This window comes from Amia ocellicauda, chromosome 12 (genome assembly GCF_036373705.1).
Source record: "Amia ocellicauda isolate fAmiCal2 chromosome 12, fAmiCal2.hap1, whole genome shotgun sequence".
Taxonomy (NCBI): domain Eukaryota; kingdom Metazoa; phylum Chordata; class Actinopteri; order Amiiformes; family Amiidae; genus Amia; species Amia ocellicauda.
Genome location: NC_089861.1, coordinates 11,228,381 through 11,300,469, shown reverse-complemented (window position 1 = coordinate 11,300,469; position 72,089 = coordinate 11,228,381). Strand labels below are relative to the sequence as shown.

Below are 72,089 nucleotides of genomic sequence, written 5' to 3'. Positions count from 1 at the left end.
GGTAATAAAGTAAATTGATGTGTTAAAAGAAATGCAGAAACTTAAAAATTGAGTCAAAAACATTGCAATCAATGTTTTGAAATGAGCTAACGCCTGCAAAAGTATATTCTATACACTGATCAGTATTTATTTTTTTGCACAACTTGTCATTTATATTTAGACCACACTTGAAAGTCAACAATAGACCGTAAAAAAAAAGAAAAACAGATTGACAGCTACTAAATGACCATCTCCAGTAAAAACATATGAGGAGAAAGTTACGAACCCCAACCAGATGTTTTCTTGTGGGTTTTTTTCTTTGTGTTTGTTTGTTTGTTTGTTTTTAATTTTGGCAGAGGCTATTATTTATGCTAATATTCCCCTGGGAAGAAAATATATATATTCACAAACTATGTGCCTTTCTGGCAGAACATGAAATAAATACAGGAGCAATGTCAATGCAATGTACTGCAGGTCAATATGAATGATTGAGTTGAGACAGCAACACATTTTACCTGTCTCTATGTATTCACTCAGTTCCAATTTAGATTCAGATGGAATCAATAAGTAGGAACTTCATACTATTGCATTGTGTCCTTTTATATGATAACCCATTGTAAATACTGGCTATTAGAATTCATGTTGTTGTGTTTCAACTTCTCCATACTAAAGTCGTAATATTTGTAATACTATTTGTATTACAGATAAATAATAATAAGAAACAAATCATTCTGTCATTTAATATCTTTGAAAAATGTCTAAGAGCTTTTGAGCTTTTTTAATTGGTCAATTTTGCATAACAGATGATAAATAAAAGTGAAAGTGAAGATAATTAGTTGTGTGGTATATGAGTAGATTAAATGGAGCCCTTAGTACTACTATCAAGGTACTGATAACAATTTGCAAAATTTTTTTTATTTTAATGTCATTATTACATACCGGAAAGTGGAATAGTTTAATACATTTTCAATTTACTTAGAGACACATATACCCAAACATAGCATTCTACTTTCTCCTTTACAATTATCATGGTGATTTGTCTGCCTATTCCAGGAAAAAAAAAACTATACATTGCACCATCATTGCCTTAAGCTGGCCATTTACCGTAAAGCAAACTGCAACATTCCTTTTTATAAGGTGTCTTTAAAAAGAAAAAAAAATCACAATTCAGACACACAATGTCAAAAATGAAAAGCATTAATAAGACCTTGGCAAAAAGGAAGTAATTTCAGGTAACACATTCTTTAGACCTTTTTCAGTCTGTCAAAGTACTTTTATTCTATTCAGAGCTAGAGTGTTTAATGTTAATTTGAGATCACTTAAGCAGCTGCAGGCCTCAATAGCCCATTTTTATAAAGAGTAAGGAGGTCTTGATCAAACCCATTAGTGCTTTCTCGGCCTGCAACAAAAGATTGACTTATTTATGCATTTATGATTTTTTTTTAAACACTTCTAGATTTACCCTTCCACTTGAGAGACATTTTCAAATATCAAGCAAATGCCTCTGAATTTATAATGCAAAAAACAGTCACATTTTTAATGCATACCTTCTTCACAGAGAGGCTTGTGATATAGTTCAATAAAATGTCACACTAAGAAATCCAATCACTTTCACTTACATAATATTCATAATATTGTAGAATGCATAAAACCTGCAAAGAAAATATGTACATTTAAATGTAATGATTGCATAAGTATTCATCCCCCTAAGTCAGTACTTTTGGCAGTATCTTTGGCAGCAATTACTGCTGTGGGTCTTTTTGGATAGGTCTCTATCAGCTATGCACAGTGGGATGGTATAATTGTTGAGCATTCATCCTCTTAAAATTGCTCCAGTCCTGCCAAGTCTGTTTGGGATCGCTGATGGACAGCAATCTTCAAGTCTCACCATTCATTTTCTATTGGGTTCAAGTTTGGACTTTGACTGGGCCACTCAAGCACATTCACATTTTTCATTTTAAACCATTCCAGTGTGGCTTTGGCCTTCCTACTTTGGGTTATTGTTCTGCTGAAATTTGATTTTTTCAGTCCAGTATTGATTGTTGGCCCAGTATTGACAAGCAGGTTTTCCTCTAGGATTTACCTGTACTTTGCACCATCCATTTTCCCCTCAATCTTGACAAGCTTCCTATTCCCTGGTGATGAGAAGCATTCCCATAACATAATGCTGACACCACCGTGCTGGACATTTTGGATGGTGTAGACTGCATGGTGTACTGTAATGTATACTATAATGTGTTCCGCAGAACTACTGTGGCATACAGTGTATTCCTACACCAATACGCAAGGGGTATTAGTCCCCAGCAAAACTACTCTCATAGTATATGTATCTATTCCTGTCTTCAAAGCATTCTCTAGTTTAACGTTGATTAAAACCTATTTTGGGATTTTTATGCAGCCAAAAATGTCACTTGTATTGGTATCTATTCCTGCATTATTTAAAAGCTTGAAGCTCTCACAACATGTATTTTCAACTCTGTAAGAATTATTAATAAAAAAAGGGGGAGGGGAAACATCTACAAGAAACACTTTGTGTCCCCCAGGGGTGTATTGTGTTCCGACTTATGAAGTTTACATTTAATAAATGTGCTTCTCAGGGAAAGAGAGAGATTGCTGACTTAAGAAAGAAAAACACTTTTATCTTTGCTTCACCACAGGCACTGCCAATCTTTATACCCATGTAACAAAGCAAGTTCAAGACATGAAAAGAACACACACACACACACACAAATAAAATAGGTAAGGCTTTTAGAAAAAAAATAAGCTAATGAAAATAGAATACACACTTTTGACACCAATAGTTAATTATACCCATTTTTCATTTCTCAACACACACAGCACTTGCTGCTACTTCCATCCCGTTAACAACAAGAAGAGCATGTAAGTACAAGAGCTGGAAAGACATGTATCGGCTAAGATGGAAGAGTTTACGAGTGGCATCTGGGGAGATTTGATCCCATATTCAATAAAATACAATAGAATACAAAATGAGAAACAATACAGCTTAGAAAGACAAGGATATTTAGTTGTTATTTTTAAATGATGACTATTATTATTATATTATTATTATTATTATAATCATTATAGATTAATTTGATAACCTTATCCAATGAGACTTGATAATGATAATACTATGTTTTACAAGATTATACTATATAATGTGTTAATGTAAGGGTAAGAGCAATAATGGATTACAATGGATAAAGTGAAAAGCAAAATAACCAGAAGTCTTCTCCAGTCCAGATGCAGCTCACCCAGCAGAGTCTACCATGTGGTAACCAAGAGATAAGAGATATAGATTTCTTTACAATGTGCATCTGTGCTTATGGAAGCAGAATCTTTTTTAATATACTGTAAGTCTGGATGCAAACTCAAACAAAAAAGCACTTTGCCTTATAATAGTTGTACACATTCATTGTTTTTAACTATGTATGTATTTATTTTTTTATGTATTTTACAGACCAGAACTAGACAACAGATATGAATCAGTAAGCAGAGTCCAGAGTCTTTTATAAGCAGAACTGTGCAGATCTAGCACTGTGATAATTGTTTTATGCATTCAGCCCATCGCCATGATTAAATTTATGGGAAAATATGTAAAATTACACAACATGCTGAAGTGCAGTTACCATAGTAACTTTATGAGGTTGTTTTGTATTGTGCCGCTCTTGTGGGTTACAGAACTTCATCATTGGTTTGCCATCAAAACACTGCACCAGCTGCTGATCGTACACTGTTTATCAAACCCACAGGGTCTTATTGGAGTGGACTGAGTGTCACTGTAAATGTGTGGTGTGATTGTTTCTTACTGTTGCAGTTTTGTCATGTTTTGCCAATAGAGTGCTACTTGTCTTGGTATTGCTATTTCCATGACTGTGATCATTCAGTGCCTGAGACAATAAATATGGCAGGCAGAGGGCTGCTCTGTCCCTGTTGCTACTCTGAAGCTGTTCCTTCGTGCCCACATGGTGTTTATATTTTGTTTTATTTAAGTTTGCCTTTCTTTGTTTAAGAACCTGACTGTTATGTGTTGTTTTGTAACAAACTTTTAGATATAATTTATCTTTTTAGTGCGCTTTGAACATGGTATTAATCTTATATGGTGGTTCATTACAGCCTATTGAATTTCAGCCCTCAGCATGGACTGATATAAGCATTGATTTACACATAAGCACACACTACATGATGTATTTCAAAACACATTTTCAAGAACCTATTCAGACATAATTTTTGAAGACAGGCTGCTGTCCAGGAACCAAAGCATCCTGAAAAATTTGGAATTCCATCCCAAGAAACAAAGTACAAATAGTGGAAGGCCAAGTCTGTGCTTATTATTTGATAGAGCGAGCAGACATGGACTTGGATACTCATTTAAACTCTCTGGAAAGGAAACCTGTCCTGTATCTTGTTATCTGTATTAAATTCATGGACTATATTTTCTCTTAGAATATATTTCAGTTTTTGAACTGTAAAGCTTTAGATTGTATGATTATTGTGGTTTACACTAATTCCAACCACAGCTGCTTGTGGAGAGTCTATGACGTACAAACATAACACATTTGGATTCTTTTAATAAAAATGGGGGCCTTATAAACACACAAGATCCAAAATCCACAAGTAACTGGAAGGACTCTGAAAGGCTTTTTGGTCAAACGTTGGTGGGCTTCTTGCAGTTTTTGGCTTAATACATTATTTGATTTTACTTTGGAGTGCTTGAAGAGTGTGTGGCTTTTCTTTTCTTTATCTTTATTGTTAGGGACATTAAGTTAGTCATAGTAATTCTGCATTAAAAACAAACTATATAGTTGCTTTTAATGGAAAATACAACAATTGCTTTCCACTACTAACATACGCAGTGAGCAATATAGACATACACAGTTTAAATTATAAAGTGAACATTATGCACAAATCTACTTATATTCTGTAATATCTGTGCTAATGGAGGGTCACCATTCCCTCGAAACTGAGAAATACCAATTCTTTTTCATGATGTATTAGAATGTCAGACTCCCCTCCGTCACTCCGAAACCTATTAATGCAATTCAAATGAACTAACAAGCTACTGAGTCCCTCACTGTCTATGAGAGTGCACTGACTCCAATGGCCATCTTTCCTCCTGTCATAAGAAATAAAACTCCCACATCATACATACCCCCTGCGTAGCCATCCTCATTTACAAAAATGATCTCTAATTTATGATCCATTACCGAACATTGTCCTCCTTCCCTCCACAGTCTGTCAGCTGTGCATGTGCCTGGCAAATTGATAATAGCTCAATGTACATCTCATCTGGGAAAGCTTTAATATGATCCATGCTTATTTTCACTTCTCAAGGAACACTGATTCCTCCTAATATAAATACAAATGCTCTGTAAAATGAAACATTTTATTTTGACCTTTCTATTTATCTACGTAGATCACAGACTTGTAAATTACTGGAATCTGTGTATAAGAAGCTAATTAAGCCCTTTGTTTTTTCTGGGTTTCTGAATAGACCTACTAATGATGCCCCTCTTTGTTGAAATAGCTGGTATTTGTGCATTTTCGAAGCCCATCTTCAATTATACTGAGACTATTTATAAGAGTGATTTCTATATTTTTCTTTTCCTTTTTTATTGCAGAACAGTCTGTTCTGTGTGTTTCATATTGTTTTCTTGAATTTTGTTTCTGATTCAGTTGGTAATATCTACACATTGCAACACAAACTAGTGCCCATCCAAAAAGTACATTGAGGACTTAGACCAAAACCTTGACCTGCAAGTTAAAAACATGCACCGTAAAGTTATCTGTAAGTGTGTTTTTTTATTTAAGTTATACAGAAAAAAGTTGAGATAAAAATAAATAAAAACGTCTGTTTGTTTCCCAACTATTTCTTAAATTGCTTAAGGATTAATTTAGTTAAGGTAGGGTTAATATATTCTTCTGCCTTGGCAACCTTGGATACTTCTCATTTGTTTCTTTACATCTCTAAATTATGGGTGACTCAGAACCACTTGTTGACAGTAAAGTCCTGTTTATACTGATGCTCAACCTTCGACACTTGTCAAGAAGCCACTCAGTTTAATAACCTCGTACCCCTGCATTTATGCTATTGAGAGGAGATCACAAAGACCAAATAAAAAAGAGAATGTATAAGAACATAAGAAAGTTTACAAACGAGAGGAGGCCATTTGACCCATTGTGCTCGTTTGGTGTCCATTAATAACTAAGTGATCCAAGGATCCTATCCAGTCTATTTTTAAATGTTCCCAAATTTCCAGCTTCTACCACATTGCTGGGGAGTTTGTTCAGATTGTGACGACTCTCTGTTTGAAGAGGCGTCTGTCTATTTGTAATTGAAAGGTCAATTAATATTGAAATCTTGGGAGAGGACACAGCCTCGCACCCAATTCCAACCTCAAGAGTGTCCAAAAAAATGAAAACGTTATCATATTTCTTGTTGTCTGATGCTGTAATGCATTTTATACATTTACAAACAGTGTAAGGTTATTTTGGTTGAGAGGAGATTGTTGAAATGAACAGCATTACCAGGTGATTAAATGAATATACACTTTGATTATTGCACATTCATTTTAGCAGTATAATCAAGGAACAGCAGCCACAATTATGAGCTCTCATACCTATACTATAGTAGCACATTTTCCAGATAATTTATCATAGCAGTAAACTCTTATTTAACATTACTCTCCATTTCCATAAGATGTGTTTAGAAAATCACCTTAAAAAGAGCTTGGTGCAAAGACAATATTAAAAATAGCAGAGAAATAATCCCATGAGAGAAAAACAAAATAAAATAAAAACACAAACCACAGTCCACAATGTCTGTGCAGGAGAGGGAACTTCAAGTTATGTTTTTGTAATTATTGTATTATAAAAGCTACCTTAATATACAGTATTAGTTAGGTTCATTGGCATATTTAAGTATCTATTTAACTGAGATCATGTTGAACAACATACAAGAAATTTCTAATCATGATTGAAACATAATTGCATTAACATTGCCATGCAGTCAAAACACAATCATTCGTACCACGATTTTGTTTCATGCATTGACGGAAGTTAATGGTCTTGCTGAAGTGTAAATGAGAGTGGGTGGACTGATGAAATATTCAGAGAGCCATTTCCACTTCACAGGGTATGAGAGAGGTGGAGAGAGGGGGATCCCCTATTTAATTACTCTTATACTCTAAAACGTCACATGCAATGAAGCTGAATATACATATTGATCAATCAAGAATCATAGTATAATATTTCCAAATTTACATTGGCTGATGTAGATCTCATTTGGAATGGGGAAAGAAGATTAGTTAAAGAATGCTTATAATTTGTGTTCATTCACTGTGAACGAGTTCAGAAGACTGTGACTACAATAACAAGCTCCATTTACAGAGGCGGAAGTCATTTTGTAAGTTCTTTACAAACAATGAGCAAGAGGTGAGGTGAATACTATTTAGTCTCCTAAAATATAAATCAAAAGCAGAGATTAAAATGCAATCAACACAAAAGTTATGCTGATTAGAAGTACACTTCCTAATGTGATGCATAGCCTTTGAAGACAATGAGATAATTTTGCATCTATGGAAAATAATATTACAATTTACAAAAAGAGAAATCATATAAACTATGAATCAACCACAATTATAAGCACATCAAACTTACTTAGGATAGAATTCTGTATTTTGCTTAATAGTTCATTTGCAAATGTTATCTCAAGTATCTGAATATTTCACTTCAAAATGTTTACAATAGTATGCAAAGCCCTTAATTTTCTGCCATATCCATATGGGATGTTGATCTCTCACAGGCCAATTTCTGTTAACAATTTGTATGGCAGTTGTGCTTATGAAAAAAGACTGGCCTATTGCACCCTCATACACTCATGACTCTTGTAGAATTATTAACAATTTTGTCTCGACATCCCCATCTACAGGCACTGGGCAACGCACCACTTATGTATTCTGTGTTAGAGTTACTCCAATATGCAGGCAGTTCTGCAGTACACTCTACGGCTCCTGAAACACAGGATATTAAGAATTAGGTAACTCAATAAGCAGAAGAAACCTGAGAATGTGCTGTGTGTCAGCTTTTTACAGGCTGTCCCTGCAGAGCTCCCCTGGGCAAGAGCCAGACGTGTTGGGGTCAGTGTACAGGGTCTCAGTGACACTGGCCCCTCACTGAGGCTAAGCAACCCAGGTCTGGCCTGTCTCATAGGAGCACGTTTTTGGAGCCACTACACACAGCTGCAAGTGCTAGAGGTTTTGAATGATCTGAGAGTTTTTTTTTTGTTTGTTTGTTTTTTATGTGAGTTACAGTGTTACCCATGATCCCATGCAAACCCACAAGACCTATTATAGAAACTGCCATCTGCAAATATATGAAATCATGTTTAAATTCATTATTCAATATAGTAGCATTTTCTTAAGTAATGTATTTACTTCATTGGGTAAAAGGAAAAGTAACATGAGATTGTTATTATAAACCAAAGAACACTACCAAAATAGGTGTCATCCATTTTTCCCTATGATTTGAGCTATAGACAGGAAACAAACATCTGTAAAACACAGTCAATCTTACAATAACTATTTCCTGACTACCACAGTAGATGCCAGCACTAACATCAAATTATCCAATTATGGCACCTGCAATATATATGTAATTATATGAGCAATAATAATAGGATAATAATATTTATAATAATATGATCATACATAGCTATGGGTTTATTTTCTGTTTATGGCTATTTACTCTTCATTATACAAATCTCATTCTGTACAGCTTGTACCTTTGCATAGGGAATTTAAATTGTGGTGTATATTCTGTATCATGTTTAGTTTCAGTATCTCAGTTTGATTACGTGTCATAATGTTCTTGATCAACACAATCATCAACACAGCTGTAACAATAACATCTTTATTTTAGCCAAGGGACATTATTATTATTATTATTATTATTATTATTATTATTATTATTATTAATAATTTTATTATTATTATTATTATTATTATTATTATTAAATAAATGCTTGAATACTAGTACTATTTACCATTTCTTTCACATTATACTTCTAATAAATTACATTCAGTTTATGTGGATAAGTATGATTTTTGTGTGTGGTTGTACATTTTTGGGGGCAGTATAAATGTAATCACATAATTAAATGTATTCACCACATTAAACACTGTATTTATAGTGTACCTATACCAATTGTTTTTCAAATAAATCATAACATAATTAAGTGTAATGTCATGCTGTTATATGTAGTAATAGTACAGTGTAATTACTGGCCCAGTTATATGTTTTAAACATTACTTACATACAAACACCATGTATTTATTAATGTAATTACAGTGTAAGTACAGTGTAGTTAATGTACCTGTAATCTGAAGTGTATCCAATTCTTCTCAAAGGCATCACAACTTGGGAGACAGTTCAGAGTACTACATTAAAAACATAAATGTAATTGTAGAGAGGATTTTACATGATTTTGACTCAATTATGATCATGCAAAGCATTTTTTAAATATTTGCTATTAATCCATGTTATCCTTTAAGGTACCTTTTGCTGTAGTCTTAAACTCAAGGAACTAAAGGCAAACATAAGGTGCTATATGGCCACCAAAGATGACTTAATATGAAAGAAAACAGCTCTGGTATTGTATACATCTTCTGGGTATACAAATAATATCTACGTCTTATTTACCATTTCTTTTTCACAAGATGTAAAAAAGGAAGGAAAGGAAGTCATCTCTGGAATGAAGCCAGCATGGTGTAGCATCACTGTCACCCTCCCCTAATTAAGATAAAAACCTCAAGTCTACATGGACCTTATCTTTGAGCCACCTTGAGGCTCTTGCTGACATGTTCAGAAGATTCAGGAAAGTGTTCTACATCAGAGTTCCAAAGCGGCAATGCATGCCATTAAAGAGCGAGCCGGAGGCTACCAATCAGCACTGTGAGTCTGAGTCTTTTTGTACGACTTGTTGAGTTGCAATTCTTTTTCTTTTTCCAGTGAGGACTTCATATTTTTGAAGGGAACAAAGTGTCTTTTCATGGACTGTCAGCTAACCCCCTTCTCGTGAAGAGTTCAATATGTGGACAGATGTATGTAAAAAATCAATAATGATCTAGATCTACATACACAGCCAGGTTAAGTGTATAGGGGGAAACATTTGACCTCTTGTGGGAATACTTCTTTAACTTGTGAAGGCTACGTCACCCAGTTTCTAGTCTGTTTCTGCAGAAGACAGGTTAAGACGTAGTTGTTTTTATAAACTGATTTGTTTGCTGGCACCAAGGAGCTCAGTACAATACATTAAAATATTTTTTGCACAAAAAAATGATAATAAATTTAAGCTATATATTTTTTTATCTTTATTAGTGGTAACAAATTAAGGAAATGGTTTGTTAGGAATACCTAACAATTTACTTACACTTGCAAGCCACCACAGCCCCTTGTTGTGAATCCTGACTCTATTTTTGTGCGGGGACAGTCTGTCAAATAAACCACAGAAACAGCGCCTATGCTCGAATGTAGCCTGTCAGGATGCATCAGCCTCATGCCCAGGGAAGACAGTCTGGCCTTGGCTGTGCAAAGACTTCCATCTACTTCTTCAATCCAGTGTCACTGAATGAAGCCCCGACCACCTTTGTCTCAAGATAAGTTGACATCCCATTCGATATGATGTGGGGAGGAAAGGAGGCACAGGAAGGCTCGAATTTGTCTTCATCAGTGCCAGAGCTATTGTCCTGCACTGGAGGGGTGTGAGTGTTGGGGGTGTGGGAAGGGTTGACTACGATGTTAAACCCCCGAGAAATGTGTTATTATATTCTGAGGAAAAAATAGATTACATTCTGTAGGGTGAAAACCTTGTCTTTTTTGAGCCGCTGTCAGGAAAATAAAAATGGGAAATGTATGTGTTTCATAGAGATTGCTCAGATATATGAAAAAATGATTGATCTAAGTGTTTTCTGTGATTACTGTTGAATGTTTTTTTTTTTGTCTTTTTAAGGAGAAGGACAATAAAACTAATTTCCAAGTAGTTTGTCTAATACATTTATCATGCTATTAGTTAATTGTAATTGTTTTCCTCTTTCTTGCTGCTGCCCCGCTTGTAATAATAACCTGTTTTACACTATAAGGATATTTGTCAATTATCTTTTGCCATTCTTCAAATTCTTCCAGTTCAATCAATTTCCAAGAACTGCTTTTTATACAGTGTTTTTGATTAATTGTTTCTTTGTTTGTTTTCGTAAGCTATAAAATCTATTTTTACAGTGTTTAGGAACTGATGTCCCCCCGGTCATTAAAGGAAAAACAGCCCCACAGAAGGCTATAACCACCTTCATGCTTGACATTAAGTGTGGTTTTCTTTTCCTTGTATGCTTCACAAGACTTTCTCCTAATGCAATGATTATCAGCATGATCAAATTGTACTCATCTCTATAACTGTGATACTCCTCCTAGATCCTTCACTCCAGCTTAGTGACAATGACTTCAGACAGCCCTTTCCTTTTTCCAATACTGATGTATTATTTATATAAACTATAATACAATTATAATAAAAAGGCAGCATATTGTTTTTTCACACATCTCTTGTACTTCCTTTGCATGCTTCTCTGTCAGAGACTCAATGTTTTTGTTTCCAACAGACAGCTGCTGTATTTTCAGCAGTTATCACTTAAACCTGGCAAGTGGCAATTCTTTTTGAAATTATATATTCTGTATATATATATATATATATATATATATATATATATATATATATATATATATATATACATACATATACTCAGCAAAAAAATAAATGTCCCTTTTTCAGGACACTGTAATTTAGAGATTATTTTGTAAAAATCCAAATAACTTTACAGATCTTTATTGTAAAGGGTTTAAACAATGTTTTTCATGCTTGTTCAATTAACATTAAACAATTAATTAACATGCACCTGTGGAACGGTCGTTAAAACATTAACAGCTTACAGACAGTAGGCAATTAAGGTCACAGTTATAAAATCTTAGGACACTAAAGAGACCTTTCTACTGACTCTGAAATGCACCAAAAGAAAGATGCCCAGGGTTGCTACTCATCTGCGTGAACGTGCCTTAGGCATGCTGCAAGGAGGTATGGGGACTGTAGATGTAGCCAGGGCAATAAATTGCGGGACGCAAACAGGCTTGCACGACACAGGAAAACAAAGCTATATTCTAATGTCACACAAAGATCTGCGCCATGTTTGAATATCTCTCCTTTTTTGGCCAAGTCGCATTTTCCATTTGCGTGGAAATTGCGCGAAGTTTGAATATCTAGCCCTAAAGGTGCTCCACCTCAGGTGAGGTGATTTCTAGATTAATAATTAATATTCATGTTGTGTTGATTAATATGCAAGTCTACTGTTACCATTTGGTAAAATTGTACTCACCAACTGCTGTAACCTTCAAGGCTCCTACTAGAGATTGTAATAATTTGGTTAAGTTCTGATTAATTCTCACATTGCTCACAATCGATTTATTTATATGTCCAAAACATATGGTGAGATTAATTTCCACCATATGTTTTCAACATATAAAATTGATGGCTTACTGTGTTTTCAATTTAGGTTTCAGATGACTTAATTACCTTGAAATCTACACCACAGGTGCCCAAGTAGAGTCATCCACAAAACCTCTAAAATGTCAGTTTTTTCTATGCAAAATGCTTCTTTGTGTTACTTCCATTGCCACTTCAGAAATGTGTATGGTTAATTTATCACATTTATTTTCACCCACTGTAGTTTCAGAAAGCTAGTGCATACAATATCTTCATTCTGTTATAAATAATGTTTCTTTCTCATAAATACACTTTTTTCTATCTTACTTTGGTTTGGAATAGATTAAAAACATGCTATTAATGATCGCTCTCACATTCTTTCATAAGATATCTGTTTTCCTACATAATCAAATAATTAATTGCCAGATGATTATACAGTTCTTCCTCTCTTTAGATCTTAACTTTTTTTTTAATAATTAAAGGCTGTAAATTTGCTGTGTAAAAAAGCCATCTGCTCAACAATAAATAAATACTTCATTTGCTGATATCATCAATCTTTTTTATATCAAAACCAGGTACTTCAATAAAGAAAGTAAGCAAGGCAATAGAGAATGTTAGCAGAGTCTCACATTGCAAACCAAACATCAGCACATTAAAATGTATTACATTTAACTGCCTGATCCTTAATGAAACAGATGTGAAATGCTGAATTTCACACAAATTAAATACTCTGATTTTGCAAGATCCGTTAAAATTATACTACTTTACTTAAATAATAAAACAAAAAAGAACTCATGAACAGTGTCTGGTTCTGTTCTGCATTCTGAAGTTGGAAAGACTGATGCTACAAAGATAATTTTACACCTCTAATATTGATGCTATTGGTAATCAATCATAGGGATGCCTCTTACTCTATTTTTAATTGCTTATGCTTGCTTTATGATAAATAGGCTTTTCGTGGTTATGGCTTTTTCAAACAATAAGTTGCAAGTTGTGTATATCCGGATATATATCCTGGATGTGGATATAGAGAAGAGTACCAGTCTATGTAAACACTTCAACACAGCAATTACAACTTTTTGGACCAACCCGGAGAGCTTCAAATCATCGGATTTCATAGGTCACCCTATAATCATCAATATCTAGGGACTTGAAACACTTCAAACTTAAACAGCTAAAGGTAATTTGTAAGAGCAGCTAATTTATTCAGTTATGTCATTTTGAGACCATCTGGAAACAGAAAAACATTAATTACCCTTTAGTTGTAACCGACTTGAACTTACTAACCACTTCTGATAAAACTGAAAAAAGACCAATTAGTTACTTATGTCCCATAATTTAGTACATTTTGGATTAAAAAAAACTGCTGCATTGTGTCTCTACAGGTCCAGGGTTGGCCATAGTGGTGTAGTTGAGGGCATATGTAGCATTTGCCGTATGCCTACTTAATTTGAAGGGAACTTTGCGTATGCCCACGTAACTTTATGTATACCCACGAAAATGTTGCATATATGCTTCTATAATTGCTATTACAAATTCTGATGTTTGTCCGCCATTCCCGTCCACCTACCCCGTCTCAACAAATCCCCACAACCCTTCCCCCCATGTCTAAAAATGTGAAAGCTGAAAGGAGGGCCAAAATCTTTCTACTGAAGTGTTTTATCTGGCTGGTTGAATCAGTATAGAGAGCTAGCTAATACATATCTTAGGGGAGGACAGAACATATTGGGAGTGTGCAAGTGTAAAGTCTCCTAACCTTGTGCAGTAGGCCAAGAAAAGTCTCCGCTGTGATTTGTAGCTGAGCAGCTTCTGCTGACTAGCAAAGCGCTGCTGTTCTCCTTTTTTATTTGCCCTCAGAACATGCAGCCCCATGACAAAAGCACTATCAAAGGACAGGGCATCATATTGTCAGAGAGTCTTCTATATCACACGTAGATATATAGAGGAGCATCACAGAGATCCTGAAGCAGACACTTTCAGATGCAGCATTCCAAGGTTTGCAGGGAGGCCATGCATGTCAGCAGTCTCACTGACCCACACACCAGCTGCAGTTTTTGATGTTAATCCACATAGGAAACGGTTTCCCTAGTACAACAAAAGGGAATATTGCTTTTCACAGATAATAAATCTGTTGCATCTGCTTTTTCCGCAGCGAAAGCTAGATGGACCTGAAACATTATGTGGCCCACATAACGGTAGGTTCCTTTCCTAAATGCACAGCTGACGGCTTCCCATAGCAAAGCACTTTTCTTGTCATGACTGAAGATCCAAAAGTGCTTCAGAAAATATCACCACCAGCTGCATTCAAAATATTTAATTTACCTCAAGGAAAGTAGGCTTGCAGAGATATTGCTGGACATTTCAGTTACCACTTAGTCACACGTTATTCTATCTTTGTTACTAAGTCGTGGATTGGGCACAAAGCCACACGTTCAACTCTGTGTTGTTTTAGTGTGTGTCTCAATTAGTACTAAGCTTCCCATTAAGCTTGGCATATTAGGGTTCAGCTGTCACCATGAAAGCAGTAGAAAGTATGACACATTACTGTGCTCATCAATTTTTAGTGCCATAGATTAGCAACAACGTTTATTGCTGGAGAAAATGTGTTCTCTCAGTGTGGGGCTGCACTTTAGCAGGGAATGAGCAGTTTCATGGGGTGAAAAGAGGAACAGCATTGACTGAGTAATTGGAGGACACCCATCAACCATTACTCTTACTTTGCATACCAGGTGTACATGTTCTTTTTAGAAGAAGACCTATAGATGTGGATGTGTAACACCCCAAAGCTATTAGCATGTTATAAATAAATGACAAAAAACATATTTAAAAAATAAAGTAAAGAATGCCACAAAGTGCGGATTTTGACAATGTCATGGTTAAGTTGACTATGTCATTTTCTCGTATTAATCTCTGCCTTGCTTAAGAGGTCACAGTCCTTATTTATTTATTTGGTTAATTAATTTCTCCTCCCCCCAGAAAGAATACAAAACACAAGTTCTTTGTATGCTAGTGGAGCAGGGAGACAATGGAACAATATATGATTTACAAGAGTCCATGCCCATCTTGAAAGAAACATCACAACCCACGTTTGGCAAGGATGGCACCTCTCTGTGCAACACTCTACTAATAAAGCAGCTTTAAAGTGGATCTGTTCATTACCCTGCCAAATGTATAAAGCGCTGATGCAAATGCCATTCGTATTCACTTTCCAACTCAATGCAAAAACACTGTTGAATGAAATACATTGGGAGACTTTCGAAGAGGATGCACACACAGACAGACAAACATACTTAGCAGCAGCTGCCAGGGAACTGAAGATGTTGCCTCTCAAGGACGCTGATTAAATGACTTCTCTATTAACACATTAAAGATGCCACATTGTAATGATTGCTTTCACCCACTGAACTGCAGTTTAGCAGCGCAACACACCGCACTGCCTACACAGTCCTCAATTATAAATTCTCCCCACAGCCAGTGATTTTCTTTTTTCCTTCTTCCCACCCAAAATGATCAAAAGTCCTTAAGACAGGTTCTCAATTAGAAAGCTAATGATGTAATTATCAGTCATTTACAATAAAAAAATTAACTAACATAACCAACATAATATACAGATTAAATCACAAAATAAATAGCAAAATTATATATCTGGAGAGAGAGAGAGAGAGAGAGAGAGGAGGGGGGGGGGGAGAGAGAAATAATTAAATGTACTAAAACCCATTAGCAGATGGAACACCCACAGTGAAAAATGTCCAGCTTCTCTATGGATAATTGTCACAAAAATAAATTCATTCATAACAAATAATGATACATTAGTGCTAATATCAAATATATCATGTTTAATACACATACATGTCTTAATATTAAGGATTATGAACCTTTATAGTGCATTTTTGACTATGCATACTGAAAATTACATCATAATACCAAACATATAATATCAAAACAAGGACTATTTAGTGCAGGAGTTGGATGAGATACATAAAAAGTACTCCCATCCTTCTTAGTATTTTTTCTTGAAGGTGTCTCCTACTGCAGGGGAGATATAAAAATGCTATCACCCAGCTTTCGGCAATAAATCAAACAGGAAAACTCCCATCGCTTCTACCGCTGAGGGTGGGAAGCTACACTAGTCAATTTTAAGCTCTATTATCACAAGCAAAGCATTGCTTAGTGTGATTGCCTTTGACAAGAAGTACCTGCAGGTGTGATGTTTTTCATTAAGGTGGAAGAATTGGCTGGTGTGATTGATTGGTGGATCTCCTGAAGGATTATGGCAGAGCGATTGGAAACACAGCTAGGAGGAGCGCTGTCATTCTAACTCTCCCAATTGAAAGTACACTCTGCTACAGTAAATATTGTACCCTCTCGCTGATAATCACACAGTTTCCTTTTATGATGACTATACGCCATTGGACCTGACACTGGCTTTCCTAGCTGCTTCTCAATTCCAAAAAGAAGACAGGAGGCGTTATCGTTTAGTATAAAAATGACTGCAGTCTTACATGCATAGAACTTGCCATCGTCTTCCAGGATCTCGGCCCATTTGTGAATGAATGTCTATGAACCACAGACAAACAGCAATTGACATTAAAGACAAGTCCAAACAGATTGCTAGAAGTGTCAAGTGATGAGTCTTTACTCGGAGTACTACAGATTGATGTAAAATAATTATAATAATAAACATGAAAATAATTTGAAAAGACTGCTTCACAATTTCCCTTACATTTGCCCAATAAATGTTTACATTTACGATCATCTTCACTACAGGCATTGAGTCCTTGTCTTCTGCATGTGTGGTCTATAGTCGCATGTTCTTTAGGTAAGGTGAGTATGGAAGGCATTTATGGAAATGTTTCTGTTCCATACAGTAGACAAATCTGGAGGGTCACCCACTTAAGTTAAAATGGACTGCATGATGGAATCCAGAGGAACCTGGACAGTAAGTCCCTGGGTGTGTTTAGAGTGGAAGCTGGAGGTGTTTGATGTAGAATTGATATAGAATGGAGAAGTACTATATTCTACAAATGAGCTGCTTCAATTCCATTAGATCTTAAAGCAGTTGAAATCTGAGGAACCCAAATTTAAGCTTGTTCTGCCTGATCAAAAATATTGTCAGGGACTTCTTCAAAGGGAAACTTAGGAAAAGACTGACTCTAGTAGTATCTCATTATTAGCAGCCACCCAGCTCATTTAAATCTTTAAATAACCATTCTTTGGAGCCTGGGGCTGCCAGGGAGTGTGAAGATCAACATAAGAATCCCAGAGTGGCATAACTTACTATTTATCCATGTGCCTGAGAGAAAACCAGGCTGATCCAGACCAGATTCAGTGGACTATAAAACAGCACTATTTGGGACTGATTAATAGACCTTCCAAATATGGCCAAAGTTTATTAGTGATGTAATCCCGGAGGTTTTGGAGGTCTATAGCATGTTACAGGTAAAAATATCAGTTAGGTCCTGGGCATTGTTTTGTGGGGAACCTGACATGAAACTGGTTAATCTTCACAAGACATATAGTAATTACAAGGGGTTTTAAATACTGACACTCTGGATTAGATACAACTTGGGCTCAAGGCTATTCTCTATGGATAATTGTCACAAAATAAATTCATTCATAACAAATAATGATACATTAGTGCTAATATCAAATATATCATGTTTAATACACATACATGTCTGGATTAGATGTAACTTGGACTCAAGGCTGCCTCACTGTGGGAAACTGCACAGTTTTTTGTGTTGTTTTTATAAGCCTTAGTGTAGAATCTAGAATGGGCTTCAGATATATTATTTATATATTAAAAAAATTGCATTCCTTAAAATGTTTTGCATTGTCTAATACACAGTCGTGGCACAATATATATTTAAAAAATAAAACAAAATTAAATATATTCCATGTAAAGTTACACTGTGTGCGCATAATGTACAAACCTCTCCGGCAGATTCATTTTTCAAGCCAGGATTCTTGTCAAATTATTCCTGTTAAAATGAATGAATACATAAATTATTTAGTTTTCCACTGCTACCTCAACTTTTCAGTTTTCACTTTTTTCTCCTTTCTTGAAGCTTAAAGAAATATTCTCAGCAGCTCAATGTGCATATAGAAAATGCTCCTTTTATTAATACAATCAGAGATACATGTTTAATACATATTCATGTTGAATTTCTTCCTCTTCCTAATATTTTTTTTATTTTTTTATTTTTTCAGCTTGATAAGTAGCAGTCACTCACTCCTTACTTCTATACAGTGGAGAGAGAGAGAGAGAGAGAGAGAGAGAGAGAGAGAGAGAGAGAGAGCTGCATAAAACAAGTAATAAATGTACAAAATACACACGCTGTGTATTTCAGAGGACCCAACAAATTGGCTTCATGGGCGCTTTAAGGATCACTGGTCTATGAGATTAAGAAAAGAGTTTTGTTCTTGTGAATTGTAAAATATTTCTTTGTCCACCATACCTCTACCTGCTGATTGTAAATTATAAAAACCATTCAATTGATGCTTTCTATGATGATAAATGAGGACTTACTTTAGAGGCTAAGAATATGAATATATATACCTACTTCACATGATCCATTGTTAATTTGAAATAAATAATAAAAAAAGTTTGTTTTCCTTGGATTATTGCTGTTTTTATTGCACTGTACGAGTCTCGCAACACATTTTATTACTGAAGCATGAGTTGATTTCTTTAAATGTTTTAATCAGTTTTAAATACTCTCATCAACATCTTTCATTATTTTTCACAGCTTGCACTATGCACTGCTATTCAATAACCTTCACCAATTGTATTGCTATATATATATTGTTATAATATATAATATATATATATATATATATATATATATATATATATATATATATATATAATATGTAATTGAATGTTTTTTTAATGTTTTATCTTTTCATATTTTCAATTTACTAGTGCCTAGTTTAGACTATTACTAAAAGTTGAAGTCACTTTTTTTTAGATTTCATAAAACTAAGAAATGATGAATAATCTTGATTTAAGTATTGCGCATTACATTTTTCCTGCATTATGAGAATAATGATGATGATGACGATGATTATAAACTAGTTGTATTATAATAAAGGTCAGAATAACCGTTTTGATTTTTTTAGCTTCAAAGTGAGAATCAATTATTCTTTAGAAGCAATTTCAGAGATTACAACCACAGGCATATAATGTACAATTGGCTGAGCAATGCTGGGTCTTTTACATTTTCAGCACGTTTCACCTTAATGTGAAAAATACTTAATTTCAAGACTAGGAATACATGAAAACCAGACATTTTGAATAATTACATTAAGTGGGATTTGAGAGCTGTCTATCGTCAAAGAACCTCTCCATACTTTCAGAGTACTAAATTGTCTTGCATAACGTGTTATTGAAGTATTCTCGAGTGATTCTTCTTTCTCTTAAGTATATCGTTCTGTAAACCTCACGATTACAACTGTATTCAGAAGATCTTTAACCGGAAACTAACAACTGAATAAGCTATCCTGCAGTAGCTAGTACACACTTCACTGTGCACAGTTTTTGGCCATCAATATATTTTTTTGCCATTATAGACTATTCTCACATCGTGATATATGCTGTTTTATATGTAAGCTTGATTACTTTAAACTTTTATTTAAAATGCTGCCATTAAAGCTGTATTTACCGTTGTTATTCCATGTCCACTTCTCAATTAAATCAGGGAGATGTGACACAAACTCATGGAGTTATTGTTTACTTTCCATTCAAATTACACTCTTTGAACTGAAACACAGTGCAGGCCAATGGACCTGTCAAAGTAATTAACTAGTTGAAGTAATAAATGTCTGTGCGCCTTCGCTAAATTCTGTGATTGAAACTAATAATTTGTTTAGAGCAAAACCTCGTAAGTCGTAAGCAGTCTTTCTTTTTACTCAAAGAGCTGCATGACAGCACAATGCTTGACTGCTTAATTGCTCTAACAGTTACATAGCTCTTTCTGTATCTCTTGATTATAGTTCAAACAGTTCCCTTGTTAACTATTATTATATAAAATAATAATAATTCAGCAGTTAATTTAACAACTACAGTTTACAATGAACATATGAATCTGTGCTACCAATAGAGGTATCCACCCACTATGCCAACTCAGTGCAGTGTTTAGCATTTCACACTGTAGTTGAAAGCAGTGTTATGCCAAGAGAACGCTGACACAGCTGGCACAACTACACTGAGTCTATAATTCCATCTGCCCTGTAGAAATGTGGCCTGGGTTTGACTGTGTATTGCGACATCAGTCTTTGTAAACTGATGTTTGAAGGGTGACCTATAAAACATGCCAGCCTTGGCCTCGTAAGGGTCAGGGATGGAAACTCCAATTTTAAAATCGAGTAAATGTAAAATCTAGTCACACTTCTCAAAAAGAGCCAGAAATATAGTGAATGAATGTGTGAGTGCCACAGAAATAACACCTCTATATGGACTTCCTCTAAGTCTGTATGGTGATCATATGTACACTCAACCACAGTCTTTAACCCTATCCCTAACCATGACACTATATTAACCCTTCATTCTTTTGGATTTGGCAGACATCATTGTAAATTGTTACCAATAACTGCCCCATTCATAGCTGGGCAGTTAGAACATTAAGCATAATGAACCAGAAAACTTTTTTTAAAAACATCCCTCCTGTTTCCCTGTTTGAGTGTTGCTGAATATTTGTTGTTGTTGTTATATAAATCAGTTGCTGGAAAACACACAAAAAAAGGGTAAAAAAATAGTAATCAAAAATATCGAATTAATTCTCCAGGCAATGTCCTCCTGCATTTAATTTGTCTACAAATGTGATTAGAGGCCTACTGGGCACTGAATCACAATCAGCGTGGTTCCTCGTGATAGCAGTGTGCCCAACACCTCTGTAAATGTCTAATTTGCTTCCTGCTCTCTTGCTCCACCACACAAGAAAATCTAATCCTTACAGATTCTTCCCTGAAACAATTCCAATAATCGCAACAACAAAAAAAGCTCCTTCAAGTGCAAGATGCGATGATTGCTGTACATCAAACAGCTCAATTGTTTCTTGTATCTGTTTTATTTTAAAGGCCATAAAATGCACATGCCCAAAATAACACATTTCCTGTAGTCATTGAATTATATTGCAACATGAATCTGTGGCAATCGGATCAAGTCAAGTTCTCAGTCTCTTGTCAATCTGTTAGTTTTTTTTATTATTAACCACATGAAATACAAAAACAAATATTAAAAAAGGGAACCATAATGTTTGAAATCCCTAAGGAAATTAGACCAATTAATTCTTGTTCAACATGCACAATATTATAAGGATAATTGCTAAATTGCCTTAACAATTACAAGGTTTAGTGTTGCTGTAGGACTGACTGTAAATTACTAAATGTAGGTGTTGCTTTCTATAACTCAGTTTGAAACAACCATCTGCCATTCAGCATGACTTGCCTTTCCACACTTAACAAAGGCTTCAGAAGGTCTACACAGTCCAGCATGTGTTGTCAGACAAACTGATTCTTGTTGTTTCACAGTGGATTCAGAAAGTAAACACTTTTTATGTACCAACCGACTAATGTCACTCTATCCTGAACTATATATTAATGCTGTTCTGTGGGAAACCAAGAAATCCCCAGTCAACCCACCCTACCCCTCCACCAGTCTGTGAGTTTTACATTACACAATTTATATGATTGCAAACATGGATTTAAGCTTATTGATCCAAATTGTGTTTTCTACAGTTCTTTGGACTGGGGCACTTACTGGATGAGACCATATGGGAACTCCAAACTCTAACATTTCTGAAAGTTTCCTTGCCCAATCCTTCTTTTCAGTTTCTTTTGCTACACTTCAATTGCTATTTAAGAGTGCTATGCTTTCCTTTTCTAAGGAATTATTATGTTTGGCATGCTTGATTGGAATATAGTTCTCCAATAAATAAGGAGAGCATTTCATGTATTTTGGGCAGGATTAAATCAAAAATGTTGGCGCTGCGATCGCGATATTAAATCTGACCCGATTTGCGCCGCAAAACGACCTTCTCGCAGCTCCTTTCTGGCACAACGCGAGAGAATAAAACACAGCTTTTACACAGCCGCTACTATAACACTACACACTGTACTCAGCGCTTTCATGTTTAGTTAGCTGCTACTCTCGTCTAATTTAAATCCCATGATGTGACGCATTGATTGATTCCTTCTGATCAGATCTCTCGTGGGAAAAGTGCTACTACTCGTCACTACACTGATGTATGTTCAGCCTGTACCCTATATAAAGGGGGTGTTTCCATGCTTGATACATGTGGATACAGCGCACTCACGGATTGAATGTGGGTTTTGATGGATCATGTTGTAGCCGGTGTGGGACAGTACAGTATTTCCACAGTTCATCTCTACAGGCTGCTCGGCGCTTCTCACTGACAGTTACAGGGGCTGAAAACGGTGTTTCTACAGACGCGCAATGGGGGGGAGTTTGGACGCTGTTCCCCGTCGCTTCGTACGTCTTTGATCGTAATATTTTTAGGGGGGCTGACAGAAAATATGGGAGTGAAGGCGACTTGACACGAACACTGAATTGAATTGCACTGCTGTCAGCAACTGTATAATTGCTCTTATGAATATGTACACAAAAATGTAAAGCATCTGGAGACTCTGGATGACATTTATAGAATATTGTTACAGGCACGTATGGTTGTATAACTTGCAAGCCAGTACATATACAAGTCTGTGACGTTTAGGTACTGCACGTTGGGTGCAAAAACACACACACACAAAATTAAAAAAATATTGAATAATCTGAACAATCAATTATCTAGTAGCAGGTGGCCAACGTTATGCTTTTATCCTAGACACAGCAGCCTATATTACACGGAGATGATAATGATACACTACTGTACTGCTCTGCACCGTTACATGGACACACAATATAGAAAGAAGGTTGCAATGGTATTAGCAATTGCCGCTAATTGGTTGATTTAATTGCCACAAGAACCCCTAAAACTATTCAATGTTCAACTATTTAATGTTTCCTAGGTGTTTAATGTTTCGAAGGGGAGATATGGCCAATTTCATATATAAATAAGTATATACACTCACCTAAAGGATTATTAGGAACACCATACTAATACTGTGTTTGACCCCCTTTCGCCTTAATTCTACGTGGTATTGATTCAACAAGGTGCTGAAAGCGTTCTTTAGAAATGTTGGCCCATATTGATAGGATAGCATCTTGCAGTTGATGGAGATGTGTGGGATGCACATCCAGGGCACGAAGCTCCCGTTCCACCACATCCCAAAGATGCTCTATTGGGTTGAGATCTGGTGACTGTGCGGGCCAGTTTAGTACAGTGAACTCATTGTCATGTTCAAGAAACCAATTTGAAATGATTCGACCTTTGTGACATGGTGCATTATCCTGCTGGAAGTAGCCATCAGAGGATGGGTACATGGTGGTCATAAAGGGATGGACATGGTCAGAAACAATGCTCAGGTAGGCCGTGGCATTTAAACGATGCCCAATTGGCACTAAGGGGCCTAAAGTGTGCCAAGAAAACATCCCCCACACCATTACACCACCACCACCAGCCTGCACAGTGGTAACAAGGCATGATGGATCCATGTTCTCATTCTGTTTACGCAAAATTCTGACTCTACCATCTGAATGTCTCAACAGAAATCGAGACTCATCAGACCAGGCAACATTTTTCCAGTCTTCAACTGTCCAATTTTGGTGAGCTTGTGCAAATTGTAGCCTCTTTTTCCTATTTGTAGTGGAGATGAGTGGTACCCGGTGGGGTCTTCTGCTGTTGTAGCCCATCCGCCTCAAGGTTGTACGTGTTGTGGCTTCACAAATGCTTTGCTGCATACCTCGGTTGTAACGAGTGGTTATTTCAGTCAAAGTTGCTCTTCTATCAGCTTGAATCAGTCGGCCCATTCTCCTCTGACCTCTAGCATCAACAAGGCATTTTCGCCCACAGGACTGCCGCATACTGGATGTTTTTCCCTTTTCACACCATTCTTTGTAAACCCTAGAAATGGTTGTGCTTGAAAATCCCAGTAACTGAGCAGATTGTGAAATACTCAGACCGGCCCGTCTGGCACCAACAACCTTGCCACGCTCAAAATTGCTTAAATCACCTTTCTTTCCCATTCAGACATTCAGTTTGGAGTTCAGGAGATTGTCTTGACCAGGACCACACCCCTAAATGCATTGAAGCAACTGCCATGTGATTGGTTGGTTAGATAATTGCATTAATGAGAAATTGAACAGGTGTTCCTAATAATCCTTTAGGTGAATGTATATATATATATATATATATATATATATATATATATATATATATATATATAACAGTTACGCAACAGCATAACCAACCCTGTAATAATGTAGCATCAGTCAATCATTCATTACTAATCACAGATCACACACGCATGACGCAATTGGATTGAATGCGCACCATATCTCCATCTATAAAAGAGTAAGTGGACTATTATGACAATTAAAATTATAATGGCAGACATCGATGCCCGAAGACGTTAATGTAGTTTGCTATTAGCGGTGGGTCACAGTTTTGATTTCTCTGCTTTATCGACGCGTCGCTCTTCTCGCAGCCTGTCCTGCTCTCGCGCCCCCGCTGTCTCTCCAGTTTCAGACTCTGTGATTGGCTCCGCTGTCTCTGCAGTTTCAGACATTGTGATTGGCTCCGCTGTCTCTCCAGTTTCAGATTCTGTGATTGGCTCCGCTGTCTCTCCAGTTTCAGATTCTGTGATTGGCTCCGCTGTCTCTCCAGTTTCAGACTCTGTGATTGGGCGGTTTCTCTCACGCTGCCCGCCCATCCTGGAAGCCACGCCAGAAAAGCTCCTCATATTGTAGTTTTAATCCAGAGGAGGTGAGCTGCGAGATGCTCTACTGCGACTCTTCGGCGACTTTTGAACTCTAAAACCGTGCATATAAGCTGTAAAAGTTTTTGTTGGGCAGATTAAGTGAACAGTTGAAAAGACCAGTGTCATCTGATCACAGTGGCTGTAAGAATCATCTGTTTATTACAAGAATTCTTACTAACAGATGAAGGTGAGTTATTTAACACGTTCAACTTCAGCTCGTTATCTCATCATGGTATCATTAGGGTCAGTATAGTGTGCTCAGAACAACTGGGGCATTGGGAACATTGCAGTGATGGACGATTAATAACACAGAAGGGATATAGAAATAGCTTAGATTTTATCACTGCAAGAATATCCTGAGAAACATGAAAAGATTATAAGAGAAGGACTTCACAACAAAACATTCTAATATGTTCTGATTTTGTGCATTGTAAGAAATATGTACAAGGAAAAAGAACAATATTGTCACAGAAAAACCTCTTTCTAAACTGCACTGATTGAATTGAGGTGCTAAAATACATTTTAGACAGTTTAATTATAGCATCAAACAGGATATGTTTGGTCTTTTATGACTATCAGAAGAGCTTTGTATTGTTTTGCATTTTAAATGTGTGTGTATTTATCCTTCTCCAAAACAGCACTTCCTTGAAAGCCCACTGCGTGTTTTAAAAAACATTTATCCTGTCAGAGACTTCGCAAAGCCATGGGTTTACAGCTGGTATTCTATAAGTTACTTTTCAATCTACGTTTCAGGCCGGGAATCTGTCCTGACTAATGTACACCCCAAGCATTAAGACAAATTACATAATTAGTTTTATCATATGTTCGCCTAATTTGTTCCTCTAACAGTGCTTGTACAGAAATTAATGTACAAATCGTGCACCTGAGATTAAACCTGTAAACATGCTGCAGTAAAAAGTCTCGCCACTGAAAACCAAAAAATCGTGTCCGCTGTCACTCAGATTCATTTGTTTTTAAACCAGCCTGTAGCACAAAAGGATTTCATATGCAATGGAGCACGGTTTTCTTTCTGACACTTTTATGTTTCTTCATTAATAATCAGTGCGTCTATTTATCTTCCCACACAGAGCGAAATAGAGAGAGAGAGAAAGAGAGAGAAAATGTATTCATATTAACTTTGTTCCATAAAATTCCCAACCACCTTGATACATATTATACACAACTGTGATGTAATTTATCAAGGTCAAAAAGTAGAGATCGTCTGAGGCCTTTTCTTGAGGATAACAGGACATCTGTCACATGTCCTGGGCCCATTTGGCGATGCATTCATGTCCAGTCTGGTTAACATCACATAGCTTGATTTCTTTTTCCCTGTCAGAACAAATCATTTCATTAGGAGAACAGAAAGGTTAGAAAACTGGGGAGGTAAGCCTTCCTGCATTTATGTGTTTGAAGGCAGCACAGCAAGCCAAGAAGCGCATTCAAGGATTTTTCATTTTGATCGAATTAATATTATTCATACCTTTACGAAGGTACGACTAATGCATATGTTTTTCTTTTCTCCCTGACAAGTAGTCTCCTCTGTTATTATTGTCTTGGCGATGTTGTGACAGCCACAAAACTGTGCCTTGCCTCCTGCTGTTCACACATCCATTGCAATAATCTTGATGATAATATATATAATGAGATATCATCAGATAATCATTCTGAGTCACATGCAACACTGCAATGAAGTGGGAGTGTTCTGGTCTGCTAAGGACATGCACAGTTATATGGAGGATTCCATTTCAGCCTTGTCTAATCAATACTTTCAAAGATTATCTAAGGAGAATCTGTCAGGTTAAGGCATCACCCACAACTCTACATGCACTTTACAGCCCCTCTATGGTTTACACTAGGAATAAGGAAACCGATGGAACAGTTGGGAAGAGCACCTGTTATTAATAATAACAAAAATGGAAACTGCTCAGTTTTAGTAGCTTAATTATGTTATGGCTTTAAGAAACAGCAGTTATATGGGTAAGACCAACAATCCTGGCCTGCAGAATTTTAATCCCTTCCTGGTACAGAATTTATTCGAGGGAATCCAGAGAACTGTTTGTTTGTGGTGATGCTTTTCACAGGGATTTGTCATTGATGGTCAGACTTGTCTTGGTGTTAGCAGAGCCCTATTTCTAGCAGTCTTTATAATGCTATGATGTAAGCTGAGTCATCATCTTCCACTAAATGGATGTCCTCTTTAAACAGATGACCGAGGAACAAGCATATATTTTTATACGGTACAAATGTATGATCCTTATATAAGACACATGCCACAATTGGGATATATTTAAAATATATTTCAGTCTATAATCCCAATCCATATATTTATTTTATATGTTCAAAATATATATTTATTCTTTACCATATATTTTCAATATATAAAATAAAAATATGGATTAAAGACTACAACATATTTCAAATTTAAAAAGGGGCGCCATTTGGGCATAGGAATCATATCAGTATCGTACATTTTTACCTTATTTTTTAAATTGATATGCTTGTTCCAAATGGCACTGCTTGTGATCAATGCAGATTTTGAGTATTTCAATCTATTGAGTAAAACAATCACAGTGTCATTACAGGCCACCAATTGTGTTCATGTAGTGGCACATATATCTGACACCAGAGAAAGTCACTGCACATCTCTGGCACGGCTTGACCAATCACTGGACTTCAAGGATACCTGTATAATGTGTCCCAGTAAACCATCTCCCACACATTCTCCTGGATTGCTTATCTCTTCCACAGCCCATAGTTAGCGCAGCCCACCTCTGGAGCTTACATCACCCTAAGCTTGCTAAGAGCTCTCCTAAAAGGCACAGGGCACAAGGCAGGGTACCCTGTTTGTTCACTTCTTAGTTTTGATTTTCAATAAACGTGTGTCATAAACAGATGAAATATGATCCTATCTGAGGGAATTTCAGCTCATGTTAACATTACAGTTGTGTTTGACATTCAGAGAACCAGCCAAAAATGGCAGAGGGAATTGAAATGACATCCAATGTGTTTTAACGTAAAACATTTGAACATAATGTTAAATGTGAAAATGAATTTAACGTCCTGATAGAGTTGAGGAATATTTTTTATGGAACCTCAGTGGATTAGAAAATGCAGAATTAGGAAAACTTCACCTCATAGAAAATTTGGATGTTAATTACTTAAAAATACTATTTGATTTAAAACACTCTTGCATAATAGTGTTCTCATTTAACAGGAATAATGTATAAATTCGATCGGCATCCAGACCATTTTCAATCTGGTTATATTTATCACACCAACACCTTTCCATAAATAAGTTGACCATATATCAATAGTTATAATACTACCTTTTATTTGTATATATCCACCTTCATGAAGAAAATCATAAAGATAGATGATAGAAAAAATACAGATTGTCTTCCATAATGCTGATTCTGTTTCTGTGCTGTGGGCAGGTCTGAAACTGTATAGTTTGTAAAAGTAGATTTTTTGCCAGAATGGACTGAAACTGGGCCGCTACCACCTGTTATAAAACTTGAGGTAGGTTACACATTTGCAAGTAGCTGCAAAGAGCAGAGGCATCTGATTTGGGTTTGTTTTTAGCATTGGTTTAATAGCAGCCACTTTACATTTGAGGGGTACCACTCCCGAATTCAGTGATGTATTAATAAGGTTAGCGGTGAAGGAACCCCAGAGTTCAAAACCAGGATTTATGCAGGCAGGTAGACATAGGATCTAAGAGACATGTGCTTGTTTTCAACTTTGTAATTATTTTAGATGGATTAATCTCACTGAATTCAAACCAAACTGATCCAGAAAAGAGCAGGTGCAAACCTCTCAAATGTACATCACCTTACCAGCAGGGTGACCCACTAACTCTAACCTGATATTTTAAACTGTTTTGTTATAAAACTACATGACACAGCTACACTGATCAGTTGGAGCTGGTAATGGGGCAAGTAGAAAAGCAAAATTATGACTTGGTGGACTTGGTTGTGCTATAGGAACGGGCATATCAAACAATACAGCTGTGTGGTCAAAATTACCAAGCTCCAGTACCTGAACACTAAAATCAGACACCCTGCCACTACTAACAAGGTATAGTGTGTGCCCAGGATAAAGTTTTAATCATGTCATGACATTCTGGGTATCACTTTAAACAATCTTTTGCTTGCACTTAGGCTGGAAACTGTCACTAAGAACAATTTCAAACGCCAGTCACTACAGAAACACACTTAATGGGTTTGAATCTGGGTCAACTGCAGCTCTGGTGGACTGTGGCAATGAGGTCAAGTGGGGCAGCTAGCAAGAAATGTGCAAAATTATTGCACATGCAGTATATTAGAAAAACATATTGAGACAAGCCTCACTCTGCCAGTACAGGATTATTCAAGAGGTCATATGCTTTGAAGAGCTTTTTCATATCAAGAGCACCTAGGCTGCAAGTAAGTATTGTGATATTTTTGACTGTGTACTGGCAACACTGGCAAATTATACACGGGCTTGTACATCAACCAAAACGGTAGCAGCATGTCACAAAGCTGGGATTGTAACAGTGGTTCAAGAATAGCACTGGAAATCTTTCATGGTCCACATAGCATCTTGTGCCCATAGAACACCTCTTGTGTGCCTCACTTAAAAGCACACCACAGGGACCATTGTATAATGCTGCAGGTGGAATGAAACAATATTCCTCCTACCATCTAATAAAAACAAAACAATAACTGAAGACATTAAGTCCACAGGTAATTTAAATCCTATTAAATAGATATCGAATAGCTATCTTTAGGTATTTGTCCATTACCCTTGATAATACAGTGTCTGTGTGTGCATATATATATATATATATATATATATATATATATATATATATATATATAAACAATTCTATTTTCTATATTATCTGCAAATGTGGAGGTTCTATGCACCAAATTCCAAGGAAATGCTAAAAAAATAGTTTTAATTTATAGTCTATTTTGGATGTTGAAATTCACAAGTCATTAGAAGAGTCTGTCTCTGAATGTTAATATTAGACACAACTGATGACATACCCCTATTACCTGGCAGATTGTCTGCACATAAATGCAAAGCCTGTGTGTTAGTGTGAACAGTCATATTTGAGTGTTTTTGACACATCAAAATGAAGTCTTAACAGGGCAAAATGAAGGTACTACCAGAGATGAAATAGGAGAAAAATAGCTGTGCCCCAAGGCAAATACTCCAGGCCACTTTCAAACTCTTATCGTAGAACTGTAGTTGAATCTCAAATGTCAATGTGTGGGTTAAGACACAGCTAGTGGTGTTACTGTCCTATATGTATATGCGATAACAGCAATTCGGGGCTTGTGTGATGAGTCTAGAGTACATGGCGATGGGAACATTTGCAAATGATTAAATCCAGTAAAGTAAGTAGGGCTCTTCACATTCTGGCATATTGTGTGCTGTTTAACCTGGCTTTTAACAGATATGAACTGATGCAGCCCCTCAATTAAAGCATAAATCAGTCAGTGGTTTTATGTTTGGTAACTTGAATGAGCTGTTTAAGAGAAATTGATGCAAAAAGGCATCCTATGTGTTGTGAAAAATCCCATCCCATTTAGACAAATCCATTTCTACAAGTGCCTAGGCATGACCAGACCCTACAGTTATGAGCATTACATTCACATCACTTTAATATCTAGCAATCTTCTCACAATAACATTAGGTGCTTCCCAAAACAATAAAACAGGACTTGTTCAGGACATGTTGAAGACTCCGTTTAAAATATTTCAACTTCTTTCAATTTGAATAGACACTGATTTATTACAAACCTTGCACATTGGTTATTAAGGGGTAATTACAGATTTAAAGGGAAGACAGTCTGCAGCTCATCACCTGGTTCAAGTCCAGCAAAGATTAGTACTAGCATAATATTTAGCAGAGGGATTTAGCTTTGGTCTCTGTGAACACGAGCTTAAATAAAATCAATAAGTCTATAAACACACAGTTCAACATGTATACACGAGACTAAGTCTGGGACAGGGTGATGAGAAGTGGTGTGGATTGAGAGGACCACAAGAAGGTCATATGTTGGCTCTTAGCACTGTTCCCTGCTGCTGCCAACAACAGTGAGGACTTTTGAACCTGTACTGTATTTTTGTATAGCTTCTACTTGTGACACTGGCCTACTGTATTTCTGATTTCAATTCCAGTTCTACACAGTCTGATAGCTGAACAAATCACCATATCTATATATACAGTGTCTCTCAAAAGTATTCACCCCCCTTGGACTTTTCCACATTTCATTGTGTTACAATATGAAATCAGAATGAATGTAATCAGGAGTTTTTGCCTCTGATCAATACAGAAAATGTCCATAATGTCAAAGTTAAAAATATAATCTGCAAATTGTTCTAAATTATACAAATATAAAACAGAAAATAATTGAATGCATAAGTAATCACCCCCTTTGCTATGACACACCTGATTGAATTGTGGTGAAACCAGAAGTCACAATTAGTTGAATGGGCTCCACCTCCACGCAATTAAGGTGTGTCACATGATTTGGGAGGTCCCACAGTTGGTTAGTACAATTCCTAACAAAAAAAACATAAAGATAAAGGAACATTCAAATCAAATTCAGAATAAGGTTCTCCAAAAGCACCAATCAGGGGTAGGATATAAGAACATTTCCAAGGCATTGAATATCCCCCAGAACACAGTAATGTCCATTATTAAGAAATTGAGAGAATTTGGCAAAACTGAGAATCTGCCTAGATCAGGCTATCCTCAAAAACTGAGTATCCAGGCGCGAAGGGCACTAGTCAGGGAGGCCACTAAGAGGCCTATGACAACTCTAAAGGAGTTACAGTCTTCCACAGCTGAGCTGGGAGACACTGTGCAGACTGCAACAACAGCCCGGGTGCTTCACAAAAGTGGCAAAATGAAAGCCATTGTTGAAAAAAACTCTCACCAAATCTTGCCTAGTTTGCCAGAAGTCATGTGGGAGACTCTGAGACCAGGTGGAGGAAGATTCTGTGGTCTGATGAGACCAAAATAGAGCTTTTTGGCCTCAACACTAAGCGCTACATTTGGCGCAAGCCTACACTGCACATCATCCTGAGAACACCATCCGTACCGTGAAGCATGGTGGTGGCAGCGTCATGCTATGGGGATGCTTCTCTGCGTCAGGGCCTGGAAACCTTGTAAAGATAGAGAGCAAAATGGATGCAGCAAAGTACAGAGAAATCCTGGAAGAAAACCTGCTGAAGTCTGGAAGAGACCTGGGACTTGAGAGAAGATTAATCCAGCAGGACAATGACCCCAAACATACAGCCAAAGCCACAGTGGCTTAAAAACAACAAGGTCAATGTCCTGGAATGGCACAGTCAAAGCCTGGACCTCAATCCAATTGAGAATATGTGGAAAGAGTAGAAAATTGCTGTTCACCAAAGGTCCCCATCCAACTTGATAGGGTTTGAGCAATTCTGCAAAGAATCATTGGCAAGAATTGCAGTGTCCAGATGTGCAAAGCTGGTAGAGACTTATCCACATAGATTCATGACTGTAATTGCTGCAAATGTGTTTCTACCAAATATCGACTGAAGGGGGTTTGTTTTGTATTTGTAATTTAATTTAGAACAATTTGCAGATTATATTTTTCACTTTGACATTATGGACATTTTCTGTGTTGATCAGTGGCAAATACTCCCGATTAAATCCATTCTGATTTCATGTTGTAGCACAATAAAATGTTGAAAAGTCCAAGGGGGTGAATACTTTTGAGAGCCACTGTATGTACATACACACAAACACAATAGGGCTGTTATGTATTGATTTAGAATGCTCACAGAATCTTTATTTTTGAGGTGTCAGGAATATCCTGTCTCATCCCAACACAGTGGCAAAAAGCCAGTTTGGAATGCACTGAACAATTTAGCCTTGCTTTCACTCATCTTTTTAAACCTAACAGTAGATGAAAACATATGAAGCAAGGAATTTGTATAAATTGGTAAGAATACTTTACGAATTTTGTATCCAGTACCCGTAAGTAGCTAATGTGGATATTCCTAGTCAGACAATGCCCTCTGGTGGCTAGTTGATGTATTTTTCTTAATGATTTCTGAGCTAACATCAGCAAAACAAATGAAAGCAATGAAATACAAAATATGGAAATTGGGCTTCAAGGCATTTAATACAGAAAACAGGAGACACTTCTTCACACAGAGAGTCGTCACAATCTGGAACAAACTCCCCAGCGATGTGGTTGAAGCTGAAAACTTGGGAACATTTAAAATCAGACTGGATAGGATCCTTGGATCACTCAGTTATTAATGGACACCAAACGAGCACGATGGGTCAAATGGCCTCCTCTCTTTTGTAAACTTTCTTATGTTCTTATGTTATCAGCACATCCTAATGCAAGAAAATAGGACTATTTGCATTTGAAAATGATAGCTAAAAGACATCTTAATGGATATTTGGTTCCAGAGATAAGTGTGAAATCCATCTTAAGCTGGTTAAAGCCTGATAATCACTTCAATCACACTATACTGTATAAAATATACTGTAAACCAACAATTAAAAGACACACGTCTTAGTTTAGGGTTCTTATTTGTCAATCCATATCAGTTGCTGCTTTTCAAGGCACAGTTTTTCAACTGTAGACAGACGGTAAGGGACAAGAGTCTCAATGAGGGCAGGAGGTTGCATTTTTATGTATGGAAAACCGATCCTCAACACATCATTATTTTGATGTCATCGTAGCTTTAACTGCAGTTACAACCATTTTGTTTTGTTTTTTACCATTTCGAAATCCTATTATTGGTGTTGCAACTGGTTCCCTGTTGCTGCTTTGCCTATACTGTAAACAATAAAGACAATAAATGAGAAAATAATCATAATTTCCATAATGGAAATTGTATACATTACCAAAATTAATCAGAAAGCTGCACAGTCCCACAACCTACGCACTGGTCACTGCTTTAAGGTGCAAGACATTTTTTGCATCTTTATATCCAAAGCAAACCCCTAATAAGGTTTCATTGACAAACTGTATTTTAAAAGTTTCATTTTTACATAAACCTATTGTTGGGATATATACAAAACAAGAAATCATCTGGGGGCACTTTTTTTTGTTTTACTGTTAGCGGATTTGTATTTTTTATTACTCAAATCTAGGTGATCAAGGTTAAATGCATCTTCAGAAAAAATATGACCCCTTTTGGCATTCATCCTTATATTTCAAACATATAAAAAGCAGTTAATCTCAAGTTTTCTTATGAAGAAAATAACAGGGAAGTTTCACCGATTGCTTCATGCTACATTGTTTCAGACCTAAAACCACAAATCCCTTAAAACAAGAGCTCAATCTCATTTTGAACAAATACCAACTTTCATTTCTGCAATCTGCTCACTGTTCACTTCTGGATTGAAACATAAAGCAGTCGATGTGCAGTAATATAAACACCATGAGATTGACTTGGCTTTCACATTGGTGTCAACCATCTCTTCAATCCAACACATACGCAGTCACGGCCTTCTCTGCACTGCAAGTGTGCCTCTCTGTTGTTTGAAGGCTAGTATGAATGTCATCAGGAGGCAGCAGAGACACGCCCCATCTTTCCCAGTGCTGAGAAGCCCTGGCTCATTTGGTCAGGTAAGTGCGGAGCTCTTTGTCCAGGCAGTGTGTGAAACGGTGGTTGAGAAAGAGCAATTGCCCGTGGGGCAGAAGTCTGTGCAGGAGCACCTCGATTCGATCGGACTTCAACAGCACCTGGAAAACAAAATGTATCATCAGTAACAATTACATATGAGACTGGCCAGGCCTGCGCACACTATAGGGCTGCTCTATATCAGAAGAGCCCACTCACAGAATTCCAGTCCACCTAGGATTGACAGTCTCAGCGTTTAACATCCCACTGGCTTTCTAGCAACAGGGAGGTGTTCTGAAACTTTTGACCAGTAGTGTATACCAACCTTTTTTCGAATTTGGTCCTTGAGGGACAGATCATTTTTATCCCACTCATTTTACTGTCTAAATCACTGCCTTTTAAACCTGAGAAAGCTCAGGTTTAAGAGGCAGTGATTTAGACAGACCAGTAAAAGCTGCTGGATTACAGCCCTCAAGAACAACATTTGAAAAGCCCTGCTATACACAATATATAGCAAAATCAAAGAAAACCTACACTTATCCACATGGGGATGCCCTTCTTGTGTATTGGAACCTTTAGCACAGTGTCAGGAAAGGAAATAAGACCCCTAGTGCTTGGCACGGCATTCTCGGCCCAGTACCCACCTCACTGCCAGGCCCCAGCAGGCGCAGGTTCTCTAGGCAGTGTCGTGCCAGGATGCGCAGGGTGCTCTCTGCCAGCAGCAGGTTCTCGTGAGGCTCGCACACCAGTGAGAAGCCCAGCGACTGCACCCCCAGCCACAGCACAGTGCGCTCCCTGGGAAAGGGGTCCCTCGCTGCCAGCCGTAGCACCCCACTGTCCGCTTCCTGCAGCGCCGCCGCCTCCTCCCCCACTGCAGCACCCAGCTCTGGGACCCCCGGCTTTCCAGCTGCCTCCCGGCTAAGGGCACATGCGCTCCTCACTTGCCTGAGAGAGACACAGCCAACATCAGCACCCCTCTGCTCCCTCTCAGACTATGCTGTTTAATTTCATAAAGGCACACTGAGATTGAGAGTCTTAGTGCAATGGCTTAATGATAATATTTGCAGCTATATGGTACAAAGATCAACGACCTATGCAGTGAATGTCATGTGCAAAGCAGCTTCATCTTCTGAATAAAAAAAAACGAAACCGCTGTGAATAGTATCAATGCATATGGACGTCCAGCAAAAGTCTGTGGACACATGCAGTACTTTAACATTCTCCTTGGGAAATGACATATAAACTCATCTAAAATTGTAATGTTGTGCACAAGGGGAGCCTATGTTTGATCTTTATTGCTGCTATTGAACTATGTCCATTTCTCAGTTAAATCATAGATGTCTGATGTCAAGCCATGGATTTATGCATAACTGCTTTTCTTTCAAATACAGTCAGATGCAGGTAAGTCATTTAAAGTCAGTCAGTGTGCTATGAAGCAAACAATTTAAACAATGTCCTATTATGAAACTATGGCAGGCAATAACAAACAAATAACCAAAACCCCACGCAGGACTTGGACTGGTCATTCACGTTTGCTGAAGTTATGCATGTGTGTGTGTGATATTTACGTAAAGCACATGATCAAACGGCAGCCCCAGTCACACCTTGCAACTACTCCCAGCTGCTCCTTCTCCAGCAGCCGTCTTGCTTCCGGCTCCAGGTCCACAGCAGGCTCGGTCCTGCCCAACTCCCCGGCACCAAAAACCTGGGAGTACAGCACCCGACTCACTGTGCCCTGAAGCCCAGCCACTGGGCACAGAGTGTGGATCAGGAAACTGTGCACCATGCCTCCCTCGCCTGAAACATTCACCAAATAAGACAGGAGACACTGAAGCTTTGGGACACATTTACAGAGTGGGTTTCTTTACTATTAGTACTAGTACATTGTATGGCAACAAGGATAAAATATCCACCATTATTTGATGTTGATGTTTGGAATGTGTGCATTGTTGTAGCTACCATCCATGGTTTGTTGAATACATACAGTTCTACAGAACAAAGCTGTTGAATTGATGGGTCTTTCTGGGCAGTAAGGACTAGCTGTGTCTGCGCATGTTCAACAGGAAATCGGATAAACTTGTCCGGCATGTTGAATGGTGAGGACAACAACGACTTCAGTGCACAATGCAGTCATGTGTGTATGGCCGAAAAAACATCTCTGTGGGAAAGCAATTGGTTGGCAGAAGCCTATCGTGTTCAATTTGATACTTTGAATATGACGTTATTCCCGTTTTAACTTCGCTATGCTTTCTTTTAACAAAACCAAGTGTTACTTATTATCATATAAAAACCACCTTGATATTTCAATATACTAAAGAAATGGCTGTGTTTGACCAAATATAAAACCGTGTTGAAAAGAAAGAAACTGACCTGCTTTCCAGAGTGTTGATATTCTGCTGAATTCGCTTTGGGAAACGATGACACTCGCACTGCATTGTGGGAAGTGTAGTCATTCGTCGCCTAAAGATATACGACACACGCCAGAATAAAACTACTATTCCCAGAAAGCAATGGAAGTAATTTATTCCTCGCTTAACGGAAATACATTGTCAGTGAACTCAGTGAAGAGGTAATTTATTATATATCACATGAACATTGTCATTGTATGAGAATATTGCCCAAATTACGTTTAGTTGTTACAGGCTTTTCTTCAACATCAAAGGGCACACACATGCTACAGTAATAAACTGGTTTCAGTTGTATTCTTTATCTGGGGTGTTAATATGAAAAATGACCCTAGAGGGCAGTACAACACTGAGATTCATCATTGTTGTACAATTTATTAAGTGGAAGTTTATTTGCACAAGAATAAGTAATTCATTGTCACCTGATCAGATCTCAGAGGTTAGGAAAACTTGGAACTGGTTATCATCATCAGGGTGGGGAAAATCTGGTTGCTCTAATTATTAGTGGTATTGGTGCATCCACCAGTTGATGGCAATGGTAAGCACTCTCTGGACAGGACAATCTTGGTAAGCTGATAGGCACTGCAGTACTGTGCTGTAGCAGACCCTGAACTAATGTTTTATATGGTGTGTTGACAATAAAGAGCAGTGTCGGTGGTTATACAGCCCTTATTTGAGGTTCTTGTCAGTTTCTTGCCCTAGCCCCACCCTGCCTTTAATTGCTCATGTGGTTCATCTGTTGCATTGGTGGGCAAATAAAAAAAAAAATGACTCATTCCCTCCCAAACATGGCTATATTTGTTTTATATGGCCGTGATTCTGTGGGAGTGCTTTAAGTTCCATTGTTGCAATTAATTGTGTTGCATAATTGTGAGCTGGTGTTGCTTGTCCAGCCCAGCACAGTCAGAAGGCAAAAGAAGATATAACCAGACACCCAATGAAATACATGAACCATAAACTTACTAGCATAAACTAAGCTGGTTTTGTAATTTTAATGAATAGCATGTTTTTTAAATACACTTCTATACCCGCTTAGCTTAATGTGTAGAGGGACTGTGCATCCTGAAAGCCATTCAGTCACCAAAATGAATCAGTGTATATTTGGTCAATGTTTAAAAGTGCCAGATTACATAGCTATCTACAGTGTCGGGACATTGTGTATAAATGACCTCTGTTTAAATGATTAACGTAAGCTGAACCAGTGGAAAAAATACATATGGGAATTTTGGAATCCGTATAAAAGAACATTATTTTCTGATTCTCTTCAGTCTCCTTATGATCCATTCAGCATGCTATTTGCCCTAAATAGTGTATGAGTTTATATGAAGATTATTGTTTTTTATAACTATGAGTGAACTTAATATTCAATAGTCAATTGATGTTTCGTAATGTTATGTAATTAATATTATCTACAGGCTATGAGATTCAGAAGCACATGACTTTATTATTGAAATGCTGTGACTTTTTATCATTCACTTTTTTGTGAGGGAAACATAATGCAATCCCATCTATTTTAATGTACATGTAACATAGAGTAATTGTGTCAGTCGATACAATGTGTATTACACCATTATTGAGGGCATTCAAAATTATGAATTAGAAAAAAAAATAACTCTGTACAAAACACATCATTTTTTCTCTATGAAACGACCCTCATCTCTGTACTTTTCCGATCTTGGCCTTGCAGTGTCTAGTTTTGCTTTATCCAGATTTAAGTGTCCTGCTACAGAGAGTTCACAGTTCATCTAAACAGATTTATACGTTTATATTTGTCTAAATACAATGTTAAAATATAGTCATTATATATTCCTGTCGATGGGGACTATTCATTTGTTAGCCTTCCTGTTTTCTTGTTTGTTCCGTCATGGTTTTTGTTTTCAAAAATGTTTCCTTGCATTACCAGAATCTTACACCATATTAAGATAGATGTAATGTAATTGTTTGTTATTGTTGTGTTTCCCTTTTAGTATTCCGCATATGTTACAGTTGTTCACTCCTAGCTGGCTCACAATGCTTGTGTCATTATTCTTTTTTATGTATTTGTTTACAATAGACTGAGTGTTTATAGATATGCGTTGAAGGGAACAATCTGCCACGTGGTAATGATGCTTTGTAAACTGAATCTGAGATCAGCTGCTGCTGTTGATATTGTTGTTGTGACAGAGAAAGCCCTAGGAAGGGATAATAGATTAGAAATGGCTGTTTTCCTCTGGAATGTGCATCTCCTTCCCTCCCTTCTCCCAACAAATAGAAAATGCTATTTCTCATGTGACCTCAGTCTCCCACCTCCACCTAACAGCCTATAAACCCAAGCAAAAAAAAGAGGTAGAAGAAAATGGTATTTTAGGGGGAAGGTAAGACTGCTGAGCTGTTGATAAGCTATCTGTAGTGTCTGGCATGAGCTGTTTCCCCCCTCTCATCTGTAGTTCACCCCACAATTGTCCCAGCCGAGAAGTGCTCTCTTTACATGTGGAAAATTCCAGCTGTTTTGAAGTCTTCATTTGAAATGCAAAGAAAGCAGAGGCCTACCTTTCTACAGCGCTAATCCTTATCAGACAGCCCGGCATCCTAATTAAATTCTTCCTTTTTTGTCTCTATAAGTCCTGTTAATTAAATGTTTCTGTTTTCACATAGTCTGAGGTAGGCAATGCCGTGTAATGGTTCTGGATGCATTATCTCAGTGAGAACATTGATATTTTTTACCGTCTCTCTCTGTGGATCATTTTATTAAAGGCCACACATAATAACACTTAAAAGAGAATCTCTGTCAGTATTAACCTAACTGAAGTGTTCATTCTGAGTTAAATTCAAATTCTTATATCTGATGCTTGCTGTTATTATATGACCCTAGTCAGATATTCACTCTTCTAAGGCTTGAGTTCCAATGCTGTTGTTACTTGTTTGTTTTTTATATGTTATGCATACTTCTACCACAGCCATTTTCCTAATGATCTCCATGTAACCCTTGGAGATTTTTACTTTTGGAGTAAACATGTAATCTGAATACTTGAGTATAAGACCCTATAAAAATGTACAGTATTTTACATGTTTGTGTCAAGCCATTGCACTAATTCGTTGTTTTTGTTGATATTAAGTTTTTGTGTTCATAACGACCAAAGGAGATTCATTATTATTTATTATGATTGTATATTTTAAGTTAAAGTTAGAATTAACGTGTATATTTAATATACTATATTAGCATCCTTTCTGTAGTATGCATGTCTTAATAACCAAACTGTAAGAGTATACTTTGTCCATCCATCCATCCATTTTCAAAACCGCTTATCCATGTGGGTGAGTATACTTTGTGATACTATAAAACATTTGCTAAACACTGCTGCCACTATAGTGATGCAAAAGAATGGTAGATTTAGCTTACACTTTGTCCGTCTGTTTTGCTTTTCGCTGTACACTCCAAACAAGACCACAGAAGTTGCTTGACATTGAAAAATAAGAGAACAAATCTGTCTTAAAATAAAAACAGCTGGTAACATATACATCGATTTTCTGCTTGGTGTACATCATAGGCATAAATCATGCATTTTTGGGACTTCTTATTTTCATCAGATTAAGCTATATGAGATGTTTTCAATACTGGTAAATTCTACCTAAATACAGAAAGGATACATTTGTTTAAATTCCATTTATAACAATACAATAAATGTTTAAAAATAACAGTTAGTTGTGTACATGACACTGTGTGTGACGAGATTTTTAGGGTGTGAGAAACCCACTTCCTGTTTTTGTTCAGTCCTGACACAGTTTTGTGAGTTCCTTATTCAGTCCCCTTGAGAGCAGTTTGGTTGTTATTCAGTAGTTCAGTAGCCAAATAACTTAATCTGTGATTAATTCCATTTAATTTTTACAGGAGTTTACACATTTTGTCTTAGGGTGGATATGGTGTGCCTGTTTTGCCACAAATCAATGAGTTAATTTGCAACATATCCATGCTGTTTTTTTTTAACTGAATATATGTACTTTTTGTAGTTCTCCAGGACAGACTGATTTCAGGTTTTCAAATCGCAGTTCGGGAAAGAGGTTACACAAGAAAATGTTATTTGAGTCTGTGCACGCTAACATGCATGTCAGAAAGCCTTCCCTTTGCCAGTAAAACTATAACTTTAGGTTTGCAGTAGATTTTACTTTTTCTGGCTTATTACACTTTCAAATATTTTTTTTACAGCAGCTACTCACACACTTCAACAATGTCCTTTGCATTTCAATGAACTTTATTGTTCATGAAATTAATTTGAATGTGTTTTGTGATAGGTACTAAGCAATGCAAGTGAGATTTCCACCTTACACAGCAACAAGCTTGATTATGTGATGAGTGGAAGATTTGAATGTTGTTTTTGATGACTAGATGTTTAAAAAAAAACTGTCTAAAAAGAACCTTGCAGTTGAAAGCCAGTGATATATAATACAGGAGAGGTTAATAATTAATTCTATGTACTCATTTTCTTTTCTTTGAATATTCTACTTACCATTAATAATTTGCTTTAGAGGGTCCTGTCCTATGTTACCTTTTTTGTTTGCTAAATTTGAATGTTAATGTGGTTTGTACAAATTTTAAAAGCAATGTGCAGTTTTGTCCCATAACACGATTTCACAGATATCTCAAGTTTTGAGGGAGCATGCAATTGGCATGCTGACTGCAGGAATGTCCACCAGAGCTGTTGCCAGAGAATTGGTTATTCATTTCTTTACCATAAGCTGCCTCCAAACATCATTTTAGAGCAATTGGCAGTACATCCAACTGGCCTCACAACCGCAGACCTGATGTCAACGTTGTGAACAGAGTGTCCCATGGTGCTGGTGGGGTTATGGTATGGGCAGGCATGAGCTGCATTTTATCGATGGTAATTTGACCACACAGAGATACTGCAACGAGATCCTGAGGCCCATTGTTGTGCCATTCATCCTCCGCCGCCACCTCGGTTTCAGCATGATCATGCATGGCCCCATGTCGCAAGGATTTGTACACAATTCCCAGAAGCTGAAAGTGTCTGCATAATCAACAGACATGTCACCCATTGAGCATGTTTGGGATTCCACAGGCCACAATCAACAGCCTGATCAACTCTATATGAAGGATATGCAGATACTGACTGGTCTTCTGATCCATGCCTGATCCACCTTTTTTTTTAGGAAATCTGCGATGAACAGATGCATATCTGTGTTCCCAGTCATGTTAAATTTATTGATTAGGGCCTAATCATTTCCTTATATAAACTGTAACTCAATAAAATCTTATACATTTTTGCATGTTGCATTCATATTTTTGTTCAGTTTAATACGCTGTGCAGAATTTACATGCATCAATACATGTAAAGTTTTAATCAGAAGCATGCATTTCATTGACTGAGCAAACTCAGGAGGCCAGGGAAGGCCAGCAAACATGCTTGAAGCGAGATTGTGTGAGCATTAATCAGGCAGCTGTGCACACTTGAGAGGAACAGTCTAAAAGACTAAGTGTGTCAGTGAACAACGGCAATCCGTAGAAATTGCACCTGCTCGGCACGCTGACAGCTGTTGGCAGAACTGCTGCAAGTCTTGCTCCCTTAAATGAAAGCTACAAGGGCCCCCTATTCAAGCATACACAAATGAGCAGACCTGAAAAAGATCCCTTAATAGCTAGTTACAAAGTTTCAGCTCCTGTCTAGTTCAGATTTACACTAGTGAAAGAAACGTCACAAGAAATGTTGTTGATCTAGGGCTTTTATACCAGTTCTTAAAAGACTTTTCTTACTTCTGTGACAAAAGACATTCTCAAGATACATGAGTAGTGATTAATCAATTTTTGTGTGTGGCAAACCTGTCATATTTGATATGGTGCTATATTGTAGCTAAGTTGTAAAATAATATTTATAAATATATCATGCTTAAACTTCAATGCAATATTTCTAAAAGTTGACAGACACATGACAACAAATCTCAGTAAGCAGAGTTTAATCATTTATATTTATAGTTTTTCACAGGGACCTTTGTGGGACATTATGTTAATATGAACTTTTCACTTAAACAAATGTGAAAAAAAAGTAATTCCTGATTATTTATTTATTTATTTATTTATTTATTTGTACACTAACTCAATATCCTAATGGGGGAACCAATGTTTTAAATTAATATTAAATCAAATACAATTTATAAACAGCTAATCCCTGTGGAGAAAATTATGAAAATATATTTGAAAAGAAGGAATAGAAAGAGGGTAGTTCACATGAATAAGGGACTGAGAGGTGGAACTGAGAAAGACAAAGGGGAGAGAGGTTGAAAGGTCAAAACCTAAAGAGGAAGAAAGAGAGAAATAGGGGAGAGGGAAAATAACAGAAGAGGGGGATGGAAAGAATGCACTGAGGGGTCACACAGCAGGAAAAGAGGTGTTTTGGACTGAAAAATTTAAGGATAAGGGAACACTCAATAATACTTACTGGAGTTGAAGACACCTCTATTACAAAAAAATATATACTATGTACATCTTTAGATTATTCATGTTCTGCATTTTTATAACAGACGTATCACTGTATGGCTTTCTGAAATTGATATTGGACCTAACAAAAAGTGACTCAACAATAGTTTTTGTTCATTAAAGTGACAACACTCACAGCATCAGTGAGCAGCCTCTTTATCTATCATTTACCTATGGTCAGTATTATGAATTAAAGTCTGCAAAAAAAAATCCACCTCATCAGTTGTATGGATTTCCATTTTGGTTCAATAGTGAAAATAGTTTTTCTGTCTTGTGCTTTGATTTTCACATTATTCAGACCAGCTTATGGCCACAGTCTATACTACTGGACAGAGTGTTTCTTAAACAGCATTAATCTAGGTTGGATTGATAATAGTTATTAAGCCTCTTAAAAAGTGTTGATTCATTGCAAGGATACACTTCAGGAACTATCTGGTTTGGCAGTAACTGTATTGGTAGTGCTTGGCTCTTTCTTAAAAAAAAATTCATAGAACTTAACACGTGCCAGCCTTGAATAGTCAGTCACAGGATTCCTAGAGCATTCTTCACTTGCAAAATAAAATACAAAAAAAAAGACATGCATCAGTGTTTTACTCATCTAGTGAAGTAAAAATTAGACCATTTAAAAGCTGAATTAAAAAAACAAGAAATAGTTACACATTTTCACATGACCATGCCCAATAGGAATTCTCTTCAGGATTTGAAAATTATCTGGCTCTGCACCAAAAGGGAGTTTCACTATTACAGTATAGTTCACGTGCATGGCCCACGTGCTTTTCCAACTGACGGACTTATCTGAACATCTGCCAAGGCTTTCCACAGGGAGCGGTGCCGTCATGTTTACACAGTGGAGCTCAGTCTAACAGATTCCGGAGATGAAACTAGTATCCACATGTTTAAGGTCTGAACATGTGCAACTGGTTGAAAAGGGAGGGTGGGGTGTTTGTTTTGTACTGAAGTGCTAGCAGGCCACAGGAAAATGTCAGTTTGAGAACACTGGGTTTGCTGGGTTCTGATCTTTGAGAAGTGCTTCATTGATTAAACTTTTCGCCATTTTGGACACAACTGAGGTTATTTTAGGCACCAAACTGAAACAAACTTCTGGTCATTGTTTCTTCAAAACCTAAGAGTAAATGTATTGGTAAACCCAAAGATAGTCTGTTTGAGGACATTTGGACCATAATATGGTCAGATCACACTAAAGGAAAACCATACTTGAACCATTAACATACTTCGAAGTTGATATACATTTGAAAATAAAATAACTGGACAGCAGAGTCCTTTGGTAACAAGGAAACTGAAAATAAAAGTAGTAAAGCAGAAGAGAACATTTAAAGATTTAAAATCTCAGATAACCACCATTTGGAAATAAAATCTCTTCTAAAAGCCTGAATCATTTCCTGTGAAAGTGGAAGAAACATTGAAGATTTTCTTTAAAGCAGGCAGTCAATAAAGTACAAGAAAACCATGGTAAATGGTTCCCTAACATTGTGTAGGAACTGTAGTAAGGTAAAGTTAGTGGTTTTCTGCAGGTGTATACATTTGATAAGCAATTATTCAATTATAGTTCAATTTTACTTCCAAAAGTGTTTTAAATTGAATATGTGCAAGAGCACTAGGACTTAAACATGACTGCTTTTAAAATAAGTTAAGCCAATTGCACTGGTAGGACCAGAAAAGTGTAGTTACCAAGCCAATTTTCATCAAACAAGTAAAATAAAATCTACATGCAGTGGAGAATAAGTTAGAAAATACTCAGGTATACAATGACTTGAGCCATGGCATTTAAAGCTAGATTCAGTGGCAGTTTCACAGACACAGATTAGCACTAGTCTTGAACTACCCAATGTTATTTTAGATCGGGTGGTCCAAGATTAATGCTCATCAGACCAGGAAGCCATAATGGGCCCAAAAAAAAAAAATGGACACTTAATGGATTAACAATTTCTTGCAAAATGTTGCATGGGCGTACCAATAAACTTTACTTAAATGAAATGTGAATTTGCCACACACTTACTCACATTTTCAATCAGAAGAAATTGCACTGGCTGCATTTAGATGTTAACATCTCTTCCCCTTGCTTTTCACATCAACATACTGCCTTCCTAAAAATAAGATTAGACCATGAAAGAATCTCAACCAAACAGGTTTTTAGATGTTTATTTTTCTCCCCACACCAAAACAAGGCAGTTCTGAAAATACAGGCAGTCCTACAAAATAGCAGTTCAGTAACAAATCATATGCTCTCACACATTCACACACCTGGACACAGTTGGAGAATAAACTTCAATATAACAATAAAATATTACAATCAAATAAAATCCAACAATTGGAAAGGAAGGCAGCAAATGCTCCACTACTTACATTTTGCTGACCAGCAGCATTTAAAAACAAACAAAAAAAAAATACCTCCCTTAGCAAATGCTTGTTTGAACAGGACATGGTTTACAATGCAGGGATACAAGTAATTCTAACAAATTGCAATAATTCCTTGCACTTGAAATAGGCAATTTATTATACCTGGCCCGAGTGGTTTCAATAGTTTACAAAGACTACTGACAAGCCTACTTCAAAAACACCAGAATCAAAATTAAGATCTTTGTTTAATGGAATTACGCAAAAGGTGGCTCTCACACCCCTGGTTTGGGAATGAGTACAAACCATTTTTGATAAAGCATCTTCCACCACCCGTAAAAGAAAAATAAATCCTACAAAAAATGAAGTCTACAGACTAATAGTGAAATAATTTACAAAGGTGAAGATTAAGGTGGTAATACATGCTTTATAAAAATGGCCCTCAGTGAGTTTGTATTTGGCCGAGAAGGTACTTAAGGGACTTCTAAACACACACTTCCCTTCACTCACAACACTAATTCTGCAGGTGTATTATGAAATTGTAATATTCAGCTCCAAAGTGACCAAAACAAAAAATTTAAAAAGGGCTACCAAAAACAGCTTTGTAGTTAGAAACCAGATTTATTTTACTCAAAGCATGCTGTATTGTTACCCTATGGAGTGAAAAGGACTGCTGGCTATACTGGTACTGTATTAAATATAGGACTGCCTCACTGAAAGTTAAGGTCATAGAACACAAAGGGGAACAGACAAATCGCAGAACAAAAGAGGAGACCTAGGGTAATAAACCAACAAGATTTCTTTAAAATATGGTTGGATTTTGGCCAAAAATACTACTTCAGTTTTTCAGTGGAACATCCATCCATAATGGTCTCGATAAAGGAATCCATTTTAGAAAAATTGTCAACTAATCTTGAGGTTCCTAGCCAGAAAATTACCAAAAAGCCGAGTCAACCAAGACAAGACCCCATTTTCCTACAAATTGAAAATTTACCATGATTATCTTCCTTGCAAATCTGAAACTTTATTAAAATTGAACAAAAGTTTTAGTTGTAAAATTAAATTATCAGGCAATATGATTCCCCAAACTTCTAACAGAGGTGGAAGACAAGAATGATAAAAAGCAAAATCTTATTCTGTACCTGCCATAAATCAAATAAATTAAGTGCTTGAATGGGGAGTACTGATGTTAAGGAGGTACAGAATAGTTTCACTTTCCTGCTGAAAAAAAACAGAGACTGCATTACTCTACATTGTAATATTGGATCAATCTGGGAGACCTCTAACAGTGGCTTGAGACCTTGGAAGGTGGATACTGTGGATTGTGATCATAATAAACATCCTGATGGGCAAAGTTCAGTGCTGCAGACAGGCGAGGTGGTATTGCTGTGAAGCCCTGGTGCTTGTAGAGGAGATTCCAGAATGGTTTCAGGGTGGAGCCAGGAAACCCAGCATGCCACATTGAAGTCAACATGAAAGCCCAGGGATAAAGTTTATATTTGTGGGTCCAATTCATTGGAAATAAACCTGTAGTCCACTGAGTAGATTAAGAAATCTTTGACGCAATACAGACTTGGCAACTCTGCATGATGGGAAACCTACCAGTCCCCTCACCCCAACGAGAACCTGAGAAGAGCCCCTTCAACCTAGAAAACCCAAGGGATCAGGGCAGAGAGGGATGTGATTCTGTGCCCGAGGGACCAGCCCAGCATCACGGGGAGCCATGGAGCGGTACTCAGAGCTTCTTCAGACGGCTGTACAAGTCCCTCTTGCTCCTCTCGCCTGCCCAGCTGCGGCTGCTCATGCGGAACTTGCGCAGGTCCTCCTTGTAGTCCTCGTGGTGCATCGGTCTGTAGCCACAGGGTTCACACTGCGTCTGCATAGGAAAGAAGGGGAGAGAATAAGAGTACATCAAATATCGTTGCAACCAAGACTCAATTTGGCTGCATCAAACATAAAACCATAACCAGAAGTGGTACACGAAAGGGAGGGGGAGGGCGAGGATCCTCACCTCAAACCTGGGGAAGAATTCCTTGTATCCACCCTTCAGTATGTACAGCTCTGGGTAGTGCAGGTTGGGGTACTCGTTCATCATGCGGTCACGCTCCCGCACAAAGCGGCACATTCGGGGGCCGCGCTCGGAGGAGAACTCGCAGTGGAAGATGAGCAGCACCCTCTTGTCTGACGACAAGGGACAGATGGGTGTCTTCAGGAGGTATTTCTCCACCTCCTCCTCCTGGTGCAGGTTTAGGGCACCCTGTGAATAAGGACTAGGGTTAAATCAATGCAAGAGCTACAGGACAAACGGAAGTCTGTTCTGTTTTAAGATTGAACATTTGAGGTTTGACAATGCTTAACCTTCTGTTCAAAATTTAAAACTATTACTTTTGACACTTTAGCACTGGGAATGTCAGAGGATAAGTACAGAAGCATTTAGAACTGGATCACTTTCACTGAACACTTTAAATGACCAGTTTTTGGTTCCAAGAAATACTTAAGCAGTACTCATCTAAAAAGGAAATTAAGAGGGGGGTATGCAAGTTACCTTGATGTGTCCTCCTTCAAACTCGTAGGGGTATCGGCAGTCGATGACAAGGATCTGCTCTACTATGTGGCTGAACTCTCCATTTAGAGCTGCTACCATCTGAAAAGATTAACAAGGAAAACCAGGGTGAGAGGGAGTCTAAGCAAGACCAGAGGTTAATAAGCAAAAGACCATGTACAATTACAGATACAAATCTGACATCAACACTTTGGGAAAGCAATTACTTTAATGAATAATTAAGCACAATTCAAACCTCAACAGCCACACTTAACTCGGATGAGGGGGGCAGACTGGTGGTTTTATCACTATCACAAGGCAGTACAAGTTTCCCAAGCCATGACAGCAAAGTATGCAGACAATTGAGTGGGTGGTTGCAGGGGGTAAATATATTTTAACCTTAAGTGTTTGGATTAGGATCTCTTACCATGTCAGAAGTGATGTATTTGAGATCCTGATGTCTTCCTTCAACGGTTGGCAGAACAAAGGGCTGTAAAAAAATAATTGGAGTCTTATTAGTTGCTGCCAAATATTAAGATCAGGTACTTTATTTATCCGGAGCAACTTAAATTTACACAAGCATTCCATAGAAAGTACGGTCAGTATAGAACTGAAAGCATACATCCTGCAGTGAAGGCCTAGGCATGAGCTCAAGGGAGGGGGATCAAAAACATCCCACAATCCACATGGAGATTCCTACCAGCCATTTTAGAAAATGAATCAATGGTTCGAGTTACTGAATGCGTGAATCTTGCCAGTACAATTTAGTTGCATTGACATCAATGGATTGTTAGATCCTTACTTTAGTGAAGTCTCCAATCAGCTCTTTGACATCATTGTCCAGCAGTTTCTCAATTTCCTTCTCACAGAAAGACTTGGATCTCTGGGCGAGTCGGCAAGACTGTGGGCAAGACATGATACTTAAGTCTCTTCATCTGGGTTAGCTGGATGTTGTGAAGATGGAATTGAATTGAATTGAAACGCCACCATGCAGTGCTTCATACAATTTACATTATAGCTGTATTTAAAATAAAACTATACATTTAAGACATGCTGGAAATCCTGTAAATGGAAAAAAAAATTCCCCCAAAAAATGCATCACATCATAACAGCCATGCACACATTTAAGCTCGACTAAACTCACCATAGCCTGTGTTGCCTCCTCACTGCTCTCCAACTCGCTGACCTGAGTGCCGGCTACACTGCGCCGCCTCTTTACCCGCACCGGCGTGTGGTCGTCCCGTGGCCTCTCCACTCGCTTCAGCTGGGAGCGGCTGGAAGAGGCGGGCAGCGAGGGAGAGCGGAACAAACCACGAGGGCGGACCCGGATAATTGGCTGAAATAATTAATACAGGCACGGGGTCAGACTACCTTCACTTGAGAACACAGACAAAAAGTGCTTGCCAAATGCTACAGACAATGTTGATAAATGGAAGGACAGAGCATGGCTTACCGAATCCACTTCCGGGTCACTCCTCTCCCGGACCAGTGGAGCAGTGAGCAGGTTGGCCATCCCTGTGGGCATGTCAGCATCATTCTACCGAGGAAGAAAAATGTATGCTTAGTAAAGGGACTTTCCATGTTTATACATCATATTACAATTGCAGAACAATTCGTTGCTGCAGTTGCATAAGCTGCATCATAAATTGGAAATGTGATACTTCAAATTAGCTGAATGTTGCATGAACTCTACCCTGAACTAGCCCCTGGGAATAGTGGGGGAAGAATCCCCTTCAATACCTTTCCAATCCTAAAAACACATTTCTACTAAATTTATGCATTTAAAGTGGTATTCTGCTACCCCCAGTCTCACCTCTAGATCGTCATCCAGGATGTCTAGAAAGCCATCATCGTCATCGAGGGAGGAGGTCAGGGAGGAGCGGCGCAGGGTCACAGGACTGTTGTCATCCAATGAACAGAACCGCTCCAACGGTGGGGGAGACATCTGTTAAGGAAAAATGTACCAAAATGTTCAGAACCCGAACAGCTATCGATTCTGTGGCCACAGAGGCGGACACTAGATGTGCCGAACTACAGATTATAATCCAAACTAACAACACTGCAATTGAACAATCAAGTTTAGTGACCAAACGTTTAACCTTTTAGTTCAAAGTCTCCTTTTATGCAAGCATTTTAACCTCAATATGTGGATCAAACGCTGGGCAGCGGGGCATTTTGTAGACTCACCATCAGTGCTGGGGCCGAGTTGGGCCTGGAGGCAAAAGCTTCTTTTGCATCCCCACTATGGAAAGAGCGCAGGCGACTTCTGGATACAGGCCTGTCGGGCTTCTTGAACTGAAACCCCTCCTGCAGAACGAGGAAAGGGGAGAGCAAAAACTTCAATATCTTTTGCTTTAATATTTCCTGCTCTCAAGTAGTCAGTCTACACTAAAAAGAAAAGGTGTAAAGAAAAAGATGCAATTGTGTATTTAGTCTTAACGTACATCTAACCTGTGCATTTCTAGTACCTACAGTGTAATTGTGTCTAACAATTATAAATAGCATTCAATTATAAAATAGATTTTAAAGTTAAACTTTGATGTCATGTATGCAGTTTGTAAAAACCTCTCAGCCTGGCAGACACCACACTCACTTCACGCATATTCTCCTTGTTGTTTCTGTCCGCTGGGCTATTGTCATCTTGACTAAAGATGCCAAAACTCCTGGGATCAGAGTCTTTTTGCTTGAGTGCTGGACTGGAGCCCAACAATCGCATCTGAAAAACAAAAATGGAAGCAAACAGGGTTCAGACAGGATGGCCTTTTGATTCCCCTAGGGAAGTAACCCTCTCGGCATGCACTTTCCCCTTTTACATCTTTGAAAACCAATCCAAAAGAGTATTTAGTTTTACAAAAATCCACTTTATATGAAGCACAAAAAGGAACTCATATTCTGAACAGAGGATGTTAGCTCACTATGCGGTACACCAATTGGCAAATAGAACCATGCAAGCTGGGAAACAGAGGAAGTTTACAATATAACATTTTCCTTCCAGTTTCTTGGCAAACAGGAAGTCCACAAATAACTAGAGTTCAGTTTGAGAGGGGAGAGAGAAAAAACAAAGGCTTACCGGGAATGAGTTTATTCTCCGGACCGGGATCTTGTTCCTATGGGTAAAATAGAAAAGCAAGTTTCATTAAAATTCATTCATACCATTAATAAATTTACAACTTTTTTCTCCCTTAAATTGGAGATAACCCCAAATGCATTAGGATAGGCTTATCACTTATGCTATAAACCAGTAAAAATACAAAGTTCTGCAGAGGGAAGGTTTGCCCAGTAATTACACCTTTGTTCTGAAATCCCACATTTCCTACTGCTACCACCACCATTTAGTCTGACACTGGAATTAAAACAAAAAAAAAAACTGAATTTCACACTTGGCTTTGGTCATAATTCAGCAGGTTCATAGCCTGACCTCAGCCATAAAACTTCACCCCTCTTTCAAGAATGCTCAGGTTAGGTTTCATGCAAACCTAACAAGATAAGCGCATAAACCAAACCGTGTTCTAATCAGATTATATCTATATATTCCACACTTTGCATTTATGACCGACTGTACTAGTAAGATTGAGATCATATCCAAATACTTACTCTTTGATCACTTTGCCCGACTCCAAGATGGCTTTTGCAAAACTGCAGAGGAAGAGGGAAAATTGTTTTACAATCCATGTTCAAATACATTGCTAAAGCTTCACTGCAGAAATGTACACATCACCTATAATCTAAATACTGGAGGGAGGAACACAATATAATCAAAGCAAGGCTGATGTCCACCTTCGAGGACTGCTGAAAAGACCACCCCTCCCCACATGAACCATAAAGCAATTATAAAAAAGGCCTCCCTATACCTCAGCCAACTGCGTGGTTAATTAGACCCTGACCCACATACAGATGAGAGCAGCTAAATGCAGGACGAGGAAGCAGCTAGCAGACAGCCAAAGAACTCAATTAGACAAAGAGCTTGAGGAGGGTGGCCTCCTTTTGTAAAGGAGATGGTGGGGGTCAGAAAAACTGGATCATAGCCCATATCCACCTGTATGCAAAACAGATAGAAGGGAGGGGGGGGTCTGCTAAAATCTGCCATATGCCTTTTCCAAGGCATCACGCCAAGCCCCCACAGCATGAGCCTTTTGTTAGGGTATCCATGCGGCAACAGAAGAAAAGTGGGGGTTGGGGATAGGGGCTGAGTGTGGCTTTTACAATAGGAAGCGGCGTTTGGTTCAGCTCACTCAGGCAGAAAGCTGCAAGCAGCTCTATTGAGCACGTGTAATACAGAGAGGACCCCCCCTCCCCTTTTCACTGAACACATCAAAACAAGGGACACATGGGAAGCGTGCCAAATGCCACAGACTGAAAAAGGGGGGGGGGGGGCCTAATCAAAGATTAGTCTGAAATACACTTGAGGGTGCAGAGGAATCCAGTTTGCTTTAACCCCTCAGAACTAAAACTGGTGACAGCTGTGTAGTGGCCAAGTTGGAAAGCCTGAAGCAAATTTAGAAGGTAGACCTATTCAGTAACTTGGAGACAATGAGCCAAGGAATTTAGGCTTAGCAGATGTCTGTCCCCTAAGAAAAGGCATTTAAAAAACTACTGGCACCTGATAAACCAGGTACAAACTTTTCCTTTTAGACAAAATGATTTAAGTTATTTCTGAGAACATGGACAGTGCACAAAACTATTAGATGCATCTATATTGAGAGAGATACATTTTAATCTTTATTCAATTATATAGAAGTAATTCAAATTTAGACAAATCAGAGGACACGTGGTCCCAGGGACCGACTGAGAATCCCTTGGATGATTTGCAGTTACCCAACCTTGTCTATCCATTTCAGAAAATGGAAAATAAAAAGATAAATGTGAAGGATTAGAAAATAGCAAATTAGTCTTTTGATTCCCTAGCTTCTGAGAAATTGGTGCCAAACTGCCAAAATTACCACTAAAAAAGAAAAACATTTACTTTAAGTGGACACCTATGCACAAGCAGTCCCCACACGACAGATACCTGGTATCACAGCCACAAGCTCACTTCCCACAGCCCTTTAAAACCATATGTCCAGGATTGTTTATTACACCTATTATCCCAGTCCTACATCCTGAGAAAAGGGGAGCTCAAGAAACACCTGCCTTCAAGATCTTTGAAGTGAAAACCCAGTATCAAATCAAGGATATTTGTTTGAAATTAAAAGCCAGAAAATGCCTAAATACAAGCCACTGTTGCCATTAACATTCAAGGTGCACTGCAGAGATTTACAGGGTTGTAAGTTTGGGAACCAAAACAGATTGTTAACGCATCTGAAGAAACTGGGGAAGCAATGGCTTTGCAATACTGTACTGCACAGGCAGAGAAAAGGGCTCCCTAGCGTCAAAACCTTCTGAAACCGAGATGAAAGGAATACCATTTACTAAGCAAGGAGTCAGATCTGCCAGACTAGATACTCCACATTATGCATCAAATTTGCATGAAGACCTGCTTGTGCATAGTGAGCAAAAGACGCAGAACTCCCTACTTCAGCAGTCTGTGGTTTGACATTTGCATGCTCTGCTGCAAAGAAACACCCTGCTGCTTCTCACAAGTCTCTGCTAATCAGGCAGCAGAGAAACAAACCTGCGGATAGCCACAAAGCCAACAAACCAGCCACCCACCCACTCCTTCTCTAGGCAGGAAAAAGGAAATATTTTGTAAAAAGGGTGGTCACTAAAATTTAATCTTATGCTATAAGAAGGCTCGATTCTTATTTTGAAAGGCTTAAGACTAAATTAGTCAACTTTTCTGTAAATAAAAATGTAAGTACATTTTGGAGCATTGACTCACTCGGTAAAAAGAGAGGGATACAAATGCATTTAAAAATGTCAAACGGGATTATAGCTTCCCTCCTCCCATCTCATCAGTTTATCAATTAAGTACTGAATAAAAGGTTTAGATCTCCAGGGGGCATTGTGAACATGTGAATGGTCACCAGGACTATTGGAAGTGCTGCAGTGGCCAGATGCTACAGTGGAGCTGGGAATTGCTCCCTGACTGAGCAGTCAGTTCTTCAGCTAATCTACTTAATCAGATCCCGCAAGCCCAGCTGCCCAAGTCAAGCCTCAAATCAGCAATTACATTAATCTCCAAACCAAGCAACCAGTCTTGCTTGCAGTATGCACAGTTAGATTACAAAATAACGGCACAAATGTTAATTAAAATTGAAGCCCACGTCACTTACGTCTCTTCGATGTCAATGGGGTCCATAGGGCTGGGGGAATCCATGCCAAGGCCTGGAAAAATAAGCATTTCATTAACCCAGCAATCACAAGGAAGAGGTTTGTTCAGGTCTGGTTTTAATTACTAGATCAAGTTTGCATAGATTGTCCTTTTATGAATGTTATAATGTAAACCAACAAAAAGTACAAACTTCATTGTAGGAACCAATATTAGGCACCACCCATGAATTAAAACGGACCAATAGGATTTCAATGCAAAATACCCAACTTCACAAGTAACTATTACACTTTAATTCCAGGCCACACATTAAGATGAGTCTTAAATGGACCAAATGACTCAGTTGAATCTCCCTACTCTGATCAAGCTCTGAAGAGCCCTGGCTCACACACAAAAAAAAACAGGATTAAAAAATCAATCTTAAAACGGCAGCAAGTCAAAGGCTCCACTGAATGCATTACGCTTGATCTGCTTCTGGATCTCGATAAACATTATCAAAAGTGCCAACGTTGACATGAAAACCCTTTATGTCTAAGGCTATAGTGGGTTACTGATCAGGTCAGCGAATAGTGCATGAAAGAAAATCTGTTTGCATGGCCAATCTGGATGAATCTCAGTACCAACAACTGCAGATCTGAAGCCACTATTATTACCATCATCAGGAAGGGACTGTCGGAGAAAAGGTAGTGAAGCTTACCGGCATCAGACGAGGTATCCGAAGCGAAAGATGGGATCTTGAGGAGGGGGACATTGGACTTTCGTTTTGGGGTATCACACTGACTGTAGAGAAAACAATTACACATTAGCCTAAATAGGGGGAACACACTAATTTCCAGAATGACAACAGCCCATAATTATTTCCCATTATCTGCGATTTATCAGTTATCTTTATTCCTATGCTTTACAAATCTTAACTACAAGTAGTCACAAGAGTATTCAAGTGGAAAGTTGTTCCCAATTGATTGCAATATTAGGTTAACCAACTGTACTGTTCTATAGGGAGTATACAGGCTATAATTGAAAATCAAAGGCATCGACACAGCGCCCTCACGTCTCCAAAAAGGCATTGCTTTCTTTCCCATGCTGTCTGTTCCCGGAACATGGGGAGGATACGCGGGGAAATTGAACATGCATTTAACGTGAAATTACAAAGCGCTTAACATCTACATTACGTATGAAGCACAGATACACAAAACAGCCAGGCCTACTCCTCTCACACTGCGCCGGCACCATCACAACACACACCACACTGATAATGTAAAAATACGCCCTTACCTCCCGAGCACTGCGAGGTTAGTCATGTTTAATGCCAGATTGGTGACCGGGGAAAGAACCGCGCCAGGCTCCGCAGAGAAGAGGTTTTTAATGCAAGGCGAGTTTGCGGGCCCAATCCCCGGGAGCACCAGCGAGGAGAGCCGCGGGTCTGCGTTGGGCCTGTCGCCCCGGCTCTTGGCGTCGGCGCGGACGGGGCTGCAGTCATCGAGGCGCTGGTATTCCATTCCGAGGCCGCCCAAACCCGCACGATTAGGATCAATTTAATAAATATCCCTCTAATTATTTATACCTGCGGTTGTCCAGCTTTCTTTTAAAAAAAGGAGGTGCTGGTACATCAGTTAAGGGTATACGCAGAATAGTTATAGGATGCGTATAGTTAGTTTAATATAGAAGTAATTTAGGCTTCAAATTACGAAAAAGAAAGCTGATCATATAATTTAGACGGCAAAGTATACACACTGTAGTGCACTTCAATATAATAAGCTACCAATTCAAATCAACATACGTAAATATTTGGAGCATGATATGCTTTTTCTATGACCTGATTAAAAGAAGAGACAAATAAATTAAATTAAATTAAATTAAAACGTTATTCATCAGAGCACATTCTCGCAGATGCTTTCGGTCAGAGAACGAGCCCCTCTTCCCCCTCTGACCTCCTCCTTCTGCTCTGAATTATTACATTTGCGTGCATCCTCTATTTATGTTCAAAAGTAAAAAGTTTTATAGCGGCAATCCTTCCAACCAATATACGGCGGCCTTACATCTTCCGCCTTTGCATCCCTCCAATCAGAAGCACGCTTTTATTTCCAGCCATTCCCTGCCTGTCTGAAGGCAAATACGACCTAGCAACGGGTGCGGGTCACAGCCAATTAGAGTTGGCCTCCCGGCGTGCGCCCTTCCAAAGGCAGCCAATGAGAGGGCCAGGTTAGACAGTGGGGGCGGGGAAAATGTGATATTTTTTTCCCGCGGAACAATTCAAGCAGTGACTAAACGCCCACACTGACGCTAGCCAATCACAACCGCGCTTACAAACTCTCAACCGGGATGTTCTATGTGTCTGTACTCACGTTTACAAGGGGAGTTACATTTTATATATACAAAAAAAGTATGTTCAACTTAAACATTTAACGTCATAAAATATGAATTTTCGTTTTAGTGTTTTAAATTAGTTCCGATTTATTTCGAAATAAACTGAACTGTATATTAAATTAACCTTTGTAATTGTGCGCTGCACAGTACTCCCCCCCTCTTAAAAACGTTTCCAAACGAACAGCTGTTTGTTCAAAAAAAGGAGAGGGAGTTTTACATTTGTAACAAGGAATACATTGAGCAAAATGTAATAGGTAATAGAGTTCAAAATAATTATACATATTTTCAAATTAATAAAACCCAATGTTAACGCGTTACATGATAGGCATATATGTTTTTTTTTTTAAATATCCTATGCGTATCTGCTTTCTATTATGTGTCTGAAAAGGGTTTATAGGAAACGTGTTTGGTGGTTTGTGTAAAAGTACAGTACAATGTATGCAAATATATGTATTATCAGCTTATGCATTGCGATTATGCTTTTTCAAGCACAAACACGCATCAGAGCAATACATGTGAGCGGCCAGACAGCTGACTGCGGCCCGATCCTGCCCGGCCTCCCTCCCTCTCTCGGTGCGCAGCCAAGTGTCTCTTCCTGCGCTGCACGTTTTGCTTCGCCTGCCGCCAAATTGTCAATATCTGGAAAAAATCATATAGGCTATATTAAAATGTGCAAGATATATACGAGAAACACCCACGAGAACAATCATCACCATCTTAATAGTTATTATTTATAATAGTTATAAGTTATAGTTATGATTTGTTAATTAAAACTAAACATAACAATAAAAACATATGACATATCAGTTGTTCAATGCAGTTTGCTGCTCTGATTTTAGTTTTGCTGAAATGGTTGTAAAGAGGATTTTATAGCTCATTATCTGACCATAAAAGGTAGGGTTTTATTGTTATGTTGCCTGCTGACGCCACTGAAATGCTCCATCCAACTTTTAAAACACAATGTCCCTTATTTTACGGAAACTAGGTAAACTGGTCACTTAGAGGGGTTTATTTAAAGGGTGGGAAAATCACTGTAATTTTCAATACATGTTTACCTTTCTCCTAGTTTTTAAATGTGAACTCCAGTTTTACTGAAAAAAGTGGTGATCTCTTTTCAAAGACCAATTCAGCATGGATGTATCTGTCCAGATTACAAATACTGTGGATAGAAAAAAACATATCGCAGGCATTTTGATTTAGAAAACAATAGTAGAAAATAAGGAACTGATAAAAATGTCTCTCAGTTTTCTTGTGTGTGTTGTCGGTCACGTTTAAATCGCAATTTAGAATCACATTGAAGTTATTGAATAAAGCATTGAAGTTTCAGATCTGACTCCAGTGTTCATATTAAAATGTTTAGGTAGGAGAAGGATTGGTTACATAGTATTCACATTACATTATCTATTATCCTCAAAGGACAGAATTGACATTGCTATGTATAATGACTGTTACCAGCTTCAGAAGGCTAAGAATATTTGTCTCATCAGAAGTCAATTGAGGCTCTGCACCATATTTACTTCAGTTTCAAGACAGTTTACATTGCTGGAATACATATAAAGAATCATTAAGATTGTCCACAAGAAATCTATGTCCACACAATAGAAACACACACATTTACATATATGTTCCACCTGAGTATGTGGGGTGCCATGTGGGGGGCTGGGAGACCTTCTCCACAGGGGCTTTATGGGGCCTGAGTCAATGGCTCTGCAGTTAGACCTGACAAAAAGATTAGTCTAATCAACAGCAGCAGCTGTGAGAAACATGTGTGTGTGTGTGTGTGTGTGTGTGTGTGTGTGTGTGTGTGTGTGTGTGTGTGTGTGTGTGTGTGTGTGTGTGTGTGTGGAGGGGTACAAAGAGATGCAGAATGGTGGCCTGCAGAGGTTGTCCTCTTTGGCCTTTCTTGAGGATAAGGTCAAGCCTGGTCAGCCTCTGTATTTCTATAATGATCAGACCTGTCCAGCTGACCCTCACAGTTGCCACACCAATGTGTTGTATAGTCAAGTTGTATTTGCTTGACTGGATCTTCTTAATTCTTGTGCCATGTTCATGGTATTGTTTCAAGTTCAATATATATGCAGTGCATTTCTTCTGAGGTACTTAAGCGCATTTGATTGGAAGAAATGTAGTTGCATACACAAATACCTACTGTAACAGTTTATTAATATTGCATGATGAAAAACTGGAATTTATTTTTAAATTCCTGCCTAATGATGGTGATAAAAAATACAAATAGTGAGATTCATGCAAAGAAAAATACATTTGTTCTGTCATATCATTTTTAAGGGGAGGGGGGAAATGTCCTAACTGTCCTAATACATGGAATATGTACCACAGGAGTACTCCCCTGCTATAAAAATTCGAAATAGCATAGTGTCATTATACATGCAGCTGCCACAAATGCAAAAACTCAGACACAATACAGAGAAACAAACACACACACACATAAGATAAGATAAGACATGGTGAGCAGATTGATCAGGTGCTTAGAGTTGGGATGAAAAGTAAACAAAAAAATTTGGTGAAATAGTGGTACAGCGATGACCATACCAGCCATACCTGTTCATATGGCTCTGGGTCACAGATTGCATTCCCTTTATCCCCTGCAGTGTCTACGTGCACATTGTAAAGCAGTGTTGGGTTTTCATTGTGGAATTCCTTTGAGGTTAAAGTGCAAAACATCAGCATATTTTTTGGTTGAGGTTATAAGTTAGCTACAAGGGTTTCACAACACCTGCATGCATGTCTGCTATTTCAACCTGAAATTAGTTTAAATTGAAGGCTAATGGAAATATCCTTATATTGTAATGTTTAGAATAAACCATCAATTTATTTTGGGGTGGCAGGTGGCATTCCTGCAAGTTTCAGTAAATTCTCTAGATAGAAACCATCGCCAACACATGGGTCATAAGTAAACTAATACATAAATAAGTATATAAACTTTATGTTTGTGTCATAGTGAGCACCACCTGAAAGGACTATGACATTAGCTTACAGTAAGGATGGTTAAGTGAAGATGTTGATCATTGGATCACAGTTTTATGGTTTTATTCAACCAAAATTGACAGTTCTTACTGATTACTGTATATATACCTTTGCAAGCTGCTGGATTGCATTATGTCATGTTATATAACCCTAATGTCTTGGTATGGGAGATGCCTCAGTATTCCCATGGGAAAAGAGTGGAAATGAGCAGGGGAAGATTGCCACAGCACACCACAGGGATGTAAACTGATTTGTTATGGGGACTTATGTGTTCATCCAACAACCAGTCTGGTGCAAAAAGTACGCTGGAGACTTAAAGTGAGAAGTAAACTGAAAGGGAAAAAAACAGCTATAGATATCAGATGATCAATTTCTAAACCTCCCATGATATTGACTCAATAGGGCAGTGGTCACACTCATTGTGAATATGTGTTTAATAAATGAACCTGTTTTACAAAATATGTGGCTTAAACCACTGTGACATTTTTACACATGACCCCAATATTCACCTTAAATCTTACCTCAACACTAACCAGTGCCCTAAATCTGATCCTAACTGCAACCCTAATCCTAACTCCGTAGGGGTGTATAGACAGCGGCCATTTATGTACTCCTGTGGAGTGGCTTGATTATCAAGCAGTGACTGTAGGGGTGTGTATTTAATCTAAATGATAAGTAACTTCAAAATACATAACTAGTAACGTACTTGTTATTTTGGGTCTGGATCAGTTCATTATATTTTGCAGTTTTTCAAATTAAGATAATTTTGCCATAAATTATCTTAATTTGAAAAACTGCAAAATATAATGAACTGATCCAGTTTTGTGCATTCATTTTATTATTATTATTATTATTATTATTATTATTATTATTATTATTATTATTATTATTATTATTTTTTTTTTTTTTTTTTTATTTATTTTTTTTTTTATTATTATTATTATTTTTTTTTTTTTTCTTGGCAGATGCCCTTATCCACGGCGACTTACAACATAAGTGCAAACAAAGTGCAAAAATACATTGAAGTACAAGGCATCAATCATTACAAATTCAATTTAGCTAAAACAGCAATTCAAACTAATACATTTTACGAATTCCAATTTACAATTTACACAAGTACAGTAAGTGAGGTCCTACATCCTGGACAGTGAAAGCTAAGTGCTGTCAAGATGTATCGTCACAGTCAAGGGCTACGGAAAAGGGAGCAGAGCGAGGGGAGTAACTCTAATCAACACAGACTCTGCACTTACTTATTAGTTCATTCTTTACTAACTTTGAAACCTCAGGACCATGATCTTTTATAGGGAAAAGGAAACATAATAAATCCATAACTGAGACAGAGTGAAACACTAATTGTGACAATTGGTTTTGTCTTCTGGGAAAAAGTGGGTTCTGATACAGTTCAGCTAGTACTGCATTAGTAGCATAACTTGTCTTCATAATCCTATTTAAACTTTGTCAGAGTGGTTCTACACAAAGCTTTTTTTAAGGGGAATCAAGTAAATGTTCCTTTCTTTCTCATAGTACACATATGAGTGACTGTCACTGTTACTGACCTGAGAGGTTACATTATTTAACATCCATTGATCACAATTTACAGCATTGACATCCTCAGAATGCTATCAGCTGGATTCCTCTTTGGAAAAGGCTACTTTGCATTATATAATGGCTTGTGAATGTGTTTATGTGTTTATGGTCTGACCCAATCTCCTCCTTGTGTGTCTCAGTTATATAGCAAGTTAAGGCTGGGCCAAGCAAATCAATGCATTGCATCTCTTTAGCACATTTAGCACTGCTTTGGTAAAAATACTGACATGTATCTTTCATTATAGCATGTATAACAGCTCTACCACATTATACAGGTTAGTCTGACACATGTATTGAAATTGGCATTAAGCTGGGTTTGAGTAACAAATGGGATGTTATGGAGAGACATCTATACACCAGTGCAAATTGTCTAGGTGGAGTAGATTTCTAGTGGGGATATGCAATTGTGGTGTTATAAATAGGAGAAAAATATAGAAAGACAACTTTTATTAAATTCACATTTTACTTTAGCATGGACTTTACAAAGAGACACTGAAAAATGACATGTATTTCATAGGTTACTATCTCCCATTAGATCTATTGCATACACACTGTTCTAAAATGCCTCTTTGTATTAATATTTCTTATTTGATTTATTGTTTTCAAAGCATACAATTCCCGAGAGGCATACCACACTCTAATATAATGTGCATAAGCATCTGTCTTAATGAAGACATCTTACTGTTCAAAGGTAGGCTTGAAAGTAATTTTAGGTAGGAATTTTTGATATTACAATGGAGCACACAGTTGTTGTATCTGAGATACTTTGACAAATCACACCTAGTTACAGACCTGATTCTGGTACCAGAGAGGAATACAAAACCAATATCCTTGTTGTAATATACACTCACCTAAAGGATTATTAGGAACACCTGTTCAATTTCTCATTAATGCAATTATCTAACCAACCAATCACATGGCAGTTGCTTCAATGCATTTAGGGGTGTGGTCCTGGTCAAGACAATCTCCTGAACTCCAAACTGAATGTCTGAATGGGAAAGAAAGGTGATTTAAGCAATTTTGAGCATGGCATGGTTGTTGGTGCCAGACGGGCCAGTCTGAGTATTTCACAATCTGCTCAGTTACTGGGATTTTCACGCACAACCATTTCTAGGGTTTACAAAGAATGGTGTGAAAAGGGAAAAACATCCAGTATGCGGCAGTCCTGTGGGCGAAAATGCCTTGTTGATGCTAGAGGTCAGAGGAGAATGGGCCGACTGATTCAAGCTGATAGAAGAGCAACTTTGACTGAAATAACCACTCGTTACAACCGAGGTATGCAGCAAAGCATTTGTGAAGCCACATCACGTACAACCTTGAGGCGGATGGGCTACGACAACAGAAGACCCCACCGGGTACCACTCATCTCCACTACAAATAGGAAAAAGAGGCTACAATTTGCACAAGCTCACCAAAATTGGACAGTTGAAGACTGGAAAAATGTTGCCTGGTCTGATGAGTCTCGATTTCTGTTGAGACATTCAGATGGTAGAGTCAGAATTTGGCGTAAACAGAATGAGAACATGGATCCATCATGCCTTGTTACCACTGTGCAGGCTGGTGGTGGTGGTGTAATGGTGTGGGGGATGTTTTCTTGGCACACTTTAGGCCCCTTAGTGCCAATTGGGCATCGTTTAAATGCCACGGCCTACCTGAGCATTGTTTCTGACCATGTCCATCCCTTTATGACCACCATGTACCCATCCTCTGATGGCTACTTCCAGCAGGATAATGCACCATGTCACAAAGGTCAAATCATTTCAAATTGGTTTCTTGAACATGACAATGAGTTCACTGTACTAAACTGGCCCCCACAGTCACCAGATCTCAACCCAATAGAGCATCTTTGGGATGTGGTGGAACGGGAGCTTCGTGCCCTGGATGTGCATCCCACAAATCTCCATCAGCTGCAAGATGCTATCCTATCAATATGGGCCAACATTTCTAAAGAATGCTTTCAGCACCTTGTTGCATCAATGCCACGTAGAATTAAGGCAGTTCTGAAGGCGAAAGGGGGTCAAACACAGTATTAGTATGGTGTTCCTAATAATCCTTTAGGTGAGTGTATTATCCATGTAAAAAATCTTGTATAGGAGCAAAAAGCTTTGCAACTCACACCTTTTATCACCCACTGAAAAGGCATTCCCCTCTTCCACAGATCATTGGAAGGTTATAATACAATCATAGAGAGACCTTTGTTCTCATTAAGGTAAATTATTTGGAAAAAATAGGTCAAAAATCAGTTTCACTTGGACTGTATCTTCAGAGGAAAGCTTTATCATGGTTTATGGTTCCTGTTATGGAAACTTCCTGTCCTTTCTATTGTAAATTGTAAGATTAAATTTACAAAGTCACTAAAAGGCTTCCTATCTGCCTGTGTGTGCAGTGTTTGGATCAGCCCCTTAGAAAGTGCAGGCATCACACTTCAGTAAAAGCCTCTCACCATCACACCAGCTAAATACATGGCTACTCATGCTTTGCCTGATACAGATCTAGTCTGTCATAGGGAATATCAAAGTGTAGTCAGGCAAAGTAAAGTCAAACAAAGGCTTTAAATGGCGGTAACAGATAAACATGGCACCAAAGCATTCCAAATGTCCTTCATGAATTCAGCACATCAGCAACCTAAGGCAAAAGAAGAGAGATATTCATCAAGTTGGCAAGAGGTCTGTTATTATAACATAGACAACAGTAACAGGTACAGAATTGCTCAACTTGTAAAACTACAGTCAGTTTGCATACATTAATCTGAAAGCTTTTTTTAACAGCTTTTTCAACTGAAATAAAACAAACTTTGTTCCTGCACAACTCTGGGTCTGTATGTTTCAGTATTCTTTTTAATTGGATGAAGAATTTCTGCCAGCTTTTTCACGTTTATTTAATTTGTTTTCCAAGTTAGGTAAATTGGGAGAACTATGGGACACACATTTTTAAGTGAGGAGCCCTTCGCTGTATGAAGCTGAAAGGGGGGCGGGAACAATAGGAAACAATAGGATTGTTTTCCCAGGCATGGATATTTTTCTCCCCCACCATGCAACACATGGGAATGGCTTCCAATTAGAGTCAATCACACTGCCTACTACTCCCAACAGACACATGCATATGTACACTATACACAGGGCAGGGGGTTGTCTCTTGTAAATGCACCTTGGCAGTAATCCAGATGCCCCCCACACACCCCACTGTCTCAGCAGACTTGCCTCCATGATCCTTTGTTCATCCCCACACCTGAAAAGTACACTGTAAACCAGGGTTACTGTTGCATCACCTTTTTAGACAAACTTTTCCCATCACCCTTTGTCTGTTTGTGGTTTAGGGGCTCTATTTTGCTACACACAAAGGTACAGGAAAATACTGGTATTGTAACAGATGTGGCTAAAGGACACTAAAAAACTAAAACAAATTGTCAAATATTCTATAAAGCATACAACCATAAAGAATTGAGGAAACAAAAGAAAACAGAGACCATCTTTTCCTTTGCTTGAAATAAAAAATAAATAAACTTAAATTTAAAAAATGGGAGAAATGTCATAGTATTTCTGGGGCCATGTATAAAAACCGGTGACCTAATGAGACCAATGTGAAATGAATGTGACAGGATGTGATTTTATCATACCCACATGTCTGTGGAAACAGCTGGAATCAGTATCAGTTTCTTATGCTTCTATATATATATATTAAATTCCTATATTTTCTACACTAAAAGGAATAACACTGTTGAGAGAGTGAATCCACATGGTATATATAGATTTTACAACTGATGGATAGTATTTCACTCCTTCTGGAACAACAGTATTGTTCAACAATCTCATAGAATATGAATGTGTCCATAAATAAGAAAGAAAGATAAAACATGTAAGTCTTAGTTGCTGGAGTATTCAAATTATGGAAGAGCTTATATTGGCTTCTGATGGAAATATTAAACACCTTTACTTCATACAAGGATTCCTGCTAGATTTTTCTTTCTTTTGTTTTTTAAATATTTTATAGTTATTTTGATGTCAGTTAATAAAGTTTCTTCACAGCACTGTAACACATGCCTGAAAACAATTCAAAATATATCATTTCCTGTGAAATATTTAATTTTATTCCTTCATCACACAATGAAAGGTCACGGGCACAGCTTTGCATTTGGAGGCGTTTAGGCTTCCCTGAACCAGCACAAATAGGTTATTGTTATGTTTGTAAAGGACAAAAGTAGTAAAACGAACTTAAAAGAACTTCTCTGCTTTTCAGCCCAATCACATTCCTTCTGCTCAACACTCTTCCCTCTTTGAGGAAGTGCGATTGAACTGAGCCAGCAGGTCTCTCTGGCTCATCTGTTATATCTTATCCTCTGTCCATCAGTCCAGTTGTGTTGGGGTAGTCAGAATTAAACAAGTTCTTCTGCTGCAGAGCTGCATTCCATCCAGCTGTTCTTGGACAGTACCGCATATTTCAACCTTGTTGAGTCCTGCACGCGGTACCTTAAGTGCTGAGTGCTAATTGTCTGAAATTATGCAGTTTGCTTGCTTAGGCTGCAAAAACAAAAATACTGCATAATCACTGATATTCCTTACACATGCCTTGCTTTAATTTAAAAGTACATTTGCCAAACAGCTTCCTCTGATTTATAACATCATCTGCATTATTTTGTAATTCAATGTAATATGAAGAAAGAGATAAAGAATGAATGGTATACAACAAATTGGGCATCAGTTTAAATAAATCTGTCTATTGGACTGGGCGGTGTGGACACACAGGGTTGCAGGCAGGGCAGGTGAGAAAACTAATTTGTTTGACTTCTTTAGGGGCAGAAATCAGAACAAACCAGCTTTCAGTAGGCTTGAGGAACCACTCTGTTGATAAGAAGTGTTAATGCCCTTTCAATGCCCACCAGTCCCAAGCCCCATTGGCAACTCATGCATTTCAATTGACCTGATGTCTGATTTGAGGGATTTGAATGGAACAATCTTACCTTCCCAAGATCAGTGCTGATATACCAGGAAATCTGGAAGTTGACTTGCTGTCACTTATTCATGGCCTTTTCGACTGACTTTTCTGCCTCAGGCCACAAAGTCTTTTCAATCTGATTTAGCCTAATCATTTTCTTTGTATACTTTAATGGCCTATATTAGTTTTGTATGTCATTGCCTGCCCACTTCCCTCTCCACAAATAAGGCAATAACAAAAAAAATTCTATCATAACATCTTCCATAAAGAATAGATAAATTATTGTAAAATAAACTAATTCTCAGTTATTTTTCTTACATTGATGAAAATAGTAATTTTGATGCATTACATACTGCACTGTATTTTTGCACGTTGTATTACGCATATATTTTGTAAGTCGCCCTGGATAAGGGTGTCTGCTAATAAATAAATTATAATAATAATACTACAGACATGGCCAAAAGTATTGTTTGCATTTTATTTAAATAATGCACCATTCACCCTGAAAAGTGTTGAAATTAAAAGATCTTTTGTCATACATACATAATTGTATTGTAGTGATAACTTAAGCAGTCCATTCTCTTTTAATTAGAATCACAGGTGTCTTTAATCACATTATCACTCATTCAGATAGTTTAGATGGAGAAAAGTACTCACTCTGCTGTTTTGTGTCACTGTGTATCACACTGAACATGGAAAAGAGAAGGAAAACCAGAGAGTTGTCTGAGGAGGTTAGAAAGAACGTAATAGCCAAGCATGGTCCTACAAGACCATCTCTAAAGAGCTTGATGTTCCTGTGAGCACGGTTGTCAATATTATTAAGACATTTAAGGACCATGGGACTGTAGTCAACTTCCCTGGACGTGGCTGCAATAGGAAAATTGACCCAAGAATGAAGATAATGATTGTTTGAATGGTGGAGAAAGAACCAAGGAAAACCTCAAAACAGATACAAGCCGACGTTCAAGCTCAAGGTGCAACAGTTTCAAGTTGTATCATCCATCGCTGTCTGAATGAAAATGGGCTCCATGCTAGAAGACCTTTCTAAGACAGAAACACAAAAAAGCCCAACTGGAGTTTGCCAAAATGCATGTGGACAAGCCACAGTCCTTCTGGGAGAATGTCCTCTGGACAGACGAAACAAAAGTAGAGCTTTTTGGTAAATCCCAACAACCCCATGTTTACAGGAAAAAATGAAGCTTTCAAAGAACACCATCCCTAACGTGAAGCACTGCGGGGGCTCAGAGATGTTTTGGGGTTACTTCACTGCCTCTGGCACTGGGTGCCTTGAATCTGTGCAGGGCACGATGAAATCAAAAGACATTTTGGAGCGAAACGTACAGCCCAGTGTCAGGAAGCTGTGTCTCAGTCGCAGGTCATGGGTCCTCCAGCAGGATAATAACCTCAAAAAGCACCCAAGAATGGATGAGAAGAAAACATTGGACCGTTCCGAAGTGGTCTTCTATGAGTCCTGATCTAAATCCCATTGAACATCTGTGGAAAGAGCTGTAACTCACAGTTGGAAAAAGGCACCTAAAAACCTGAGAGAACTGGAGCGGTTTGCTCAAGAAGAGTGGGCCAAACTACCAGTCAAGAAGTGTAGAAATCTCATTCAGAGCTACAGACAGCGCTTGATTGCAGTTATTGTCCCTAAAGGCTGTGCAATGAAATATTAGATTAAGGGTCTCAATATTTTTGTCCGTGCCATTTTAATTTGTTTTACTATTTAAAATAATATGTTACATCATAAATCAAAAGCAAAGTTTCTGTTCTATTGAATGTGAAATAAAGAATGGTGGATAGCAAATAATTTTACTTTTGTAAATTTCTGCTTAGTTCAGAGAAAATTGTGAGTTGTGAGTGGAAGGGTACCAATACTTTCGCCCACGTCTGTATATGCTTGGCATGAGTACTGGTACTTTGTCATCTACATATTATTATTTTGCAAGTCGCCCCAGACAAGGGCGTCTGCTAAGAAATAATAATAATAATAATAATAATAATAATAATAATAATAATAATAATAATAATAATAATATTTACATGTAATATGATAAGTTCAGATTATCCATTATCGCTGGTTTAATTTGCAGTGGCATACATTCCTTTAGCTCTTTTAACCACACGCTTCTAGTGTATAAGTTGGATAACAAGAAGTTGGATATACAAACTGGATAAGTTTGTGTAGTTTGTATCCATTTGATAATACAGTGCAATGCCAAGGCAAGTCAGTACTTGTGGCTGAAAGAAGCATAGTCATATTTAAACTGATGTTTTGGGGTATTGTATTTGCACATTTTTCTGTTTTTGTTTTTGTTTGTTGGTAATCTTGGATTAATTTAGATAAGTGGCTTCCATGTCCCCTAGATTGATCTGATTGAAAAGGCTTATTTGGTTTACATAAATGTGTGTGTACATTGTTGGTCCTCATTTATTCAGTTCAGTTTCTAAAGCTGAAAGGGAATAAAAAGTATGATTAGAGGGACTGCAGATCATATACTGGCAGCAGGAAGAAATTAAATTTACTTTAACCCCTGGATAAGGGAATATTATTTGGACACAGTTTGGAATATTCTCTGTGAATCTAATGTACTAGCCTTCTTGGTGGACAATGTTCAGTGAGTGTTGAGTGTTCAGTGTTGCTGAAGTTAGCCCATTTCTACATTAAAAAAAAAAAAACTTACAAAACTGTAGTATAATGAATCTACATTTCCCGCTTCATGTATATTTATGGGGCCTCCCTCTTGAATAGTCCAATTCAATGATTAAGCATTTAAAGAACAGGGTACACCCCTCTACACAAAGACCATTCTGTATAAATGGATTGCTTAAATGCAAACTTCAGTCTAAGAAGCATGAATTTCATGGAGAAATGCAAATAGAAACCTATTCCCAAACTGAAAAGACAAGTAACAACCATAAAGTTTTGTATTTCAAGCAGTTTTAATGTTTAAATACATGCTATAATATATTGGAGGGTTTAGGCAATTTGGTAAAGCACAATAAGACACACACATGCTTTTTACCCAGAAATATACATATTTAATTGCATATGTCTCTCTCTTTCGCTAGACTAAGATCTGTGACTATGGTGCAGTATGTGTAAACATCTCAAAATAGTAAATAGAGGAGAATGCCAGCTTTAGCACTGTCATCCAATGCAATGGCGGACACATCCTTCACCAGCCTGCATCCTCTGATACAAACAGCCACTGGACACCCTGCAGTTCCAAAGGGAGACCACTGGAATCGACATTTCCATATCAACGGAGTTTCTTCTGAGGACAGCTGGTGGGGGCCTCTTTCTTGTCTTTATGTTGGTTTAAGAGATAAGTAATACTGCCATAAGCAAAAAGCATTATGCTACAAGTCTTATCATTTCATCACCTGACCCACTGGGCTCTCTCAGCAAACATATACTGTATGAGATTCTGTGATCATTTAGCAAATATGTCTTATGCTCATGTTCTTTCCCTCACTATGGTAAATTGTGTTTGTTTCCAAAAATATATGTTCAAAATATTTGGTGGATTAGGCCTGAAATATACCTTGCAATTCAGTCTAGAAATGACAGATGACCAAGGTTGTCTGTAGCCTTGACCAAATCAATACTTGTAATAGAAAGTTGCTTCTGACAATAAGATGCCCATGACTGAGTACAAGTCTGCAATCGGCTCCTAGCAGTTAGGTTAGTGTTTTGATTTGGTCTAGGCCAAAGTAAAGTAAATTCATAGCACAGAATTGAAGAAACACAAGCTGCTGGAAAATGTGTATTTTTCTGTCGTACTTCTGTGTTTAGTAACCTTTTAATCCTTTAAAGTTTCCGCACTCTCCATTCAAACAGTGTGCAGCCAGTGTGATCAGGCAAGACAAATGAGCTGATCGGCAACCAGACAATGTTACTGAAGGCTGTGGGTGGCAAGGGGCTGGACAATTGCCCTGAGTTTGACACAGCAGATGGACCAGGCCCGGGCAGAAGAGAATGGCCAGGGCTTAGGAATGGAATATTAAAGCTGGAATCACAAAAGATGAGCAGAGGGAGGGAGCAGGGAGCCATTCTGAAACAAAGGCTGAGGGGACAGGAAAACGACGTCTGCCACGGAACCAACAATAGTGGAAGATAATCATACATCACATGCAGGTCCATTAAAAGTAGTGTAAGGAAACAGCTGTGCTTCATACTGGTATTTATATAATACGATGCAAGACATTGCAATACGCCACTGATCACTACTCATGGTGACCAATGATTATACATATCTGATGGCGACATTACAAATTGACCTAGCCACATATTGCACAATAAAAACATGTACACAATTGCTGTTTATTTAGTTGTCAGAGGCTACGTTCTACTAGAAAAAAAAAAAAAAAAAATCCTGATCCGTGAATAGATTAAAGTTCTGATAAAGTCTTGGCTGTAGTACTGGTTTGGTCTAGATTCTAGTACTGGTAAAATCATAAGTATTTATTTTCATTCATGCTACAGAACTGGTGGGAAACAGCAAACAGGCGTGGGTAAGAATAGAAGGTGCTAGAAGGAACATAGCGCTTTTTATATCAGTAAAGGATTATACATTATATTTCACTTGTACAACACAGTTAGCACCACTTTCATGGTATATACACACCACGGTGTCGATCACAGTTTTAAATGCACCACCCAATGCACAGCACATTGTACAGGACAACAGTAGTGCTCTGCGTGGAGAGGAGTCTGATCCTGAGCACAGTCCTCCACCTGCTGAGCCAAACCTGCCACTACATGCATGAACACACAAAGTAAACCACATATGACAACCCACTTGCAATATAACATAGAAGGGATGTTAAACATAACATTCTTTGTGGTGCTTATTCTCTATCTCTGTCTGTTTGATCTGACTCTCGGGTAGGGGTGGCCAATCATTTCTGAGTAGTCCTGAAAAAGGTGGAAAGCACTTACCAAGGTAGAGGACAAAGTTTCTTACATGTTTCATAATTAACAGAATAAAATAACTCCTCCATCAATAAATTGGTCATTATTCGAAACTTCTAATTACCTTTAAAAAAAAAAAACTGTAGACGTTTATAAATAACATGGATTTAATGTGTGAATTCCTTTTGATAATAGAAATATCTACAAATGTAACTTTTCAAGCTAATCAACAATGCAGACCTTGCAATGACACATACAGTATGCACTGGGATACTTTACTAGGCCTGTCTCTTGACCTGCTTACCTAACCAGAGCTAAGCTGTAAC

General features: G+C 37.8%; 2 protein-coding genes across 2 annotated transcripts; both read right to left on the bottom strand.

Annotated features, from left to right (window-relative positions):
• Positions 1-33,517: 33,517 nt before the first annotated feature.
• ap5s1 (adaptor related protein complex 5 subunit sigma 1) lies at positions 33,518-37,438 on the bottom strand. The gene is made up of 4 exons (XM_066718344.1): positions 37,366-37,438; positions 36,600-36,792; positions 35,640-35,940; positions 33,518-35,117 (listed from the first exon to the last, which is right to left on the bottom strand). The coding sequence occupies exons 2-4, from the start codon at positions 36,779-36,781 to the stop codon at positions 34,989-34,991; spliced, it is 612 nt and encodes a 203-aa protein (XP_066574441.1). The 5' UTR covers positions 36,782-36,792; positions 37,366-37,438; the 3' UTR covers positions 33,518-34,988.
• An 8,575-nt stretch (positions 37,439-46,013) lies between these two features.
• On the bottom strand, positions 46,014-56,989 carry cdc25b (cell division cycle 25B). Its single transcript, XM_066718342.1, is given in 16 exon segments — positions 46,014-48,100; positions 48,236-48,481; positions 48,770-48,868; positions 49,194-49,256; positions 49,569-49,667; positions 49,911-50,102; positions 50,220-50,303; positions 50,580-50,711; positions 50,954-51,073; positions 51,360-51,482; positions 51,837-51,873; positions 52,361-52,402; positions 54,979-55,030; positions 55,672-55,754; positions 56,250-56,376; positions 56,379-56,989. Coding segments are annotated over 16 exon segments (1,716 nt in total). The 5' UTR covers positions 56,455-56,989; the 3' UTR covers positions 46,014-47,959.
• Between the last annotated feature and the right edge of the window lie 15,100 nt (positions 56,990-72,089).

What these genes read in the sequence shown, in the direction of transcription:
- ap5s1 (XM_066718344.1), bottom strand. Translation starts at nt 36,781, where the DNA reads ATGGTGCACAGTTTCCTGATCCACACTCTGTGCCCAGTGGCTGGGCTT. An exon ending in CAGCTGGGAGTAGTTGCAAG is followed by an intron (nt 35,941 to 36,599) that starts GTGTGACTGGGG and finishes TGTCTCTCTCAG; the next exon opens with GCAAGTGAGGAGCGCATGTG. An exon ending in TGCTGGGGCCTGGCAGTGAG is followed by an intron (nt 35,118 to 35,639) that starts GTGGGTACTGGG and finishes TTTGTTTTCCAG; the next exon opens with GTGCTGTTGAAGTCCGATCG.